The 72,089-nt window shown below is 41.4% G+C and overlaps 1 protein-coding gene across 1 annotated transcript; it reads left to right on the plus strand.

Annotated features, from left to right (window-relative positions):
* Positions 1-27,040: 27,040 nt before the first annotated feature.
* Positions 27,041-34,280, plus strand: CBLN2 (cerebellin 2 precursor). The gene is made up of 3 exons (XM_030292354.1): positions 27,041-27,397; positions 30,572-30,691; positions 30,956-34,280. Exons 1-3 carry the CDS (start codon positions 27,041-27,043, stop codon positions 31,151-31,153), a joined length of 675 nt encoding a protein of 224 aa, XP_030148214.1. The 3' UTR covers positions 31,154-34,280.
* Positions 34,281-72,089: the final 37,809 nt, after the last annotated feature.

Raw genomic sequence — 72,089 nt, forward strand, 5'->3', positions numbered from 1 at the left:
CCCCCAAATTGTTTTCCTAAATAATACAGATTTCTTGCTAGATACCAGCAACCAAACTTGGACTACAGTTTCCAACTGCTCTCGCAACTATGCTGCCCCATCTGAGCAGCTTTTTTTTTTTCAACGTTTATTTATTTTTGGGACAGAGAGAGACAGAGCATGAACGGGGGAGGGGCAGAGAGAGAGGGAGACACAGAATCGGAAACAGGCTCCAGGCTCTGAGCCATCAGCCCAGAACCTGACGCGGGGCTCGAACTCACGGACCGCGAGATCGTGACCTGGCTGAAGTCGGACGCTTAACAGACTGCGCCACCCAGGCGCCCCATCTGAGCAGCTTTTAACAACCAAGTCTGAGCAGAAGTGATGTGCTCGTTCCCCAGGTGGTTAAGATGTGCATGTCTCTTTGTCGTCATCTTCCAATGACTTACTGAAGACAAGAGTGGCAATGCTGTTGAAGATCACAAAGCCACAAAAGAGAAAAAGTCCGAGTCTTTGAATTACCTCTTGCAGGAAAGCCTCCTTGTTGACCAAGAAAACATCATTTTTTTTTTTACTTCATTTGAAAGATAAAAATGAACTTTTTCATTCTGAATTAAATATTTGGGAATTTCTTTCTTAGAGCAGCTAGTATTGCCCCCACTAATATATCATTCTCTGGGGGCCCCTGGGTGGCTCAGTCGGTTAAGCATCCGACTTCAGCTCAGGTCACGATCTCGCGGTCCGTGAGTTCGAGCCCCGTGTTGGGCTCTGGGTTGATGGCACAGAGCCTGGAGCCTGCTTCCGATTCTGTGTCTCCCTCTCTCTTCTCCCCTCCCCTGCTCGCACTCTGTCTCTCTCTCAAAAATAAACATTACAATTTTTTTTTAAAAAATATATCATTCTCTAATAAAATCAAATGTCTTCTGTAGACTATGAATGATGAATCTAGCTTTCTATGGAAGTCCTTACATAAAAACTTTTAAATGGGCATATAATATTGTAAGTAAAAAAAAATGACACTGGAATAAATTCAAAAATGTCACATTGTTTTATGCAAGGAAGTCGTACACTGTCAGATCAGTCTTCCCTATTCTTTGACGTGCCAGCAGTCCGACAATTTGTTTTTCCTATAAAATGAAAAAAGTAATATAATGTAAGTTTGTGTTTTATAAGAAATGTGTAAGATTGGCTAAATTTAAAAACTTCAGATGATAATATTCTAATAACCAAGCGCTTTTTAAAAAATGAGATTTATTAGGTTTATCTCACTAAAAACAGTAAAGCTGTTCTAACTCAAGTTATCACCATTGCATTGACTACTGCCGTGGACACATCTGGCAATCATTCAGGAAGCAGGATAGATGAACTCACAATTAAAAATTCTACAGACTTCACACAATAGTCAGGAACACTTCTCCTAACACAGTGCTAAATTATTTTTCAACTTTGTGATTGTCTAATTATAGTTGAAAATATGCCACTAGTCATCTCTTGTCGCATCATGACTTTGAAATGCCAAAGCCACTGCCCTAAAAATATATTCATATTGGAGCATGAAACGCTCTAATTGTTTGTCAATGATCCCGTGAGAAACCAGATCCTCAGTTGTTATCACCGAGCAAATCTCCGTTGAGCCAAGTGCATGAGTTAGCAATGACCCACGTTTTCCGATAGTCCAGAATATAAAGAGGCGGGGGAGGGGGGGGCTGCCGGAGGTCGTGCCTAGACACAGCATACCACGGATGGTCGACTCGACAACATTAGTCAGCGCAAAAGCATCCAGGACACGATTTAGGGAACAACTGTCCTTTAGCGTTAAAATTAGCAATGTGTATTCAAGCGGGGCCTGTCACCTCTTCGTGCCATCAAATAAAATGAGGGATTTCTTTTCAGCGATTTGGAAGGTACTTGTTGGCTTTGACTGTTTGGGGTCCTGTTACGTTTACCTTAAATTAAGAACATCATTAAAAATGCTTTCAGCCCTTTCAGTGAAGAAGTCAAAGTTGTCTTTTGTGTCTGTCAGTTTTGCTATGTCTTTTGTTTTTGTTTTTGTTTTTTTTCTCTTTGCCTCTTACAGGAAGAATCCACGTGCTTGACATTCTGCTAGAATACACTGAGCTTTGTCCCGGAATTTCTTTGTGCATACGTGAATACACTGTTAGAATTCATGATTTAATTTGCTGTCGTCCTGAGTGGAATCTTCACGAAAAGGGGTGGAATCAAGCAGTTGATGTGCCTTCTTTTGTCTGAACAAAACCTTATGGTGTGAGAATACATGCACCAGTCGCCAACGTGGCCATCCCTCTGCTCATTTTTCCGACCTCGTAGTTTCTTGCACTGCATTTAAGGGGGTGTCTGTAATTTACTCCCTCCATCAATTTCTCCATTTTGTCCACCACATTTGTCTCTTCCGTGGCCACCACCTTCGAGGCAATTTTCTCCACTGTCTCTCCCCTCCTGTTTTCTAATTTTTCCCACATCTCTAAATTTGCTACCAATCAGCTTTCCTTTGTACCCGTTTCCCAGCAATGAGCGTTTGCCTTAATTTTCATTGAAGAAGCGATCTATGGCATTGCACTTTCTTTAAGCTTAATATAACTGATTTGTGTTCCCGTGTTAACTGCTCTGTCACGTTCATGTGTTAAGACTTCCTTGTTAAAATCTGTGCCGGAAAAATGGTTCTGAAGTGTTGGTATTGCAGACTTTAAAAATCTTGGGCATTCTGTACTAGCTCGATAAACAAGGCCTTTGAAAACACGCTTCACTTTTTTTTTTTCAGTTTATTTATTTATTTATTTTGAGAGAAAAAGCGAGCACGTGTAAGTGGTGGAGGAGGAGAGAGAGAGAGAGGGAGAGACAATCCCAAGCAGGCTCCACACTGTCCGTGCAGAGCCTGATGCAAGTTTCGAACTCCCAAACCATGAGATCGCGACCTGAGCCCAAGTCAGATGCTTAACCGAGTGAGCCCTGGTGAACCAGACATGCTTTGCTTTTTGTGTATTTTAAGAGATTAGAAAAATACCTGGTATCATATATATGATAGATGTGTATTTTCTAATTTCTTAAAATATCTACGCTATATATGCACACATATACATTCGATCGTCATTACTGATGGATTCTGTATTTGCAAATTCACCTGCTCGCCATAATTTATTTGTCACCCCAAATCAATACTGGGGCTCAGTCATTCAGATGTCCCAGAGCAGAGACACGCCCAGCTGAGGCTGCTCTAGGTTCGGCCTGCAGGTCTCAGCTCTCATGCTGTCTTCCAGTCTCCTTTTTGCACCTTACTTTCTGGCAGGTTCTTTTAGGGCTTTGTGGGGTTTTGTCGGTGATGTCACTATTTAAAATGGCCCCCAAGAGTTAGTGCCAAAGTGCTGGCTCGTGTTCTGTTAAAAGATAAACTGAGGCAGACTAACCATTTTGGTTTATTTGAACAAAACTGGGTTCCAATTGGGCAGCACCCTCTGGAAGTGGTCGGGAGCCTTCCACCAGCCAGAGCTCAGGGAAACAAAGACGGAAGCACCTTCGGGAAATTATTGACCGGCTCTAGTTTAAAGCCTTGCTGGCTGTTCGTGGTTGGTCCTCCTTAGTGTTTCAATTGCGTAAACTCGAGGCATTCATAGGCTTAGATTTCGATTTGTTCAGGAAGGCCACTTGGCATCAGAGCCACAGCCGTGGAACGACCTCCCTGATTAGTTAACAGTTCTGGAGCACAAGAAGGCTAAAGTGTGCCTTATAAAGAAAATATGGGTATTCCATAAGCTTCCTTCAGGCATGAGCTATAGTCCGGTTGGCCTCGAGTTCAATGTTGATGAATCACCAGTCTCTATTAAATAACAGAGCCCTGGAGAAGCCATCAGAGCACCACTGAGTTTCTCTGTTTTTAAACTACATATCTGAGTAACACTGATGTTTCTTCATATAGTTAAAGCAAAATAATTTATTGCAAACATTGACTGTAAAAGCAGGTATAAGAATCTAGCTGTTTTCTCTTAAGCCATTAAGAAGACATTAAAAATGTGTTTTGTAAAAATGTAAGCCAATACCATTCTAAGTTATTTTTTTGTTTTGGTAAATACGGTTAATTTTGTTAAAATTATAGGTATGTTATCAGTTCCTTGGTGATATTATTCATGTCAACATTTACTGGGCTATTATTTTTATTTATTTTTTATATATTTTTAATGTTTATTTATTTTTGAGAGAGAGAGTGTGTGTGCATGAGAGCGAAGGAGGGGCAGAGAGAGAGGGAGACACAGAATCTGAGGCAGGCTCTAGACTCCAAGCTGTTAGCATAGAGCCTGACGTGGGAATTGAACTCACAAGCCGTGAGATTATGACCTGAGCTGAAGTTGCACACTTGACCCACGGAGCCATCCAGGCGCCCCAATTATTTTTAAATTTAATAAGAACTGTTTTTATCCAGTGAACATGGTTAATTACAAACAGCCGCGAGCTGGTAATTTGGCTGGTGGGAGAAAAAATTCTGATGTGGACTGAGGTGTGCCAATTTCCTTGCGGTAACTATACCAGTGCTTTGATGGCAAACATGTAATAACCCGTTCTCTGAGAGAATCCCAACATAAATGTCTACATGGACACGTGAGACAACCATGAAACAACAAATCTCCGAATTGGAACTCTTCTTCTACATGGGAATGGCTTTTAGGTTGAATAATAATAGAAGATGATTTCCTCAATTTTTTTTCATGCTTCGTAATATAACGGCTACAGACGCGAAACACCATAAACGTAGTCTTCGTTCTTAATATCTTCTTACGTCAACAAAGCAACAAATCAAGCCGCGCCTGGTAGCATTTGCCAATTGCTGTGGTGTAAATATTCTCACCTCTGCCAATTCCAAGCGACCTCGCATCACCAAGTAAGGAGTCGTGAAGAGGTGCATGATAGCACAACACCATATAATGTTTCCACTTAACAGACAGACCAGGCATAACCTCAAGAGAACAGATCACAGAAAAATGTAGTAGCATGTGTTAATTTTGTTTTTAATATAAAGTATTTGTAAGTTTGTGGATTTTAATTTTTGACCAGAAATCTTTGCCAAGACTGCCTTGCAATATTTTTTTTGGAAAATTTGACAGTCGTTCTCTTGGGAGATAGAATGCACTGCGTTACCGGCAGACTCCTTGGATGGGCGTTTGCAGGCCGCTAAGGGGACTCGCCAAATGCAGAGTTGGGAGGAAATGCGCAAAATCAGTTCTGAGAGTCTGCCGGCCTGTCCCAGCGCATCCCTGGATATGACCCTCACAAACAACAACTCTTTGAGGGCCTTCCGTGTTTTTAAGAGAGTTAGAGGTTCCGAGACCAAACTTGGAGAACTGCTGAGTTAGTGCTTAGTGAGTTAATTGGTTTTGAAGCCTGGAGCCAGTGCGCGGATTAATAATGATCCTAGAGAGAGTCTCCGTGGTTCAGAGAATGATTTTATTAAACACAGATTCCATACCTAGAGGATAACAGGCACAGCAGTATTTGACAAAGGAGGTGAGGACTCAAAAAAAAAAAAAAAAAAAGTGATAAGAAGTGAAGGTGTTGAGCAAGAAAAGGAGTTGAATGAAGTTTGTTGTTGTTGTTGTTTTTTAATAAAGAAGTGAGATAGGTCCTGTTAACCTCACTAAAGTTACTGTAATCCTTCATTTCTATAGAAAGTGTTTGCTCCTTACGTGGGTTTAACTCGTGTGGAAGATGAACAGGAAGGCAGACGGGTACTCACAAGGGGTAATTGCAACTGCGTTCTAACGTCTTGTTACAAGAGAAGCGTTTGGATCAGCTAAACACTGTGAGAGGTTTCAAAGGCAAAAAGGGTCTCACCTAAGCCTGAAGGCTTGAAAGACCCAAACTCCTCCGCATCATAGGCCTGGGAGTTCTCAAGAGGATCCGGGGGGAGGAGTCTCGAAGATGAAAGGGAGGACGGTGGAGGAGAAATGGTCCAAGAGGCTGGGGTCTCAGCGAAATGAAGCATAAGGTTAGGAAACGTTCAATACGACGTCGCCTTGTCCGTGGCCCTTCCACGCCTCCATATTCCACTTCCCAGCCCTTGCACGCTGGGTCCCGCGTATGCACACGGGCGCGCGTCTGCTCACGTGCTTGGGCAGGTGTATGGATTGAGCAGGAAGCTGGGTTGCCTGACGCTGGTAACTCGGATGACAGCAGTGAGATGACTCATAATTGAAATAACAAGTCCACATAGGCAAGATTTTGGAATAAGGGAGAAAAAAAAAAAGAAAGATTTTGGAATAAGAGGTGACTGCTAGAATATAAGCTTCTCAAGAACTCACAGAAATTTTAGGAAGAGCTTCGAGCTTCCATTCAGTATGGCATGGATTTTTGGAGGGAATTCATTTTTTTAATTTCCAGAAGCAGAGATACCCTAGTTTAAGTGAAACCACACTTTTGACATCTCTTGTGTCTTAGGCTGATCAGGCAGCTAAAATACCGTAGATGGGTTTATGAGTATCACACATTAATTTCCCACAGTTCTGGAAACTGGAAGTCTAGGGCCAGGTTCTAGAACACTAGGTGTTCAGGGAGGGCTTCAGGGTTTACGGAGGGTGCCTTCTCACTGTGTCTTCAGATGGTGCAGGGGCTAGAGACCTCTGTGAGGTCTCTTTCCTAAGGCGTTAATCCACTTGGGAGGCTCTGCCTTCATTACTAATCACCTCCAAAGCCCCCACCTCTGTATACCATCACATCGGGCGACAGCGTTTCAACATGTGAGTTGAGTGGGAACAAAATATTCAGGTCACAGCCCCCTCCACTGAGGAGGATTGTCTACTCATCTATCCGGGCTTATAAAAATAATGCAAATATCAACGACTCATGAAATTGGTCTGGTTTGATGGAAGTAACCATTCCATAGGTTCCCTTTAATTTAATTGTGTCTATTGCACATCTTAGATTTCCCTTTTTGTAATGTAAACCTGGATTTACTCAATTGTAATTTAATTTCTGGATCCACAGTACATGCTTATTATTTTCTAAAGCTACATGTGGGGGGGGTGTGTGCGGGTGTGTGTGTGGAGATACAGGTCTATGTATGTCTGTGTCAATATCTATGTAACTCTTCCAATGGAATAGAATAGAAACCCCAGAACTAGACCCCCAAACGTATGGCCAACTCATCTTTGACAAAGCAGGAAAGAACATCCAATGGAAAAAAGACAGCCTCTTTAACAAATGGTGCTGGGAGAACTGGACAGCAACATGCAGAAGGTTGAAACTAGACCACTTTCTCACACCATTCACAAAAATAAACTCAAAATGGATAAAGGACCTGAATGTGAGACAGGAAACCATCAAAACCCTAGAGGAGAAAGCAGGAAAAGGCCTCTCTGACCTCAGCCATAGCAATCTCTTACTCGACACATCCCCAAAGGCAAGGGAATTAAAAGCAAAAATCAATTACTGGGACCTTATGAAGATAAAAAGCTTCTGCACAGCAAAGGAAACAACCAACAAAACTAAAAGGCAACCAACGGGATGGGAAAAGATATTTGCAAATGACATATTGGACAAAGGGCTAGTATCCAAAATCTATAAAGAGCTCACCAAACTCCACACCCGAGAAACAAATAACCCAGTGAAGAAATGGGCAGAAAACATGAATAGACACTTCTCTAAAGAAGATATCCGGATGGCCAACAGGCACATGAAAAGATGCTCAACGTCGCTCCTCATCAGGGAAATACAAATCAAAACCACGCTCAGATATCACCTCATGCCAGTCAGAGTGGCCAAAATGAACAAATCAGGAGACTATAGATGCTGGAGAGGATGTGCAGAAACGGGAACCCTCTTGCACTGTTGGTGGGAATGCAAACTGGTGCAGCCACTCTGGAAAACAGTGTGGAGGTTCCTCAGAAAATTAAAAATAGACCTACCCTATGACCCAGCAATAGCACCGCTAGGAATTTACCCAAGGGATACAGGAGTACTGATGCATAGGGGCACTTGTACCCCAATGTTTATAGCAGCACTCTCAACAATAGCCAAATGATGGAAAGAGCCTAAATGTCCATCGACTGATGAATGGATAAAGAAATTGTGGTTTATATACACAATGGAGTACTACAGGGCAATGAGAAAGAACGAAATATGGCCCTTTGTAGCAACGTGGATGGAACTGGAGAGTGTGATGCTAAGTGAAACAAGCCATACAGAGAAAGACAGATACCATATGTTTCACTCTTATGTGGATCCTGAGAAACTTAACAAAAACCCATGGGGGAGGGGAAGAAAAAAAAAAGAGGTTAGAGTGGGAGAGAGCCAAAGCATAAGAGACTCTTAAAAACTGAGAACAAACTGAGGGTTGATGGGGGGTGGGAGGGAGGGGAGGGTGGGCGATGGGTATTGAGGAGGGCACCTTTTGGGATGAGCGCTGGGTGTTGTATGGAAACCAATTTGACAATAAATTTCATATATTGAAAAAAAATATCTATGTAACTCTTGTAAGATGGCTGATTTCCAGACGAGGTTTCCCTAAATATTAAGACAAAAGTCTTGCAAAGGGGTGACTGATGCTATTTGTGCTCCATTTGCCGAAACGGAAAAGGAATTCTGAGTCCAATGTCCGAGAAGCAACTTGATTTCAATTTCCTGTAGTTTAAAACTAGCAACTGCCAGCAGGTATCACCAAGCACATTTCAAGTGTCAGAGAGATAAATAAAATCACTAAGGTAACCAGCTTCTCAAAACCCTGTGACTCATGAAGGCATTTTCTCATAATGTCAAACCTAAATTATGCTTAGAAGACTGAAATTTTAAACTGCCTCCTTAAAAGTAGGATTCATTTTCCACTATTGTCTGCTTCCAAGGGCTCTAAATATGCATTCAGCACTTGTGCTATCCTGGTTTCTTTTAAAACTCAAAATAAAAGCAAAACAAAATAGTGAGACTTTTTTTTTTTTTTACTATTTTTTTTTTTTTTTTTTTTTTGTATCAAAGCTAGTCAACGAGAGGTGCCTTAACACGCCAGTCACATCAGGTCGCATGGGTTCCTGCCACATTAATAAAATGGATGATACACTGAGAAATGGCGATCGGATGCAAAATTTGGACCTGGGCAGAGCAAATATGGTCTTCCCTCTCGGATGTTTCCCTTCTCTTCCTTGGGCGGTGCATTCCTGAGCCTGTGTAGTCCGTCCTCCTTTGCAACCATTTCTCAGTTCTATTTTGCCCCCGCATCTTCTGCATTGCCAGCTTCGATCACCGCCACGCCGCTGACACACGATATCGAGCCTCACCTATCACACGCATGCACTCAATTCGTCTGATACGTTGCTGGTTTCAGATAGCTGTCATCTGTTGTAAATGAAGTCCCAAACGTGCGCGTTGCTGACTGCTCCCTAAAGGTAGTAGCAGGCACACAGAACAAGCAATGCGCTTGTAGACCCAGTTCTGTGAGCTGCTTCTGCTTGGAATCAGTTATCACAGGCGACTGGGTCACCTGGCAGTGGTCCTGTGGCCGAGCGACCCGCCGCCTGCCAAAGTTTGCAAAAAAATACAGCTAGGACACCTTTTATTTCCCCCCTACCTGATGCATAATAGAAATAGTTCATATGGGCCCCCCCAGAGCATTTTAAGGTGACTGTTTATGTACTTTTAAGCCTTTGTGCTAATGCACGAGTTACTGCTGTATAGACAGAGGGGCGATTATGAATGAAACAGCCGATTGGTTATACTTTCCCCATCCACCGGACAGAAAAGAAAGGTTCCTTTCAAATGCTTTTATCTGTCATGGACTGCTGAGAGGTAATACACACGATGGTGGTGGTATGATAATTTTCTGGAGCTTTCTGAAGCTTGCCAATTGCAAAATTACTCCTGATTCAAGTTAATAAATAATGTATGCACTGTTAATAGATCCGAAATCTTAAGTTCCTGTTAGGGAGAGAAACTGTGCCAAATCATCGGAGAAGTGTTATATTAAATTGGAGTGGGTAGGAGGAAGAGAGAGAGAGAGAGAGAGAGAGAGAGAGGAAGAAGACTAAAGATGTGTTTACGTCATGGATGCTACTTTTGCTTTAAGAACTAAAAGAAATAAATTTTAAGTAATCAAAAAATTTTGTTCCAAGCCTTGAATATTTTCATAGAATATTGTCTTTTATTTCCCTTCTGGTTTGAAAATTAATTTTTTTCATATTCTCCATAACTTTATGAAAGTGAATTTCAAATACCTGGGGTTTAGCTGTGTTTGTTTGTGTCCCGGGAATGACTTCTAGTTTACTGTTTTTTCAACGTAATGAAAATATGCACCACTGTATATGTATTATAAATGATATATATCATACATATACATATATCTATAAGGGTCTTTCATCCCAATACTACTTACACATCTCACAATGGAATACGCAATAACTGTGTTTTATTTTCTAACTCTCACAATATCAACCTTCACGTATGTGTACATTTCTACATACAGGTATCAGCAAACTTTTTCAATAAAGGACTAGAGAGTAAATATTTTAGGCTTTGTGGCCATATTGTCTCTGTCACGACTGCTCAACGCCGCCGCTGTGATGAAATCAGAGGACAATTCATGAATGAATCAGGGGGACTGTGCTTTGGTCCCTGGGTCATAGCCTGTCATCTCCTATCTTAAGGAAAAGTTAATCCAAAATAAAGCTCATTCCGAATTTTTCCTATACTCCCCCAGGTCACTGTAACATTTTAAAAAAGTCTTCGGGAATTCTCCTTTGGCTGAAAAAGTGTGTAACGTCTTATACTTTAGAGGCTTGAAGACAGCACAGTTTTCTGCATGGATACATGTGGGTTGCTCGTGTAACCAGAGACCAGAAGGAGTCCCTTGTCCATCTGCATAGGTGGTCAATCTCCATGGCGAGTTTGTTTTTGAGAGCAAGAGGGGACCCAGCCACCCAGCACCCATTCTCTTTAAAAAAGGGAGGGTAGGCAAGGGGGCTGCTGGATGTGTGTGCCCAGCGCCCTTCAGCTCCCGGAGAACAATAGCTTTGTTAGGTCCTGGGAGCAGCATATAGACAGTGAACAATCAGGAGCTGAGTAGAATAAGCACCTTTCTCTGCCCAATATCTGTTCAATGAGCTCCTTCCTGGGTTCATTGTGAAGAGTTGACACTATTATCCCCATGGAGAAAAGGATCACAATGATAGATATTTAATCAATGAGTATATAAAAAATTAACAAATGTCACCGAAGAGCGTGCCTGAGACTGGCCACAAAATGAAGGTGCTTTGTATCTTTCTTTTAACCACTTTTCAATGCACTTTGATTTCACCAACCTCAAGAGACTGCATTTCATCAAATGGCTTTTCATCTCCTATACCATAGGAAGTGCCCTTTAAAAGTCTAAACAAAATAATGTCATCTGTGTCTGTGTGTTACCTAGTTTTGCATTATCCTCAGAAAAGTCAAATGGATCTGCTCTCGTTGGATGCCATTTTGAATCCAGGCTGGTGGCCAGTGACACAAGGTGCTTCCCCCAGATTAGTTTTCAAACACACACCCAACCCCACATTAACTGTGTTTCATCTACCCTTCTTTCAGGCTATCCTCCGCTGTGATTATCACTGAAGGATTTGCTTATTTGAATACTCAATAAAGTTACGTTTTGTATTAAAATGAAAGCACACTGTACCACTTTCTTTTCTTTCCTTTCTTTCTTTTCTAAGATAATAACGAATAGTAGCAATTCCTAATTGAAACTCACACACGTGCAAGGAAACATTCAAGGACATACACATAGAAAATTGATAATAGAAAGGGTCGGTGTGGAATCACAGATCTGGCATCTGCTAGTTAGACAAATTAGTGTCCTTAAATATTTTATTTTTTTCTTTTTGCCTGCGGCCTGGGGCATAAAAATTCCACATTTATTAGCTTGTTGGACGGAGCAAATCGGACATCCCCGCCAGTGGAGCCCCGGGCACACTGCAGTAACCCACGGTCCCCGAACCCTAGTAACTTACAACACAAACGCTAATTTCCGTAAATGACTTCTTAAAAGTGCCCGTGATAAATTAAATAGGAATGTAAAATGTGGTTCTGGATTTTGTGTAAAATATATATATGTATTTATATATACGTACTGTGTATTATATTTATACCTCCTCCATCATGACCCACATACGTGCGCACACACTCGTTCATGATGTTTTCGCCTGATGTTCTTTACTAGAGTCTATTTTTTTCCTCCAGAAGTAGCTAGTTTCCTTCAACTGAGTGCATGAAGTGACAACACAACAGAAGGTCTGGAACACACTGGGAAATGGTTGTGTGGCACCCGTGGAAGCCACTAAGGGGCATATTCAGAGCAAAATGTCTCCCCGTCTTAAACACAACCCTTGTCATACAGGGGGCTCGGGGATGTAAATGCCCTTTTTTGCCCTTTATTTTTTCTCATTTTAATCAACATTGAGGAGAAATAGGGGTTGCGTTGGTGAGAGATGAGCCCTCTTACTTTTTCCCGTGTATAATTCAACTTTTATGCAGTGCGTGGCCTGGCATTTCAGCTTGGGAGAATTCGGAGGTTATATTTCACATTTTGTCACTGAATTTCCTATTATTTTTTCTCTGAAGGCATTTGATTTTGCTTAGTTGGTGAGTTATCTAAGCTCAAAAGTCCTTTATGGCAATCTTTTCTTTGAACACACCCAGTTAATGGGAACAACTATTTATTTTTTTAAATATTTTTTAATGTTTATTTATTTTTGAGAGAGACAGAGACAGAATATGAGTGGGTTAGGGGCAGAGAGAAAGGGAGACACAGAATCCGAAGCAGGCTCCAGGCTCCGAGCTGTCGGCACAGAGCCCGAGGCGAGGCTCGAACTCCCGAGGCGTGAGATCATGACCTGAGCCAAAGTCGGACGCTCAACCGACTGAGCCACGCAGGCGCCCCGGGAACAACTATTTAATATTAACCACTTCTAAGAAGTAATTCTAAACTCCATCACTCAATTCCGTTACTTGAAACTTGGAAGGAAAGGGAAAAAATGTCCCCAGTTAAAGGAACTTTAGAAATCATTATCTTCAAACTCTTCTTTCTTTTTTTTTTTTTTTCTTTTCCTTCATATTCTTTATTGCTTTGGTTTTGGCAGAAGCCCAAAAGGCTCACAAAAGAGTTTATTTTGCTCTTCAGAATTATTCTTGTCACTTTCTTTTGAACATCCGCTAGGTAAATCAGGCATAATAGATTTCAAATTTTATAATACATTTCAAATTGACTGCTTTCATCACAGTCAAACCAAGATAAGAAGAGTATAATGAAAACAACAAATATTAATAGTCTCATGGTTTTCACCTCCTTTACACTATTAGTCCTGTTATACTCCAAGGATTATGAAGAATAAATTATAGAAGAGATTATGTGATTAGTTATTAATTCTTTCCCTGCAGGATTGAGAACCAAAGGATGCTCTAATATTTCTTCATTACAGAGATATGTGCTTCCCCAGTGACAATCAGTCCGCACTGAGGCATGGTAATGAGGGATAGGCAGAAAGCTGAAAACTGAATCTGACAGGTGTCTTCAAATCTACTTTTAGCCAAATGTTTCAAATTTCCCCTAGTCCAGACCTTTTACGAGAGTTTATAACATCAATCAGCATTAATAGTGTGATTTTGGGGGTGAATTTACGTATTTTTGGTTGGCTTTCCAGGCTTGAATCACGGGCTGTAACCTTGCTCTGCCGGCGTGTTTCCACAGCATCTCGAATCTCGTGGCCCGGATCAGGTGGTTTTCCCGCAGCTGGGTCATATATACACCAGGTGGTAAATTAGTTGCTGGTACTGAAATTATCCAAACATAGAGATTTATCAGAGCTTTGCATCTCTCAAATATGTTGTATATTTGTTTTTCCATTAAAATTACATGTTTGTTGCATGAACCTTCCCTAAAACACACACAGTGTTGGAAATTGGTCGCCCATTGACAATACTTGGTCTGTTCTGATCCCTCATTATTTTTCCTGGGTTATCTTTCTTTTTTTATTTATTTATTTTTTTTAACGTTTATTTATTTTTGAGACAGAGAGAGACAGAGCATGAACGGGGGAGGGTCAGAGAGAGAGGGAGACACAGAATCCAAAACAGGCTCCAGGCTCTGAGCTGTCAGCACAGACCCCGACGCGGGGCTGGAACACACGAACCGCGAGATCATGACCTGAGCCGAAGTCGGCCGCTCAATCGACTGAGTCACCCAGGCGCCACTCCTGGGCTATCTTTCTTATCTGCCCTTGATACCTATAAAAAGGAATTGGTAGCTTCTTTCATTTACTTGTTTCCATTTTGAGCCCCTTGAGGGAAGTGGGGCTCTGCACATGGGCTCCAGTTTTATTTTCCAAATCCTCTTTGGCACTGCTGGCCCTGAGATCTATACTGACTTTTTTTTTTTAGGAGAGAGAGAGAATGAGTTGGGGGGGGCAAGGTGGGGGGGGAATGGGCAGAGGATCATGCTGACAGCAGAGAACCCAACGTGGGGCTTGAACTCGCCAGCTGTGAGATCATGATCTGAGCCGAAGTCGGATGCTTACCCGACTGACACCCCCATACTGTTCTTTTCTGAGAGAAAATCTTGGTCCTGGGGGTGAAGCCCCAGGAAAGAACTAGAACCAGGGCGCACTTTCCCCTCCCTCTCTGCCCCCTGAGCGAGTCTCCCCCTTTCTTCTTGTATAGGGGGGATCTCAAGAATCCAATCTGTTCTCCTCACCTTCTCTTTGCACTTATATCACAAAATAATACATTAAGAAAATGTATTTCATGCCTTTTAATACAAAGGAAGTCCAAAGTAATGCAGTCACATGGCCGTAAATTACAAAATGCAGAAGCACACAGGATTATATGAAGCTAATATATAAGCTCTCACATCAGCTTAATGCCCATAGCAACCTTCTTCTTCTTCTTCTTCTTTTTTTTTTTTTAATTTATTTACTTATTTTGAGAGAGAGAGAGAGAGTAGGGAAGGGGCAGAGAAAGAGTGAGAATCCCCCATAGGCTCCACACTCAGCGGAGAACCTGACTCAAGGCCCAATCTCACAACCATAAGATCACGACTTGAGCCGAAATCAAGAGTCGGTCTCTTAACCAGCTGAGGCACCCGGCCGCCCCCATAGCGATCTTTTTTTAAAACAGATTTTCCCCTTTCCCCCATTTTCCAAAGTCTAAATCATGCAGTCTAGTCCTAACTTTATCAACTTTATTCAACGTCTATTTATTTCCTGATACAAGATGGGTATTTAGCTCAATGGCACCAGACTCTTATGAGAGATATAATAATATATTGAGAAATATATTGAGAAATATATTATTTTTAATTATATTATTGATTTTCTTTCTACTTGAATATAATGTACTGTTTTACCATAATTTCAGTGAGCATCACAGCATCTTTTATGGAAACAGAGCATAAGTGTCACTGGCTGTCCCCCACATCTGAGTGTTCATTCTCATTTTTCCTTTACCAAATGGTTAGCATCGTATCATAGAAAAATTTGTTTCAAACCATTTATTTAAGGGGCACCCAGGTGGCTCAGTTTCTTAAGCGTCCGACTCTTGATTCCGGCTCAGGTCATGATCTCGTGGTTCGTGGGATCGAGTCCTGCATCAGGCTCTGTGCTGACAGAGAGGAGCCTGCTTGGGACTCTCTCTCTCTCTTCTCTCTCTGCCCCTTCTCTGACCATGCTCCTTCTCTCTCTCTCTCAAAATAAATAAATAAACATTTTAAAAAACAAAAACACCAAGCATTTAAGCAAGGAGTGTGTTGGTTTTTATACATTTTGAAAAGAAACCTAAAATATTAGATACTTGTCTGATGACCTTAGGTAAATCTTCTTCTTCTATTACAAAAAATCTGCCTCTCTGACGGAAATGCTAATAAGCAGTGAAATTCAGAAAACACTGAAAGAGGGGCGCCTGGGTGGCTCAGTCGGTTAAGCGTCCGACTTCGGCTCAGGTCATGATCTCGCGGTCTGTGGGTTCGAGACCCGCGTCGGGCCCTGTGCTGACAGCTCAGAGCCTGGAGCCTGTTTCAGATTCTGTGTCTCCCTCTTTCTCTGACCCTCCCCTGTTCATGCTCTCTCTCTTTCTCAAAAATAAATAAATGTTAAAAAAAAATTAAACAAAACAAAACAAAACAAAAACACTGAAAGAACATGATAGAAAAAAGAGAAACAAAAGGTTAAGAGAACACAGCGACTGGATAACAAGCTCAAAACAACAACAACAAAATAGTTGACCTTTACACGAAAGACGGGCACGATTGTACAACCACAAAATCATAAAAGATAAAGTTGTGGCACTTCTTTTTTTTTTAAAGCTGATTTATTTATTTTGAGAGAGGGAATGTGTGCAAGCAGTGGAGGGGCAGAGAGGGAGAGGGAGAGAGAGAGAATGTCAAGCAGGTTCCTCACTGTCAGCTCAGAGCCCGACACGGGGCCGCAACTCACAACCCTGGGATTGACCAGAGCTGAAATCGAGTGGGTCGCTTAACTGACTGAGCCCCCCAGGTTCCCCAAGCTGTTGCACTTCTGAGTTCAAAGTTCCAGCTGAGCTTTCCAATTGTTGCCAGTGAGCCAGCTTAGGATGATTTATGTATTTAAGGATATAAATAGCCAAGTCCATGAATATAAACTTCCACGACTAATACGTGTTTTATATACATGGTGTTACACAATGTCACGATATGTACATATCTGAAAAACCTCAATGCTGTTGTACTACAAGTTCCAGCCCAGCATCGGACTCTGTGCTGACAGCAGGGAGCCTGCTTGGAATTCTCTCTCACGCTCTCTCTTTTGGCCCCTTCCCCTGCTCATGCTTTTTCTCTCTCTCGAAATAAAAAAAACTTAAAAAAAATAAAAAAATCAAGTATGCTCCAATCTTCTGGTTGCATATAGATGTCCCCTGGACCAGGCTACAGAATTTGAAACCTCTATAAACCTGAAACAAACCAAAACCAAACCAAAACAAAACAAACAAACAAACAAAAAACAGTCCACTAACAAAATCAAGATCTCTTCAATCTAATTTTCCTGAATGAGTTAATATATTTTATCAGAATTTGGTATTTTTTTGACTTACTCAAATCATTTTGCCCATTAGGCATTTCTCAAACTACACAGGAAGACATATGATAGAATTACCAAAAATTGCTATTTAATGAGCAGCTGAATCCATTTATCAATATGCAAATATACGTAGAACTCCCAACAAGCAAAGGTATATGTTAGATGTGCTGAAAACCAGCAAGACAAAAAAGTCACGGTACCTGTTTGCAAAGGATTTACAGTCTGTGAGTGGACAAGATATATAAAAAAGTAATCGTAATGTAGGACTCACATAAGCACCATAACGATAATGTGAACTAGATGATATACATATAACCATACATCATTTGAGGAAATTAGTTAACACATAGAACTAAATCAAGGAATATATTAGTATTAGTCCGACATTTAGAAACTATTCCTCTCAGAACATCGTGAAATAACATTATGAATTAAGCCAAAACTTAATCTAATTCTTCATATCCACTGAAAGTTTCCTGAAGGCATATAGAAGATTTGAAAAACACTAAAAAAAAAAAAAAAAAAAAAAAAAAAAAAAGCAACAAATCTCACTGTCAAGTGAGGCAATTCATATTATACTATTTTTCAGGATACAAACTTTTTGTTACAGGATGTTTGAAAGCTAAGTAAAAATATATCTCGTGGCTTAGGGCTCAGAGTCTAGGATATTTAATATGAATATCCCTTTACTGATGCAAGTACCTGTCTTTTTCAAAGCCCACCTTCCCCATGACCCCATGCAACAGTGCCAGCTCTCAAACATTTTTCCATCCTCTGACTTCTTAGCACGGAGGGTAAGTCAGCACCTCCCTGAATTTTTGCATTTTGACTCATTCAAATGTCTTCCTTACCTCCCGAATGCGGTTAGAGTTTCCTCTGGAGAGATGATAATACAATACAATCTGTGCCTCAGATACATTAGAAATGTAACAAATGGTTATGTTTATTGGAAACGAGGAGTTTCCTGAAGGGAGACCCATATACTTCTTTGTAGATTATCAAGAGAAATCAGAATGATGATTTATCAAACAGAAATCTAGTCAGCCCGGTAAGGGATCAATTTCGGTTTTGATTTTGCTTATTTTAAAGTTAACTTTTAAGTTGCAATCATTCCGGCAACGAGCAAATGAAGCCCGAGGTCCACACAAAGAAGAAGAATATTTAGCCGTTGCAACCAGGAGAATGTTTTTGCCTGTTTCAGCCTGCAGGATTTCTATGTCTACTAGTTCTTAGCAGATGCAAATACTAATCTCACCACCCCTCTGCCTTTGCCGCTACGAACCTTGACACCTTTGAAACAGGAGACAGAGGAAGATTACACAATTCCCAAAACACATCATAAAACTTTCAACCCTGGATAAGTATTTACCTGGTGATATGCATGCGAACTGAAACCCTGTCATGACATTTACGGGGTAATAACTCCTCAGAGAACCATCTTACGTAGGATGATGTAGGATGATAAACTGTCCCTGGGTGTCAATTAAAAATGCATTTAGAAAGCTGTTTCTCCTGTTTTCTCAATTGTCCTTAATTTATCTTGCCAAAATTGAGCTTCCAGAAAAAAAAAATTGTATAGGATTGCAATCCACTGTGATTTCTTTTCTTTTTCAAGTACTGTGTATACATCTCCATCATCTGGGCGACCTACGGTGAAGGTAGCAAGTGAAAGTGGTGGGCAGGGGGCAGTCACGAAACACCGAGGCTGCGGGTACCGGATCAGAAAAAGAATTCAGTAGCTGCCGGCTCACTGCTCGCTCAAACAACCAGGTAGCGCATCATTCGCTTTCAGGTGGAGAAACGTTTCTTAAAATATATGAGTTCCTGCACTCTGATATCCGTGCAGCGGATAACCATATTTCTCTTAAAAACTCCTGATCAGTGTAAAATAGTTTTTATAGTGGGTTACATCAGAAAAAAAAAAAAAAAATGGCTCCTAAGAGATAACCAGCTCTTCTTAGCTTAGGCAAGATGTGATTCTTTGAAACACGAGCCTTCAGGTTGCTCAGTATTAAAAGATAACAATCCCATGGATGTCTGCTTAATATTCCATTGGGAGGGTCTATTTCCAAAGAATGGTCCCACGATCATCAGTTAATATCAAGCATGAAAAAGTTACTGCTATCAAATAGCTTCTGAAGCCACAATCGAAGAGACTCTATTCAGATCTAGGCAATGTTTGAGTTGCACGTTTATTTTATGTTGGACTAAAATAATCCCATCCGTAGTCCAGTGCACTGCAGTGACCCAACAGGAATTCCTTCTGGTTCCCAGGTCACTAGGGTGATGGAAGGGAGCTTAGCGGGACTCAGCTAGGAAACGGTGACAAGGAGTTCATTAAGGAGCTGCTGACTGCGGATCGCCAGCTGTGAAAACTGGTCCCACATTCAGATCTCGCACCTTCAAACCCAGAACCTACCAGATATCTCTCCCCTAAACTACCGACCCTTCACTCCTTTGCTTCCATCATATCTTCTGATAGGTTGGTTTTTGAGGATGTGGGCATGTCCTCGGAGAACAAAGCCTCTCTGTTAAATGACAATTGGAAAATAAAATAGATTTCAGAAGGCTAAAATGGTTGCATGCCCCATATTCTTGAGCGTTCACAAAAATTTTGGACTTAAAGCATTATTGAACACCTACAAACACAACCTGCCTTTATAATTTATTCTTATAGGGGAACGCATGAGAGAAAAATACACATTGACCCATAATGAATATTTCTGAAAGTACACCAGCAAACATTTTTTTTTCTTAAATCACGTTCCTACTTTGAAATCAGTTTCTAGTAAAAATATATGATTCATGTATATTACATGCACGCAAAATTTTCTGAGTATAAAGAGCCTTGAAAACATACAGGTAGCTCATTCCCAAAAGAAAGTTACACAATGACACTACAAGAAATAGTGCTTAGGTTAAAATTTAGGAAATGCTTTAGGTGCATATTAATGATTCTCTATCCCTTCTCGGCCACTAGATATTTTGTTTGTTTTAGCAAGATCTTGCAGAAGGAAGTTTCATCTAGTAACACTATCTTGGATTGAGAAAGAAGAGTTGACACACAGTGTCCTTGTTGATAAAAAATTGCGTTTTGATAGAATTAAAATGACGAACGTGAGGCACTTGACCCAATTTGGTAAAGCAATAGAGACATTTCCTTTCAGAAAATAGAAGAAATTAAATCCTAGGACTGTATAAGACGATGAGACGTAGCTGAAAAATTGTTTTCTTCGCTAACCAGTAGTTTCTATGTCTGCTGATATGTCCTTTTTCAAAAGGTTAGGAGTCCATAAAGTTGCTAATTTGCCTTGTATACTGATTTTCAGATATGCCGTTTTAAGAATCGGGTAGCATATGGCACGAAACTAGATCGCTTTGTATGTTTTGAATACCCTCGCCTTATAAAATCTCATAAACTCTAATATTTACCCTCACATAGATGTCTAGACTCATATTGTGAAGTTTAAAAGGCATTCGAAAATGAAAAGTGGATTATTGTATAATGTAATCTGTTCACTTCATAATACCATAGAAATCGTATGTTGTGGTCAAAGGTTGCTCTATATTTTATCAGTCTGCTCACAAAAGCAAAATTAAAAATCATATTTTAAAGAATATTTATGGGATATTGAAACATATAAGAAAAATTAGTGGCTTAGGTTTTCGAAAACAGTTCATTTCAGCGTGATCTTTGAATGACAGAAGAAATTTGTTTCATTTAACATGACTACATAACGCCCCAGTCATAATTGACTTGATTTCAGCTAATCTGGACTTTGAACTGTCAAGAAATTCTCAGCTAATTTGCCTGGATTATTATGATTATTTAGTAATTTCGGTAAACAATTATCAACCAGTTGCTTCTTTGATAACTTTTGTTCTTTCTGTAACTGAATGAAAACTGGTTTCAATTTGTAAAGATTTTTTTCGCATGTTGGTAATTCATTCAAATGAATTACATAACAGGGGGTATGTATACTTTTTTCATGTTTATTTATTTATTTATTTTGAGAGAGAGAGAGAGAGAGAGAGAGAGAGAGAGAGACAGGAAGGGACAGAGAGAGGGGAGAGAGAATCCTAAGCAGCCTCTGCATTGTCAGCATGGAGCCTGACGTGGGGCTTGAACTAACCAACAGTGAGATCGTGACCTGAGCCAAAATCTAGAGTCGGATGCTTAACCAACTGAGCCACCCGAATGCCCCCATACTTTTACATTGCTGTTATACATGTTGGAGTTAATACACGTCAGTGTGTTTATCATTGCACTGATAAAGGTGAACGTGGATATTTACACAATTTGGTATGTATAACTTAAAGGTACGCAATATGAATTATTAATTATTTTCTACAACTTAATAACCGGCGAGAATAACATTATACCGTATTGGAAGTGTCTGTACTAATAATTTCAGAAATGTATACTTTCCCTAAAGTAAATGTGAAATACCTATGAGCCAGCAATCACACTCCTGGGCATATATCTGACGGGAGTGAAATCAGAATCTCGAAGAGATATTTGCACTCTCGGGTTCATTGCAACGTTATTCGCTATAGCCAAGGTGGGGGAACAACCGATGTGTCTGTCAACGGGTAAATAGATAAGGAAGCTGTGGCATATTTACCCAATGGAATAGTACCCAGCCAAAAAGAAAAAAAAAAAAAAAAAAAGGAGGAAATCCTACCATTTGCGACAAAAATGGATGGATCTTGAGGGCATTATGGCAAGTAAAATAATTCACGCAGAGAAAGACAGTGCATGACATCACTTACATGTGATTCTAGAAACAGAAAATAGGACGGTTGTTGGCAGGGGCTGGGGCGGGGGGGGAAACGGTTGGTGTGGGTGAAAAAGGGTACCCGGTTTCAGTTGTAAGAAGAGTAAGTTCTGACGATCTCCTATGCAGCAGGATGACTATAGTTGACGATACGGTCTGTAGGCTTGAGAGTTGCCGCGGGTCGTTGTTAAGCACTGTCATCACATAAATAAATTAAAAAAAGGAGTGAACTCTGTTACCTATGTGAGGTGACGTGTTAATTGTCTTGATCTTGGTAATCCTTCTACAGGGTGCATGTATATCCAATCATCAAAACGTCCACTTTAAATATATACGGTTATATGTGCCAATTATTCTTAAAAAAAGGTAACCCTAAAAATAAAATTAATTTTTGTTTATCAATGCTTACACGTTTATGCTGTAAAAGTGTGCACACGGCGTTCACATCCAAGAGTATGAAACACGTAGCAGGTTGCAGTTTTCACGTGCCTAGAATACAATCATACGTATTATGTATTAATTTAAAGAAGCAAGAAAAGTCTGCAATGCATGCTACAGATGTATTTCAGGGATGGGTTCCATGCAAAGAAACCAATTTTAAGCTCCACTACAGATAAATATTTAGGATAAATGAAAGAAAGGGCAACATGGTCCTAGCCTTCCCCTCCCATATTTTTTTAAACATTAGAATACTTTTCTCTTAAGCTCTATGTGGCCATCTGTCTACCCCAGGGTGATCCGGGTGTTACCCTGTATTCTAGATGGCAGATAGAAGGCATGGCACAATTTCTGAGACATAATAGATCCTCAGTAAATGACACGGTTGGCATGGTTATTGTGTATGGGGATGTCCCTAGACTTCAAGACAAAAGGCTCTACCACTGTTTTAGTAGTAATGGCAGAAAGTTCTAGTAACGTGAAAAGAGAACAGAGGTAATTCCTGCGATACCCAGAAGACATTTACATTTTACATCTAAGTTATATTCTGAAAATCTTTCTAAGCATGTTTATGGGTGACAATTCCATTACAACCTCTAAGGAGACAACCTCAACGTCTGCTGATGGATAGAAGAATCAATCAGTGAATAAATAATGCTCCGTTTCTCTGTCAGTCTGCTTTTCACAATGACTAACTTTCTCTGAAAAAAGAGCCTCAAGCCTAAATGTAAGTCTAACCTGTTTTTTTCCCCCATTACATAAGAATGCTTCCTGCTCTGTGTCCATGATGTAGCTCCCTATGTCGATGAAAGGTTTCCTGATTTATAGAACGTAAATACTTTTGTTGCCACATGGAAAAGAGCTTTCGTTTTATTCCCCTCGAAAGGTGATGATAATAATCTGGTTCATGTGTGTTCGCATTTGCGTTAGTCAAAAGAAAGGCTTATGGCACACCATTTAAGACAGTTGCTTAATAGAGCTGTTATTTAAAGATTTATAGATGTGTGAGAGGTATTGCTACTTAATTAGCATCCCCAAACGGGTCTAGTTGTCAATCTGTGCCTCACATTTCTTCACAGACCCAGTGTCTTTTGCTGTTTAGTTTTGAGCGCAAATCAGTTCTCACGATGATGGAATGGGAGACCTGTGCTTATTTTGACAATAAGAAATTGCCAAATCGATGCGACACTGAAATCATGTAACTACCTGAAAGTAAGAATTAACAATTTCCACTATGTTAAAAAAAAAAAAAATGGCAGTGAAACGTGACGGTTTTGAAACAGTCTCCTGGCAAAGTCCAGTCCGTCTGATGTGCATGTGATGCAAACGCTGAAATTAAGCACTTAATTTTCAGCGCATATCCTAGGGAGGATAACGGATTTGGAGGACGTTTTATATTTTTAGTATGTTGCATGTTAAGTGGAAAACATTTGTCTCAGAAGTTCTTTTCATCACATTCTTACAACCATCCTAAATATTTTGTCTCATGTAACAATACGCAATTCTGTTTTTACTTGGCCCCTGTCTTCCCACACATCCATTTCGGTTAAACGAATTCGAAATGAATCTAATCTCAGTGCTTAGATATGAGGCCTTGTCAGTTCTAAATGGGGAGCGGAGCCACGTGAGAGCCTCTGGGAAACAAAGCCTTGCAAACCCCCTACCTGAAAAGACTCAGCCCCTGGGGTGGAACCGGCACACTGGCTGAAACCTTCAAACCAGAGAGGGTTAGGTGTGAGGTCTGGAGGGATAGGAAATACTTCCGCTCCCTTCTTGTGAACGGCATTGGCCGACTTACAGTCTATTTTTGATCAGCCTGTCGTTAAGGGCACACCATGCAAGTCAAAAGACTTCGGTATCTTTTTAACAATGTTTTTAAAAGTCCGGGCATAAAGCGAGTGTACGTTTAAACGCTGCTTAAGGGAGGCACAGACTGCAGCTCTGTGGCCTGTGCAAACGTTTTGCGGACCGTGCTAACCAATGATAAACGGACTGCAGCGTAGACTGGTTGGGTCGAGCACGAAAGATCTGCAAACCCAGGAGCGCCGCCACGCTTTGTCACAGCGAGGGCACCGAAGGATACCGGCGAGATCGCTGATTGTTGTTGTATTTTGGCGGAGGGCAGGGCTGCTCTTTGGGCTCAAAGAAGACCATCAGCAAACCTCATCCTTTGCCCCTAGGGTTCCGCCACCCGGGCCCAGCCGGCTGGCCCGCAGCCTGCGGCAGGGAGGCCCCAGCGCCCGTAGGTGGCGCCCCTCGTCCGTGCTGGCGCTTCTCGCCGCCGCTCTGGGCGCAGCTGGGAAAGCGGCGCGTCTCCCCAGGTCGTTAGAGCTCAGAGTAGGCATTTTAATAAATAAGCGCGAGTGCCAACGCGCTCCGGGAGCGCCGAGGTTCAGAGGAGCAGAAACGTAAACCCAGACGCAGGCGCCTCTTTAATCCCTGCCAAAAGCTGACATTTCCCAAACTGGAGATTCCGGAACCACCGCCTTTAAGCCATTAAAATCCCAGGCTTTTTTTTTTTTTTCCCTCTCCATCCCAGTCCTTTTTTTTTTTTTTTTTTTTTTTTCTTTTTTTCCCCCCCAAGAAAACTGCTTTACCCCCTAATTATGAAAGTGGTCACGCTATTAAGGATTAAGACTTGGAGGGAATTTGGAAAAGAAAAGAAGGAATTGGAAAGAAGAGGCGCGACCGGTGCCTTGAGGGTGCCTAATTATTAAAAGCGAGGCGTCTGGGCGGATTTCGCTCGGGGTGTCTGGGTGAGAGCCGGACCTGGGTGGTGCAGGGTGCGGCGGGGGTGCGGACGCAGAGCGGGTGCGGAGCCCAGGAGGGGGCGGTGCGCGGCGTCTTCCAGGCGATCGCGATGGCTGTGCCGTCCGGAGACCGGAGGAGAGGCCGGGATTGAGGGGGCCCGGCGGAGAGCAACACCCTGGGGGCGCGCTGGGCGCGAAGGGCCCTCCTGGGCAGCGGGTCCGGGGGCGGTGCCCGGAACACACCGGTGCGACGAGCGGGGCGCGGGGTGGGCGGGCTCCCGGCGCGGCGCGGCGCGGCGCGGGGCGCGAGGGTCTGAGCAGCTGCGCGGTGCGGGACGCCGGGCGCGCGGGTCCCGGGCTGCGGTGCGGGGCGCGGGGCCGGCGGATCGGAGGCGCGGCGCTGCGAGGGGCGCGGGGCGTGCGGATCCCGGGCGCGGCGCGATGCACGAGGGTGCGAGGCGCGGGGCGTACCCGGAGCGGGCGCGGGCCGGCGCGGGAAAAGGGCAGGGCGGGGCGGCGCGGTTATTGGCCAGGCGCGGGGAGAAGGGCTGCGCTCCGAGTCTCCTCCCGCCAGCTCCCGCTCGTCTTCTTTAAGCAGAACAACTTCGAGGACAGCGCTGCTCGCTCATCATGGATGTCCCAGGTAACCCAAACCCGAGCCTGCCCGCCACGGTCCGCACGTTAATTGCATCCATGCATCTATTTCAATAAGGACCTTCGAGAGTCTGCCTTATGGACAGGGAGAGAGAGAGACAGAGAGAGAGACAGAGACAGACAGAGAGAGCGCATATCGAAATCAGTTCGTAGTGGGGCTGGGGAGAGGCCACTCCTGGGGAAGCAACTTCTCTCCGGTTAGAGGGACTGTCGGAGGAGTTGTGCGGAGCTGTGGGCGGTGAGGGGAGAGGCGTCTTTGCTTTTCCTTTCCCGACTGGGAATGGAAATGACCTGTCTAGTGTCGTGGGAGAAGAGAGGCCGGGGGGAAAAGTGCAAACGCGCGCGCAAGTTAGCAGAGAGCTCCGGCGCTGCCTCCCAGGCCGGAAGGAAAGGGCCGGGAGTCTAGGAACAAAAGCCGCACCATAAAGCCAAGCTTGGGACGCTCCTCGGTGCAGTCCTCTGGTCCTGCGCGGGAGAGGGCGATCGGAGGGGCTTCGAGAACGAAGGACCTCGCTGCTGGCTCTGGGGACATGGGAAGTGGGTGTTTGCGTTTAGAGTCTCTCTTCTTTTTCAAATGTTTTCCTCTTAATCTTACTCACCCTAAGGAGCTTCTTTGGGATTTGTTGGGCGGAAAATGGATACGATGTTATTAACTAAGTGAACTGCTTAAGGAAAAAAAAAAAAAATCTCCAAGATGGAAAAACAGAGGATGAAAGGGAAAGCAGAGACAGGAAGAGGTTTCTTGGTGTGGCTTTCAAGAAAATGCCCCTAAAATGAAGGCGATAAACCTTTAGTAGTTTTTTGTTTTTTGTTTTTGTTTTCTTTTTCTTTTTTCCTTTGCCTGCATCCTAGCCCCTCTCCACCTTTGCAGAATGGGCCCGGGGGTGGCGTTGACGGCGTCTCTGAGGTCACCGACCGAGTCTGAGGGCCGAGGCCCTGCAGAACCTCGGGCCGCGCACCTGACCGCACCCCCGGCGCGCGCAGCCCGGGAGCCCTCAGGGATGCCCTGCCCAGTGCGCCGGGGCGTTCCTCCGACCTGTTGTGCCAATCGGGGAGGGGGTAGCTTTGCGCGGGACTAAGAGGGTGGCCTCCAGGGAGGAGGGGGGTTCCTTGGCGCTGCAGGCACCTGCTCCCCGCGTCCCCTCCCCTCCCCCCCCCCCCAGCTTCATCTCCCAGTCTAAGGGTTTGGGTTCTTTGCCCTCACAGGTCCGCTGGCGCCCTTCTCCTGAGGACGACCCTGGCCTTGACCAGCAGAGCAGGGGACCCAGGCCAAAGGAGGCTTCCCCGGGCCCCGCGCAGTCCTGCGCGCCCTCCCGCGCTCCTCCGGCCGCTGCCCGCCGTCGCCCTCGCGCGCCCCCGCCCCCCCCCTGCCCGGATGGCGGCGCCCGGCCGGGGCCCCCGAGGGCCGCCGCTGACCATGCCCGGGCGCCGGGGGGCGCTGCGCGAGCCGGCTGGCTGCGGCTCCTGCCTGGGGGCGGCGCTGGCCCTGTTGCTGCTGCTGCTGCCGGCCGGCTGCCCGGTGCGGGCGCAGAACGACACGGAGCCCATCGTGCTGGAGGGCAAGTGCCTGGTGGTGTGCGACTCGAGCCCGTCGGCGGACGGCGCGGTCACCTCCTCCCTGGGCATCTCCGTGCGCTCGGGCAGCGCCAAGGTGGCCTTCTCCGCCACGCGGAGCACCAACCACGAGCCGTCCGAGATGAGCAACCGCACCATGACCATCTACTTCGACCAGGTCAGCCGGCCGGCCGGGCCGCCTCGCCTCCCGCCGGGGGTGGAGAGGGCGGGGGCCCGGGCCCGTGGGCTGGGGACTTCCAGGCTCTCCCTGCCTCCCCGCCCTGCCCGTGTCCTTCCTGCCTTTTCGAGTAAGCCCTCCTTGCCATTTCCCCTTTTCACATTGTAGCTTTTGTATCACCATCAGCTCAGTTGGCACTGGGACGACTGACAGTCCCTTAAAGCCGAGAGACCTGGAATGCATTCCCCAAAAGGAAACTGCCCATTTTACTCTCCTCTGGGGTGAGGGCTGTCGTTTGGGGTGGATGGGTTTCAGCCCGCCAGGTGGCCAACTTGAGGATTGAGCGCGTTGATAACACACCCAAAGAGAGGGTTCTCGATCAGAAACTATGTGCTTATTGCTTATTGGGGGATGGTTTGGGGACAGGGTGCTTATCTTCAAAAAAAAAAAAAAGTTGGGAAGAATGTGGGGGCAACAGCAGGGATGGCTATATAAATACAAAACAAAATAGAGTGTGGTTAGAGAAATGGAATAGATAGGAAATACGATACATGCATTGTAATGTGCAAATATACCCGGCCCGTAAATATTATATATAGTGTGGTTCTATAGATTAAGAAAAAAACAAGTAGGGGTCAGTGACTCATGTTGCCCTAGGCCATTCCACTTCTCTTTCTAGGTTCAAAGCACAAGGGTCACTGAATGCTCAGACCTTGGCGATCCCTTCTCTGGGTCATCGGGCTCAGGATGGGGGGTTGTGACCTTCCTCCTGTGCCCTCCCCGTCTTGGTTACTGTTGTTTTTCAGAAACAAATTGAAAGCCTTATGGCGGTTCCCAAACTTTACCTGCTCAGTCCCTTCCTTTTGCCCCTAAAACAGAGGGCTGGGCTCACCAGCCACACTTAATTAACTTCCTTTCTGTTAACCGATTCTCACACCCAGTAAACCTACACATACCGCTGCCTCTTTTTAGGCCAGAGTATTTATTTAGGTTCATTCTTGCTGAGGATTATCTACTTGAGGTTTGGAGGTTGGGGGGGGGGGGATGGTTCTTTAATCTGTTTTTTTTTTTTTAATTTTTTTTTTTTCAACGTTTATTTATTTATTTTTGGGACAGAGAGAGACAGAGCATGAGCGGGGGAGGGGCAGAGAGAGAGGGAGACACAGAATCGGAAACGGGCTCCGGGCTCCGAGCCGTCAGCCCGGAGCCCGGCGCGGGGCTCGAACTCGCGGACCGCGAGATCGTGACCCGGCTGAAGTCGGACGCCCAACCGACTGCGCCACCCAGGCGCCCCTCTTTAATCTGTTTCTTAAATAAAATTACTTATTTTAATGATGTCCAGGTACAGTAGACAATAATGAAATGGGTGTTTGCAACCTCTTTACACTATTAATGCATCCTTCTTCGTGCCTTGTTATTAGTCATCTCCCGAGGTCCTACAAATAGTTTTCACAGCGTTGCTGCTAATCCATCGTGTCATTTGGTGTGATGTCGGGCAAGACACGTTGTAGGAAGATTCTAATTTTATAGACACGCTGACTGTGGCAGGACAGGCTACACGATGTTTCCCTGGCTCCCCAGGTAGGGTGTACGGAAAACCTGCTTTTCTGGGCTCCTTGGGTGTCCTCTCATCTACAACAGGGCCCAAAAGTTACCAGTTCCCTGAATGTAAACGGATGGAAAAGAGTTGAGGTCGTTGAGGTGGAGGAAACAGCCCCGAGGGTTTGGAAGGAGAATGCTTTATTCTCTTATAAAGTGTTGTAAGGCAGACGGAGAGAGCACAGGCTCGAAGAGACAGACAGGCGTTGTGAAGTACGAGGTCTCGGACAACAGAGCCCGGAGTGTCTGCGTGAGCCCGGCAGGCAGGGGGACTGAGTGGCGCCCTGAGCTGTGTCTCGAAGAAGAAGCTGGCTCCAGGCTTATTTCCCCGAGTCCTTACGGCGCTTCTCAGGGCAACGTCCCACACGGCTGGGGGATTGCACATCATTCGTCTGTGATGAGTGTGTGAGAAATAACAGCAGAAGGTGTTCAGCTGAGACTCCTTTTCTGAACAGATGACAGGATCCCTAATCTCGGGTTTTGTTGTTGCTGGCTGTCTGTTTTAAAAGCCCGAGAGCACCGAGGGGGGCCGTTTGATGATTTTAACTGAGTTGTGCATTTGTGTGTGAGTAGGAATGGGGACAGGATCCAGACAGAGTGGCCAGATTCTGCCTTAACCATCTGAAAGGGCGCTGGGTCGTTAGGAGGAGTCCTCCACTCTTCAAAGTCTGCTTATGGCATTGTAACACCCTCATCCCCCCTTTTGTTTGAGAAAAGGCGGCTGCAGGGTCACGTGACCTCGTATCCTCCGGTTAATTTTGTCATTAGTCTTGCAGACTCCCTCCTGCAGTTTGAGCTCAGAGTATGCCCCTGCCTGCACACCGTTTGCTTCCTCAAGCCTTTCTGCATGACATCATAGCTCAGCCAAGGGAGCAAGCGCACGGCTCAGAGGAAAGTGCAGGGAATCAGCTGCAGCCAGGGTTTGCCTACCCACCGTGGGGTCTTCCACTGAGTACCCGAGATCCAGAACCTCTTGGGCGCTGCCACGGAGGGTGCCAGGGGCTGGGGACACGTGGGGACAAGAACCTCACACCGTCCATTCTCTCCTGGGCGCAATGGAGTGGAGTTCCAAGCTTGAGCGGCTGGAGGTTATCTCATTGAATTGGCTTTGGTATTGATGACCCCATGGCCCGATTGGCCCCATTCAGTCTGGCGCGGCCCTCTATTTCTGCGAAACTGAACTTCACGTCGAAGTCCCCAGAATCCCACACACGTCTGAACAGACTCCGTTTCGCTCGTGTCCTGACCTTATCATCTTCCGTTCCTCTCCCTCGCCCTGGCCCTCACCGCGCGAAATTTGCACGCACCTTGTCAATCCACAGGCGAGATACATTTTTAAACATCCTTGTTCATTGCGATCCACGAGGATTCTTTCCCAGCCCCTTCCCCGTGCAGGGCATTTTACCACCGGCTCCTCCCCCCCGGGGGCAGCCTTGGCTCGCTGCCTGGGCGCTGGCTTGCGGCTCGGCGGCTCCTGGAGTACCTGGCGTCGGTGGGTGGTGTTGCCAGTCTGGGTAAAACAGATGCTGAGGAGGGGCTTGCCACGTTTGCGCTGTATTCCCTCTTCTCTTTCAGGTATTAGTAAATATTGGCAACCATTTCGATCTTGCCTCCAGCATATTTGTAGCACCGAGAAAAGGCATTTATAGCTTCAGCTTCCACGTGGTCAAAGTGTACAACAGACAGACCATCCAGGTGGGTAGCTTCCAAGCTGCCTGGACCCTTCCAGCGTCGGACTACTAACGCCCCGTGGCCGCAGGTCCTGGCGCCGCCTCTGTGACCCCGCGCCAGCCAGCGAGCCGGCTGACCCAGGGCTCCGGGCTCAGGGCCTGCCTCGCGTTCTGGGCCAGGCCCTGGCCCGGGGCTCCCCCGGAAGAGGTGGGGCGCGGGGGAGGTGAGGACAAGCGCGGGCAGGTGGGGTCCTGCACGGTCTGCTGACCTTTACCGTCTGCCCTGCAGGTCAGTTTGATGCAGAACGGCTACCCAGTGATCTCAGCCTTTGCGGGGGACCAGGACGTCACCAGAGAAGCCGCCAGCAATGGTGTCCTGCTGCTGATGGAGAAAGAGGACACCGTGCATCTCAAACTGGAGAGGGGCAACCTCATGGGAGGCTGGAAGTACTCCACATTCTCGGGCTTCTTGGTTTTCCCTCTATGAACACAGAGCCCCCAGACGGTGGGGAAGTTGCGATCTGGACCCAGGCGTCTGCCCTTCCAAACACCCTGAACTTGCCAGAACAGGACCACTTGGTTCCAACCTCCTTCAGACTGTTGAGGTAGAAGAATGATTTCCTGCTAAATCTCCAGTATTTTCTTTGCATATCGGCCACTCCTCGGGAACCTGGCTTCTAATTAGTTTTAGACGACGAGGTCTTAAGGAGAAACGAATTTATCGATTTGAGCAATTTGTACCTGTGATCGTAAAGTCAATACTGGATTTTATTGTCGGGGCCGTTGACTTCTCTTCCTTTTGTTTGTACGTTGTATTGTTGCCCCACGCGAGGAGTGCCGTCGATCTCCAGGATGGATTGCAGGTCGCAGGCGGGACTCAGAGCAAGAGCCCCACGAATCACCACCGGCCGGATAGTCCTTGAAATGTGTTCTTTGTGTGTCTGTTCCGCCTTAAGGAAAAGAACGGCTTGGCTTTCATTCTGTATTTGCCCCCGGGTGGACGGGAGGCCTCGGGAGGGGGAAGGGGACATTGTGAATCTGTCAAGAAGCGCTTTATCCGGAGAAGCAAATTTTGCACGATGGGACTGCGACTTTTGCTTTGTATTGTTTACGTGTGTGTGGGTTTTTTTGGTTGTCGCTGTTCTTTTTTTTTTTTTTCTGGAAAAGCTTTGCTTTCTTTCCACACTCAGCTCTCCCTCCTTACCCTTACTTCTATTTTTCGTCCTGGGATGGGGGAGAGAAACGTGTGTCGATTTCTTGAATGAGACCAAACAAACAAAACAGAAACATACCTGTGTATTTTGTTGTGGATGAGACCGCACCAAACAGAAGGTACCCGTATCTCAGAGTCCAAGTAGCAGATGGACAATAATGCTTCTTTCAAAGAGATTCTCTCAGATGCACCTTTAGAACTAACCAGCTGGATTGTTGGTTTTTTTTTTTTTTTTCTTTCTCTCTCTCTCTCTCTCTCTTTTTTTTTTTTTTTTTTTTTTTTTTTTTTAACGCTCTGGAATACTTTAACAACTTGATGTTCCTGGGTGGCCTGAATCACATAAGAGAAGCATGGGAGCGTAATGACCGAGTGTTCTAAACACACGCTTCCTTGGCCCAGCGTGCTTCGGTCTTCCCAGCTGCCTGTCTTCATCTGTCTGTGTCCACCCCTCCGTGAGTGCATCTGGATCAGGTGTTTCAAAGCCAGCAGGACGGGCTACTCCCCTCCAGGATCCTCCTCTGATCCGCCAAGGAAAGAGGCGTGTTGACACTCTCTGGGAGCACCTGGCGAGAAGCCACCTGGAAGTCACAGCGGTTACAGGTATTGGCGGAGGCACCCTGGGAGCAGTTTTGCAAAGCCTTCCTGTTTGGGCACCTTGTACAACAATAGTGTTAAGACGCGGCTGGGAGATGATGGGTGCAGGGTTCATAGGCCAAGGAAATGTTGCTAATCCCAAAGCAATCCAAGAAGAGACCTCACAGCGGACGTTAATTTGTCTTTTGTGTAACACTGTAACCAAAATATTGATGATAAAAAGTCATAATTTAAGATTCAGAATAAATGGGTTTGATGTCTGGCTTGCTCTAATGCCTTCCAATTGTCTCTCGACTCGTAAAATGTATGCAAGCGAAGGCCAAGGATGAAGGACTCGGGGAAGGGAAAATGCACACCGTACCTCTTGAAAACACACACTCCAATGCACACTCCCATGTGGAGATCTAGCCGTGGGTCTAGATGGAGACTGCACACTGAAATACATTTCTATTTATACATATGTATTTGTCACCCAGGAGGGTTTTTGGGAGAGATATTATGGGAACCAGACAGCTAATGCTTTATGGGCAGGCAGTCTGCTTTTATCACATAGAATTCTTGATGTGGTACAAGGTCCAATCCAGTATTTCAGTCAGAGGGCATGGGTCTAAAAGAAACTGACATTTCAATATGGCATCAGTTGTTTCTAAGATCGGTATGAACATGGGGAAACATTGGCTTCCATTTTCAAACAATAAATGCAGTGAGGATTAGAGAAATGAAAAAAGTATACTTTGATGAAGGCTCTAAGTTTTCCTGGTCTAGATGGACAGCATAATAGGATACTCAATAATCTAATTAATTTGAATTGAAATGCTATCACATTTTGTTAGGGAAAAAAAAAAAATCAAGAAACATCAACCAAACATCATTTTGGGTATTTTGGCTCTGTGATTAGGAGACACGCGTCTAAGTACGGGCATTGTTTATTAATGCTGATAACACCAACAGCTCGATGCTAGCGAATATTTTTCATCTGTGTCTTACTGCCTTTGGTGAGTTAGTCCTCTGGTCCCTCATTTTTTTTCAACCTTCTGTTCAGTGTTCAGTTTCAAACAAGCAGCAAACTTCATTAGCGGATCATATCGCCCTTCGGAGATTGAAAAATATATGAGTACTTGTTATTTTTATTGCTTACTAAAATGTAACGCATATATTTGTTTGTATTTACAGCTTTACTACATACAGGTTGTTATTTGGTTATGCTGTCTAATAAATAAGTTATTGAATCGATCAAGCTAAAAAGACGTATATTTCAGGAGTTTGTTTTATATTAGGAAAACAGCTTCATCCTGTTGATTCCACTCCTGTCATTTATTTATTTATTTACTTACTTATTTATTTCTGTTTTGAGCTGGATGCCAAACACTGCATTAGGGAGAAGCCATGACAGTCATGCTGCCCAAGTCATTTGTCACCCGCAGTCACAGCTGTGCGGGTTGTTTGGCTAAGGATCTTTGATGGAGGTGAAGTTCCTGTGTGTGGTCCATAAAAATATACATCATCAGAGCAAAATTTGAAATGTGTTTTCCTTTAATTGGGGAGGAAAGAGTGACATCTGGAATACACACCATCTGATCCGTGCTTCCCTGGCTCTGGGCCTCAGTTTCCCCATCTGTGGAGCCAGTTCAGGAACCCCCACACCTCCTGCCCAACTCACGAGGCTATCGTGAGATCACAGGGACGCTCTGTGAGATCTACAGGACACCGTGGTGACCAGAGGCATTATGTGGCAGGGAGGGTGTTTCCAGAAAGAGATTTTTTTCAATATGCTATTTATTAAAAGTATTTGAAATGAACATCCGACAGGAGGGCACTTTTATGTGAAAGTAAGTTTCCATATTCCCCACGAGCTTGTTAAAATGGTAGCACTCCAGGAGTTTAATTTGATTTTTAAGAATGATGATAATATGACTATGTCAAAATCTATGCATTTTCATACTAACTCAATTCTGAATTATGTTCTTGCACTGTCCTATGTGGCTCAAGCCCACCCTTCTGCTCCAGCATGCGATATCCACATTTTACAAAAATATAAAACTGATATTTTTAACACGAGTAAAAATTGAGTTATCAACATTTTGGCATTATAATAGCGAGTGGGTCTAGCTGACAAATGTTAACCGTACTAAAGTGTAAATGCCTTTAAAACGATACTATTTTTTAACCTAAAATCTATTCTAATTTGAAATATGACCCTGATTCAACTCTACGTCCTGAGAAACTGTATTTAGTATCTATAATTCCTGAACCCTTTTTGCACCTTAATATTTTTTTTATTTATGTACTCATGCATAATGAAATTATTTACATTTTAAAAGTTTGTGATTACTAGGACTTCTTTGAGCAAAGGTCATAAAAGTCCATCAAATATTGGCAGGGAAACTCATGGAATCCTATACAGATTACATATTTACTTGTTTGGGAAAAAAATGTTGTAATTTTTTTTTTTTTTTTTGGAAAATCTAGTTCTATCAAGCATCAGAAGAGTTAAAAAAGATACATAAAAGCAAACCAAAACCTTTCCTGAATCCCTAATTTTATTTGTATTAATTGGTATCATCACATACGCAGTAACATGTATATCATTTGCCCATAAATACACGAACAAATACATCTGATTTTTATCAGTGAATGAAATAAAATGCGTAGATTGGTCACATTCCCCTGGAATCTGGAACTAGGTGAGGGGAGACCTTGATGAATTCCTTTATACAAGCAAAACAAAAGCATGGGCTGCTTCAGCATGTCTCATACGTAGCAAAAGGAGCAGAGAATAAGCTGTCAATTTGTGTGGTGGTTTTGTAATCTTTTATAAGGAAATGAATATTGCAATAAGATAATGTCAGCGTGAATAAGTAGTTAGTGCTTACATTCCTATAGCATAGGAAGTATATAATAATCTAATGCACATGAATGAGAAGCTGTTACATTACATTGAAGGTGGTGTAAATAAAAGTTAGAACTCACAGAAGCAGGTGACATAGAATTATTCTAAAGGTTCGTCCGCGCACTCTGTAGAAACACTTGTAAAAAATGTAAAACTAGATTAACCATAGCACTACAGTGAGTTTTTCCGTTTTCCGTTGTTTACATAGGAATTTACTTGTCAAGGGGACTCACACTTTGCTACTAAAATAGGATATTGCAAATACATTTAACATGTAAGATCAAAGCCTGTAAGTTCTCATAAGACTCTTAAAATTAATTTTCTTGGCATTTAAAGAGCATGCACACCAAAGAGAGTGGAGAAAGGTAAGCTACAATTTCCATTTTGGTTTTATCATTTTACATTTTTTGTGCTCAGAATTTTTTTTTTTAAAGAAAACACTGTGAAGATGTTAACTGCTAATGGCCACGTACACTAATCAAGTACGTTTATGTATTTGCCTAGCCTTTTAAGACATAATTTTTTTGCGGGGAGGTTTACTGCCTTTGAAGATGGAGAGCTACAATTCATTCACCTTTAGATATTTTAAATGTCTATTTGTTACCTAGCTCTCCATGATGTGATTGGTCAGTCCAGTCCTCACCCTCCCTTCAAAAATAGAAGAAACATCTTTTCAAAATTCCTTTAAATTAGATCCAATGAATATCAAGTTTAAAAAAAAAAACACGTTTTTGTGTAATAATATTACACCAAAACATGAATTCTAAGTAAGTGAGCTTTCTTTCCATTCCCAAACCCAGTAGGGTAACTTGAAATTTGTGAGGGTAAAAGCCGTGTGGTTTTACCTCCCACAGATAATAGGAGCTCTGTTTTGTCCTCCTAAGTGGATTTTGCTGTGGATTTCCATCACCAGAATCACTTAAGTGTCTATAGCCTCATAAATCATCATCTTCAGCAACTCGCCCACATACACTCACTGTGTAGTGTAAATGAGCTCCTTGACAACTTAATTTGGAAAAGAAATCTTCATTCCCTCTTCTTAATGCCTCCAGCAGGAACCCCCAGGGTTAGGACGCTGCTTTGCACTGGAGCCATCCTAACACAATGGAACCTACTTAGTAATGAGCCACCACCAGTTTTGCAACCCGACTGGCTACGCCTTAACTTTTATTATTGCCCCCTCGTATTTTTCAGGAGTGCTAATTTCTCTTGTGGAATTTGTTCCAGGTGGCAAAAACGAAAACAAAAACAAACCCTGCCCTAGATGGAAAATGTGGAGAATGTTGGCAATGCACTGGGGATGTGGGACTCCTGAGTATTTTGCTTAAGTCTGTTTGCTCTTAATTTTTCGTCTTAAAATGCTTCCCTAAATTTCTTATGCTCTTTAAAGACCAGTAGGATATGGAGCATCCTCCCATCTCCTTGACTTTGTACTATCTATGAGCTTTTATTGTGACTCTGGGTACTTTGCTATGGAACTGACTTAAGAATAATATTTTAAATATAACCAAATTAACCAGAAAAATTGGCAAAGATTCCTTACTACTGAAATTCCTCATTTGCAATGTTTTTTGACGTGGTTTGTTTTTACAATGTTTTGCATGGATCATAAAGATTCCTAACAGCTTTCAAATTAACATTAAAATAAATATAAATATTGAATTAAAATCAATATTTATCTTTGAGTTGCTAACATATCTTTTTTTTTTTTTTTGCAATCATGTAACTATTAGGTCATAAGTGGTATACTTTTAGAGAGACATCTATCACTGAAAAACAAATATAGGACATGAAAATGTGATACTATCATTTTTTTTCATATTCCCAAGCACCGTGTAGGGATACTGTAGCATAGTTTTGTTCTGGAACTATAAACTTTCAGTGGAAAAAGCAGTTATGTCATTTATTAAAAAAATCCATTCTTTTGTGGTCAAGGTGTAGATGTTTCCTTTTCATTCCATAACATTTACATATTGCTCCTTAGGGGCTGGATAGCGTGCTTAGGGATGATGATAGAAAAATAAAGACACACATTGTGTGTGCCAAGAGTTTGCAGTCCTTGCTAAATATATAGCCTGGAGGATATCCAGGGTAAACTCATGGTGAGGGGTAGGCTGGGGTGAGCTTAGGAGGAACCTTGGAAATTTGAATGCGTGTTTACTAAAGTGAAAAACATTTTTCACACATGAAGAGGAGAATGCTATTTGGGTGTTGACATTGAATACACTGAACATCCATTAATCTTCCGACCAAAAGGCTCCCTGTGACCTCTCCTCCCACGCTGAATGTGGTTGGGTATTTGGCAGACATATGGCACACTAGGGCTCATGAGCCAACCTTGAATGTACTAAAGTGGAATGGGACAGATATGGGGAATTTCCATTGTCTTAACACATGAAGGTTAAGATATAATAGCCCTTTTTTTACAGTTTTATTTCTGTTTGCCTTGTGTGGTGAGTTGCTGGAGAAGACAGAAGGCACGCTAGAATTAGTCAAACCCTTAGAAGATGGATCTAAATCAAGATACAAGTAAGGCATGATGTGAAGTCCATCACAAACAGAGCTGGATGGACGACCTTATCTAGCATTTTGGCGTATTTTACAAGCTATTAACCCAATGGATACATTGGGACATTACTCAATGTCTACCTTAAGACACAAAAAATAAACGTGAAATCAAATTGCACTGGTAGAAAACATGAATTATGTGTGTTTTATTAGCTAATCACAAATATATTGTGTGTTTGTGAGTGTGCGAACATTGAATATAAACCAATAGGTGTAGCCACAACTCACCTCTGTCAAAATGCTTCCCATGTGCCTCCAGCTGTGCCAGCACTGAACCCTTGCTATCAGGGAAGAGGGAGGTGATATAGACTTTGCTTTGTACACGGGCTTACTTCTACTAACTCACCTCAATTCTTGGGTCTGTTTCATATTTTATTTCTTGTATTCAATCGTAGGCATCGATTTCTCCAGAAGGTAGAAATTACATCTGGTCTCCTTGACAGACAGAGATTGAGAACTGTTGAGAATAATTAAGCCATCTGGTGCTATAAACCCAACAGAAAGCTATGATCAGTGGATCATGGTCTAATCTAGTCTTCATCCATTGCATCTGAATTACCTTGGCACAAAGGAGTGACAAGGGGCTGGATTTTCAGCGAAGATTGTCACATCTCCCCAGTCATTTAGCAGTCAAAAGGCATGCGTGCATCAGACTGTGATAATTAGGGAAGAAGTATTCTCCCCTAAGGCCTATTACTTTTGATACTTAATTTTTCCTTTTTTTGTTTTAATGTCTCAACAGTGACTGTCATGAGACATTGACTTGCGATTCTTACCAATTCCTGACTATGTTCACTAGAAGAAATTCTTTTACTAAAATAAATTTTCTCTTTTATCTCGATGAAAAACTGAAATGAACATAAATTTATTTTGTGATATTTTTTGTTTCCAGAATTGTAGAAACATTTGTTTCAGGAAAAACTCCCCAATAGATGGTGCTGCTGCTGTGATTTAAACCGCTGAATAATTAGTATGCAAAAGAGCTCCAGAGAGAGGCCTCTGGGAATTCCCTTACATCAAGTTATAGAAAGACAAAAACGCGGCTTCGGTTTTGCTGAACGCAAATTGACGTAATTGTATAATTTGAAAACTAGAAGGATTTTTTGATCTTTTGAGGTCAAGAAATTACTTTTTATCTCCATTGTTCATATCACACGTCTCTTTGAAACATAACCACCAACGAAATTGCGTGTTGCCAAAAAGTGTACTGAAGGGCCTTCCAAGTTTCTATACCCCCCGTAATGCTTCAAGGATCTATCAGTTAAAGCCCTAATGTGAATATGAGAGTAGAAATGAAAAAGAGAGTGCTTCCTTCATATTTATGGGGAAAAATTGCAGATGCGGGAGTCATCCTGGCAGAATGATGCCATCACTGCTGTTAATGAGAGACCATAATACATCAACCCTTTGCACAGGTCACGCACTGTGTCTAGCATTTTATAGTTACCTTTCCATTGAATCATTATGAGAATTGTACAAAGTAGGCGCTATCATTATCACCATTTTCTAGATGGTGGCGAATGCGGTTTGAAGCGATTCGATGATGTGGTCAAGATCTCACAGCAAATGAGTCACAGAGGTGGGAATCTGACTACGGGCTTTCTGACTTCAGAACCTATTCTCTCATCTATTGTATTTTACCGTATCTCAGCTGGAGAGCTAAAGTAAGAAAAAGATTTTCTTGAAGAAGATCTCTGTATGTGCGATGATTAATCAAAACTGTTTGCATCCTAGTTATTTCAGGAAAACTCGTTTAAAAAACGGGACAGCTTATCTTTCTATTCTGCAAACATAAAAACTGTTTTTACTCACAGGTGGAATTTAAGAAATAAAAGAAATGAACACATGGGAAGGGGGGGGGAATAGAAGAGAGGGAAACAAACCACAAGAGACTCTTAAGGATAGAGAACAAATTGGGGGTGGCTGGAGGGTGGTGGGGGGGGTTAGATGGGTGTTGGGTACTAAGGAGAGCACTTGTGATGAGGACTGGGTGTTTTATGTAAGTGATGAGTCACCGAACTCTACTCCTAAAACCAATATTGCAGTGTGTATTAACTAACCGATATTTAAACCACCAGGACAACAAACTGCTTGATTGTAATCATAAGAGAAAAATTACAAGAGCTGCTGTGAATTTACTGACCCTCTTGTACCAGAAACACCACAGTCTGAGCTCTCACTATTTTCATGCAGAAATTGATAATGAATTGATAATGGAAACGTTTCTTTCCCTTTAGTTCCGCCCGAAACTTTTTGCAAAGATGGAACGGAAAATACACAAACGTATAAATATAAATAGCTCTTTTTCTCAACAATATTGTATATTTTCTAAAGGACACAGGTCACTCTCTAGATTTCTAGAGTAAAATCTGAGAATTCAAGGACATAAGGTAAATAAGCTAGGCTTGAATTGAGCATCTTGTCTTAAAGCTGTTCGTGAAGCTTTAAGCTTAACCTCTGGCTAGAGAAATCTCTTAGAACATGGAGTCAGGGAGTGTTTAAGAGATTAGATCTCTTGCCCTGAAAGCATAATTAGCTTTAAAATTAGTTTTTAAAAATAAAGTTAAAACTAACTGAACAAAATTAAAGTCGATTTTGGAAATAGCAAATGTCACTTGGTTGGATTGAGTGGTTTTGCTATATTCTAATCAGAGGAAAATACATTTTAGGAGTCACATAGTAAGAAGGCAATACAAAATATGTCACCAAATGTGTTTCTGAGAATGTTACTTTATTTTTTGGTGACTCTCATTTTATCTTTTATATTGTTATATATTAGATATAAATATAAAATATTTATATAAAATGTTTTTTCACATATATCTTTTTATACCATATAAAATATTAGAAGTGTCACATTTCCATTCAAAAAGGTAAGGCAAAATGTACCTTTCACAAGTTGCTATTTGTTTACAATAAGGGGCTTAGTCTTGGAGAGTAATGAAGTGGTTTGTTTGAAGAGGTGAGTACCTTCTGTGTACCAGTATTCGTTGGGTTCCTTGCTGGGCTCTCCCACCAGAGACAGAACCTCAGACAGACCCTCCATTTCTTAATACAACTGAAAATAAGGTAGATTAGCTAAAAGTGTAACAATTACATAGAGGGATGTTTTACTTTCCAGCGTGATAAGGTATTAAAAAAATAAAATCGCAGATGAACATAAAATAAACATAGATTTCGATAATGTAAGGTTTTCGAATCGAAGATATTGATAATTCTCTATGAATGACTTGGGATGGGTCAGTGCCCCTTAAATATCATGAAGTTCAGCTTGTTGGCCTGCAAGACAGTTAATGTTACTTCATAATCGTACCGCTGAAGAACGGGCAGCTGGGGTTTACTGATGGCATTTTGGCATCACGGAATTGATCCCGCCAACCCTGGTGCTTTTTCCTGTAGTTAGAAAACAAGGTAAGGATTCCTCTAATGTGACACGTCTCGCCAGGCTTCGGCCACAGAAGGTGATGAGCCAGCACTGCTGCCTTCCTGCCCCTCTGGTAGGTTGTGGCATTTTCCGTCCTGCATGTTTTGAGAAAGTACATCACCTTCAGTGCACCAGCGTTTACACTGAGAACATACGTTTGGGAATTAAAAGCACTCTTGTTAGACAGAAATGTCAGGGCACTGATGCTGCTGATTATGATATGGAGATTTAAATGCATATGTGAAGAAGATAGGTGGATAGATAGACGATAGATAGATAGATAGATAGATAGATAATAGATGAGTAGATAGACAATAAATAGATGGTGGGTGACAACAGATGATAGATAGAAAAATAGCTAATAAATAGATGATAGGTAGATAGATAGATGATAGATACACAGATGATGGATAGATAGATGATAGATGATAGAAAGATAGATAGATAATAGATGGATAATAAATAGATGATAAGTGATAGATGATAGATAGATAGATAGATAGATAGAGATCAAGTATGGTGGTAAAATGAACAAAAACCCCATGTATTTAACTTTCCTTAGGTTTTTGCTTTTGTGATCCTTGCCTGACATGGATGTGCCGTAACAAAGAGTTATCAGAATAATAACTCCAGATGATGTCTAGCTTTGTTTAGTGTTGTCACATGTCTGCCTGAAAATCTGTTTGGAAACTTATAACCTTAGAGTTAAGTAGTAGGTAACAGTTAATAATTTCTAAGTAAGAGAGTCCACTGAAACAATTATTAAGACTACACTTAAGTTTTTATAGTTTGGGCCTCATATTTTCATACAGTAGTATAGAGAAGCTAAATACATGTGAATCTGTTAATAAACATGTTCTTTTTGTCACATTGAAAAAATATACTCTAAGGAAGAATATACTTATAAAAATTGTGACATGTGTGTTCATAAAATTTAGCAGTCTGCTGCAATTCACAACTGTTTATTTCCTAGTTTTCTCTGTAAGAAAGTAGAGGTTACTAATGGCTAAAAACTACAATCAATATGTGAAAATAAAACTACTAGTAACAATCAGGGTGAAGGGAAACATCGTATGCAAAGTATGCACAGTCTATAGGGTGTGTTTTTGTTTTGGGAAAAGAGTAATTTTGTTCTAAAGTAAAAGGTGAAAATAAAGGACAAAAACAAATGTATAAGAAAGTTACAGGCAGGGGCGCCTGGGTGGCTCAGTCAGTTGAGCATCTGACTCTTGATTTCAGCTCTGATCATGAACCCAGGGTTGTGGGATTGAGCCCCGAATCAGGCTCCGTGCTGATAGTGTGGAGCCTGCTTGGGATATGCTCCTTCTCCCTTTGCCCTTCTCCCCCAAGCTCTCTCTTTCTCTCTCTCTCTCTCTCTCTCTAAAAAAATAAAAATAAATAAATAAATAAATAAATAAATAAATAAAATTAAAAAAACTAAAAAATTAGAATATTTAAAAAAAATAGGAAAAAAAAGAGAAAGTTACAGGCAGTTTGGGAAAAAGGAATCTTGAAAACGGAATCTTGTCCTGTGAGATCAAACCTGGATAAGATTAGGTGGTTTTATTTGTAAGTTGTTTCTTTATTTTTTTTTAAGAGTTTCAGTATTAATAGTACACAAATGCAAAACCAGAATTTGGTTTTTTTCTCTGTTATAGCAACAAAGTATTCTTTGATTATTGGTCTTCTCTCAAGAAGGGATTGTAAAAGTTTATAGTTTTTGCTGTTTATTTGTTTATTTATTACCTTTGTAAGTAACCTACCTAGAAAACAAAGATTCTTGTCTTACCAGAACAACTTCCTGTGCTTTGTATTGACTTTATTACGTTCTTCAATACTTAAGAAAACTGAATATTCCTACGTTTATACCGAATTAAGCTTTTGTCTTCTTTTGCTTTTTTTTGCAATCTTATTACGTTCTATGTTTACTTTTGAATTATTGTATTGTTACTTTGGTTAAATAGGTAGGTAACTATATTTTTAGACCCAGGGTCTTACTTATTCAAGAGTCCAAACCTTTTGACATTTTTGATATTTTGCCTTCCAAAGTCAAATTCTAAATTGTGAAATCTTTTGTAATCTCAAACCGACTTTGAGATTTATCGGAGGGCCCCTGGAAAATCTCAAAGGACTTGTCTTTTCATCCTGCAAAAAGAGTAATTAAATTTACTTGGTATGTTCAATTGTATGAAAATTATTTTCAAAAAGGAAGAGATGCTTAACCTTCCCCATAGGTTCTATATAGATGGGTGAATGTAAATAATATAAATATTTCAGAAACTATATGAAGTTCTTAGACATTTGCCAAGGCCCCTGCTGTTCATGACATGTCCTGGTATAATGTTATCAGTCCTACTTCTGGCTATTATTTAAAAACATTATATGCCACAGAAATAACCAAATTTCTAACAACTCAGGAAATATCAGATACTGGTGAGGATGTGGTGGGAATGCAAACTTGTGCAGCCACTCTGGAAAACAGTGTGGAGGTTCCTCAAAAAATTAAAAACAGAATTATCCTACGACCCAGCAATAGCACTGCTAGAAATTTATTCAAAAGATACAGGAGTGCTGGTTCATAGGGGCACATGTACCCAAATGTTTATAGCAATGTTACCAACAATGGCCAAATTATGGAAAGAGCCTAAATGTCCATCCACTGATGAATGGATAAAGAAGATGTGGTTTATATATACAATAGAATACTACTTGGCAATGAGAAAAAATGAAATCTTGCCATTTGCAACAATGTGGATGGAACTGGAGGGTATTATGCTAAGTGAAATAAGTCAATCAGAGAAAGACAGACATCATGTGTTTTCACGCCTGTGGAATTTGAGAAACTTAACAGAAGACCATGGGGGAAGGAAAGGAAAAAAAAAATAGTTAGAGAGAGAGGCAAACCACAAGAAACTCTTAAATACACAGAATAAACTGAGGGTTGATGGGGGGGGGGTGCAAGGGGACAGGGGAAATCGGTGATGGGCATTGAAAAGGTCACTTGTTGGGATGAGCACTGGGTGTTGTATATAAGTGATGAATCACAGGAATCTACTCCCAAAGCCAAGAGCACACTGTATACACTGTATGTTATCTAACTTGACAATAAATTATACATATAAAAAAATAAAAAAATAAACATTAAAAATAAAATAAAATAATAAAGCAAAAAAAAAAAAGAAACAAAGAACCAACTTTCTTTGTCAAATGAATTCTCATCAGATCTTTAACCACAGTCATTTAAAGTCTTTTGACACCCACAGATAGGTTTTATTTCACTCTTATTCTTTTTCAAAAGTTTTTGCAATCAGTTGCAGACCAGAATGCTTCGTCTTCAATAAAAAAGGGTTGTCTCAGAGACCCATAGAGAAAATGATGACAGATACCCCAGAACACAGACTCCCTGTGACTTTGTTTAAATATATTTCAGACCATCCCACTGGACTGAGTGAGGATTTCTAGTGCTCTCGTGGAGAAGCTGACAAGTTCATAAAACTGCTAATCCAAGATCAAGCCGAACAAGACCTAATTACATGGGACTGAATTAACTGATGAAGAATGATAATATTTTTTTTACAGCCTTTGTGCGGAACAGTGCTGATTCTTTCATGCTCTGTTTTCTGGATATGAGGAACCCCTTTTGCTTTTCTCTTAAGCTATCTATAACTAGTAACGATGTAGCACATTATACTTTTGTAAAGAGAAACGAGTCATTTATCTTTTTCTCCCTGCTTGATCCCTCTAGGATTTACAAACTCTTATTGAATGTTCTAATTTTCATGCCAATATAATTATTTGCAGAAATTCAATAGGCATCTGTTCTCTTTATAACAGGACATAATTAGAAAACGAAAGGTTATATAACCAAGACTTTGGCCTATCATATTTGAGAACGATGTGCATATGACCACAAAGTTTAACGGAACTAAGGCTGACTTTATGGAGCCAATGATTACAAAGCCCTTCTGGAAAAAACAGCCTGGTACCTGACTGATGGGGTTCCTAACCTTACAGTGAGGAAGGAAATTTACTTCCTGGCAGGCCCGGGAATCTGAGGATATCTGGGGGACCTCAAAAAGAGAGGAATTCTCCCAAATCACCTGATGGTGAGTTCTTGGCTTGTCTTTGTAGCCAAGAGAGGCTTCCAAAGAGAGGCGATCTTTCATGAGAAGTTCCAGCAAAGCAAACTTAAAAAGCCCTGGGTGGTCAATTACCATGCTCGTTGCACTTGTGCAAACATCAGGCCCACTCTAATGACAGCAGACACCCATGTGTAAACTTTGGTAATCTTTGATTAAAAACGGGGGAGGCCGCAGAGGGCGGAAACTGGGCTTGGTGACAGATCCAGGTAGGCTTAGGACGTGGGTAACTAGCAACATAATGGGACGTAGGATAGGATTAGGGAAACCAGGGATGTGGCATGATGTATATCTTGGTAGAATCTATTCTTAGTGAGAATCTTTTACACTTGAGATATTGTGCAGCTCTGATTTTGAAACAGAGGCATCTCTGTTTCAGTGTAACTTTCGGGGAGTTAGGGATGAAACACTTTAGCCCCACTTGCCTCCATGAGGCATCCTAAATGAACAAATTCTACCTGTCAAGACTGGTTCATTTTAAATTAATATGTATGGTTGGTGGGTTTTGTTATTTTGCATCTAACTACACGGGAGTTTAGGTCCAAAACGTGGAACGGAATCTGCCACGATGACAATCTAATATTCGTTGTCAAGTCAAATTTGATGCTTGAGTCACTGACTCGTGGTGCTGGTTGCGAGTCCCAATCCTGGCACTAGGGAACTATAAAATATCATGAGCTAGAATTCCAGAAAACCAATCACATATCCGGGAGATATGAGGAACGCAGTTGACTTGCGGCATTAAAATGCTTTTTCAAAATCTTAATTGTAGTAACGATGCCTGCAGTTTTGCCTCATATTGGTTCAGTTCTGAAACGGCTTCAGACTCCACCTAAAACACGTATACGTGAAAACAAAACGTTAACTATTAGCGGGTTTGTTTCATCGGCCTCTATGTTATAACTCTGTCCTTCAGAGGCTAATCAATATCACTAGTGTAAATGACTAGCATTTATTAAAACCTTGCCAGGTCCCAGGCACCATTGTAAGCATTCAACTGGGATTATGTCTTGTCATGAGCCCCGTTCTATCACTTTCTCCAGTCCATTTCAGAGAAAGCCGAAGTAGAGGGGTTAGTCAACTTGATCGTGATGGTTATGTATGCTGGCCATCCTAGCCGAGGTGTGAGCCCAGACTGACTGACTCAGGATCCGTATGATTGTGGATTATGGCATCATCCCGTGTTGGGAGCTGGCCTCGGAAAAATTCACTAAGGGCTGAAAACTCCTTTCTCTAATTGATTATTGTGGCCAGATGCCTATCTTGCAAAAGTTTTCCTTTTCACTCCATAAATCAATTATTCACCACATTTGTAAGTTAAATGGATCTGAGGTTAAAATTTATTTATGAATTTAATATTTTTTGGCCAAGTATACAATGCCAAATTAAATCCCAGCACTGAAGTGCTTAACTTGATGGCTTAATGTATTTGCCAGCCAGACTCAAATAGATCACTTATTTTTTTTTATCTTTATTTATTTTTGAGAGAGAGAGAGAGAGAGAGAGAGAGCAAGCAGGGGAAGAACAGAGAGAGAGGGAGACACAGAATCTGAAGCAGGCTCCAGGCTCCTAGCTGTCAGCGTAGAGCCTGATGCGGGGCTCGAACCCATGAACCATGGGATCATGACTTGAGCGGAAGTCGGACACTTCACCAACTGAGCCACCCAGGTTCCCAGTAGGTCACTTATTTATGTATTAGGGTTAGGTGCTGGGGTTAGATGATGACATAAACAGTCCCGATGCATGGGGCGTGCGGTCTGGGGGGATTTTGCTAAGAAGATATCTAACTACCACTCTGTACAACAGGTGTTGGGACACTGAGAGGCATAGGGCTCCCAGAGCAGAGACACATGAGAGAAACAATCATCCTATCCATAGGGGAGCCTTCCTAGGGAAGTGATGTTTACCTCCTAGGAAGGTTGAGAGGGATAGGTAAAGTATAATCAGCACAGTCTCCCTGAGGAGGAGAGCTGGAACAGACATAGGAAGGTAGAGAAAAAGCCCATGAGACATGAAAAAGAATCTGGAATTTAGCTTAAAGGCAAATTCCTTACAGTTTTAAGAATTATTTTTTTTAATGTTGATTTATTTTAAGAAAGAGGCAGAGAATCTCAAACAGGCTCCGCGCTGTCAGCACAGAGACCAATGTGGGGCTCGATCTCATGGTTTGGTTTATGAAATCCTGACCTTGGCCGAGGTGAAGAGTTGGACGCTCAACCGACTGAGCCACACAGGTGCCCCAAGAATTAAAGTGCTAAGATCAAATCTAAATCACTCTGATGAGGCTGTTACAACACGAATATAAGAACGCATAGTGTGGAGAAGCTGAATTATGTAATGTTGACATTTAACATTCTGCTTTCACAACTTCCTCCATCGTCCCTTGTAAAAGTGCATGTACTGTCCCAGCTGAACACGGATTAGTCGTGAAGTCACAGAAGACATGCCCAGTAACCACTCGTTTGGTCCCAGCCTGTCACAATTTATCCCTTGCAGCGTATGTAATTTTCAAAGAAAAACTAGTAGTAGTATGAAAAAAGGCAACTTTAGTCTGATTTCCAGGATAACTTGGAGGCCAACGCATAAGCCATGTTGTACCTAAACAAATACATGTGCTATATTTGGGTGGCTATAGTTTGCTTTATATGTTTGGTTATTCATTCATTTCTTTAAAACTTGTAGAATATTTAGATATTTCCCATTTTTTATTAAACCATAATGTACACAGAGGAAAACCCAGCTTTGTAAGTTACGGTTCTGACAGTTCTGATACGGCTGTGGGGTCTAGCTATCACCATAGTCAAGGCACAGAGCAGTGTCATCGCTCTCGACAATTCCAACCTACCCGTCATAGTCAGCCTTCCCTTCCACGCCCAATCTCTAGAACCCACTGACCTATGCTGGGGCGCCTGGGTGGCGCAGTCGGTTAAGCGTCCGACTTCAGCCAGGTCACGATCTCGCGGTCCGTGAGTTCGAGCCCCGCGTCGGGCTCTGGGCTGATGGCTCGGAGCCTGGAGCCTGTTTCCGATTCTGTGTCTCCCTCTCTCTCTGCCCCTTCCCCGTTCATGCTCTGTCTCTCTCTGTCCCAAAAATAAATAAACGTTGAAAAAAAAAATTTAAAAAAAAGAACCCACTGACCTATGCAGCTTTAGAGTTCTGCCATGAGCCCTCGGTGTTATATGGAGGTGATGAATCACTCACTTCTACTCCTGAAACCATTATTACACGATATGTAGATTAACTTGGATTTAACTAAAATAAAAAAAAAATAAAATAAAGAACATTTTTGTGTCTATAAGTGTTCATTTCTTCTAACTGCTGACCAGTACTCTCTTTTTCAACAATTACCGATTTTGCCACCATAAACATCCAAGTGCAGGTTTTATTTAAAGCCGGGTTTTCTTTACATTTGGGTGAGAACCTGTGACTGTTACGGCTCATGCTTTTGTAGCTGTATTTAGGAAATCTTTGCCTTATCCAAGGGCACGACATTTTCTCCTTTCAATTCTTCTTGGTCGTTTCTAGTTTATGTCTTTCATTTAGGAGTAAGTGTTGTGCTCTGGGTACTTAGACCCTATTGGCTCTCAAGAACCAGTTGTTAAAGCCATAGACTTTTGTGAATTTTCTGATGATATTATTAACTGAAGGTAAGCCACGTCAATGTTATTCGAACTCTGAAAATCAACAAATGCAAAAATGTGAAGCATTCTTTCTTCCCCCAACAGAGTGGGTTGTTACACATTTACAAACACAGCACTTTCTATGATTCATGTTAAATTAATTTTTGAACAAGGTGTACATATAGATGGATGTTTATTTTCCTGCATAAGAATATCCGTAAGTTCCCACAGCATTTGTTGAAAAGACTATGCTTTCTCCATTGAATGTCTTTGTGACTGTGTGGAAAATCAATTGACTGTGTATGTGTGAGTCTCCTTCTAGAATCTCTTCTGTGTCATTCATATGCCTGTCTAAAGTGTCTAGACTACAGCTTTCTGCCAGGTCCAGAAATAAAGAAGTGTGAATCATCCCAATTCTTTCTGTCTTCCTTTTCAAAATTGTTTGGCTATTTTAATTCCTATTTTTCCTTTCAAATTTAGTTTGAGCCTCATGGACTTTCAAACTCTGTGCATACATGTTAAAGATTCTTATGTCTTCTTGGACGATTAGTATTTTGTCATTATGTGATTGATGTCTGTCTTTATCCCAAGCAGAGGTCCTTGTTCAGAAGACAAGTTTGACATTAAGGTAGCCACTCCAGCTTTATTTTGATTAGTGTTGAAACATATCCCCTAACCTTTAACCCATTTATGCCTTTACATAAAGTGTGTTATTTTGTAGACAATCTACAGCTGGGACATATTCCTTCCTCTCCCCACCAGTCTCACAATTTGTCCCTTAATTGGTGGTTTTTGACCATTTACCTTAATGGTATTATTCATATAGTTGAGTTAAGATCTATCATCTTGCTAACTGTTTTATATTTTATTTTATTTGTTATTTTTTTCATCTATTTCTACCTTTGTTTTGGATTATTTTTTATGATTTCATTTTATCTCTACTCTTGGGTCATTATTTATAACTCTCTTTTAAAATTGCTTTTAGTGATTTCCCTGCGATTTAAAATATACACCTTAATTAATCAAATTACCTTCAAATAATTTACATGTAGTTTAAGGACCTTGAAACACTATACCTTTAATTCCTCCCTGCCACTTTTTTTTTTTTTTGAGATTTGTGTCATATATTTTACTTTTACATACATCACAAACACAAAATATGTTGTTATTTTTGCTTTAGACAGTGAAGTCATCCTTTAGAGTAATCAATAATATGAAAAAATAAATTTTAAAATTACTGTAACTTATTCCATTTCTGGCACACCTCCTTTGTTTGTCTACATCCCTGTTTCCATCTGGTTTTCCATTTCCTCTGCATTCAAACCTTTCTTTAAAATCCCTCAGAGTGCGAGTCTTTGGCAATAAATTCTCCTAGTGTATCTTGGTCACAGAGCCTTTGTTTCTTCTTGATTTCGGGAGGATCCTTTCACTGGCTATAGAGTCTGGGTTGTTGGGTTTTTATATTTTCTCAACACTTCAACCACTTGTCTTCCTGCTTACCTGGGCTTATGATGAGAAGTCTGTACTTATTACCTGTGACAGGTAATATTTATTTGTCCTCATTTGCCAGTAAGATTTTCTCTTGGCTTTGCTTTTTAGCAGTTTGACTTGGATAAATCCAAGGGCACATTTTATTAAAGTTTATTTATTTATTTTGAAAGAGAGAGCACAGGGGAGGGACAGAGAGAGGGGCAGAGAAATGATCTCAGAGCAGGTTCCACGCTGTCAGTGTGGAGCCCTATGCAAGGCTAGAACCCACCAACCTCGAGATCATGACCTGAGCCAAAACCAAGAGTTGGGCGCTTAACCGACTGAGCTAACGAGGCACCTCTAGGTGTGCATTTATTTTTCTCACTTGATATTTTCTGAGCTAGTTGGATCTGTGCTTTTGTATCTATTAATAATTTTAGGAAATATTTGGGAATTGTTTCTTCAAATATTTCTTTGTCCCCATCTCTCTCTCTCTCTCTCTGTCTCCAATTTCACGTATTTTAATAATATTTGGTGTTTTTCCCACATAGGTGTGCACGTGTATGTGTGTGTTCACTTTTTTCCCTTATGTTTTAGTTTTGGATAATGTTTTTCATCTATGTTTAAATTCCTGATTCTTTTCTTGACAAAGTTGAGCCTGATGAGCCTATAAAAAAACATCTTTTATGGGGCGCCTGGGTGGCTCACTCAGTTGAGTGTCTGACTGCGGCTCAGGTCATGGTCTCATGGTTCGTGAGTTCGAGCCCCACGTCCAGCTCTCTGCTGACAGCTCAGAGCCTGGAGCCTGCTTCGGATTCTGTGTCTTCCTCTCTCTCTGCCCCTCCCCTGCTCGCTCTCTCTCTCTCAAAAATAAATAAAAACATTAAAAAAAATACAAGAAAAAATATTTTTTACTATTTTTTTATTCCTAGCAATTTCATTTTTTTCTTTTTTTAAATTCTTAACGTTTATTTATTTTTGAGAGAGAGAGACAGAACGTGAGTGGGGGAGGGACAGAGAGAGAGGGAGACACAGAATCCAAGCAGGCTCCGGGCTCTGAGCTGTCAGCACAGAGCCCAACGCGGGGCTCGAAGTCACAGACCATGAGATCATGACCTAAGCCAAAGTCAGACACTTAACCGACTGAGCCATCCACCTGCCCCTCATTTTTTTTTTCTTATAGTTTCCGTCTCTCTGATGAAATTACCCTCATGCTCTTTCATGTTTCCATTGTTTCCATTAAAGCTTTTTACATATTAACTATGAATTTTTTAATTCCTTTCTTGATAATTCTAATATTCTGTGTCATACCTGACCCTGATTATGTTGATTGTTTTGTTCGTGGACGTGGGTTTTGTTTTCCTTTCCTTTCCTTGTTTTGTTTTGTTTCGTTTGGTTTCATTTCATTTTTGCACCTTATAAATTTTCATTGATAGAGAGATATCTCTTTTTTAAGAGATATTTATTAAGCCTGGAAGTTGGCAGGCTTTTCTTCTGTTAGGCCTTTATTGCAGAGTATTGAATCAGCCTTATCAGGGGTGGAGCTGAATTCGTAATTTATTGTGGCTCTGGTTACTCTGAATATACCACATGCTTCAAATTCTTCCACCATTAACTGGTATTTAGGGTGAGTTGTTTTAATCGAAGATTTTTTTTTTTTTTTTCAATATCGGCTTCACTTTTAGCTTTAAAGCTCCCCTTTCCGCTGTGCCGTGGAGAGGGTCTCCCTGGGTAGTTTTGCCTTCCGCAATAAAACGCTCTAACTTGTTACTTGGGGCTCATCAACTTGGTGGCGGAGAATTGGGGAGAGTATGTTCTGATGTTCTAATTCAGCTTCAGTGTTCACCAGCCATTGTGTCCCTGGGTCCCATGGGTCGCATGTGGAGCCTCTATTTCTTCCGGCCCCTCCCGTAGCTCAGGAACGTTAAGCAATGTCATGACGTTGGACGAAATGCCAGAGCGTATAGGGATGAAAAGAAGAGCTTAATATTTCCTGCTGAGCCGCTTTTGAAGGATTCTTACCAGGAAAAGGGCAACTATTATGGAGATTTCCTGCAAAGAAAAAGTAAAGAGGAGATGCGTCACGCAGCTTTTGGAGGAAAGGAAGAGAAAATTTGTTCTGGAGATACTGCCTAGGGAAAGAATAAGGAGAAAACACACTGGAAGGCAGATAATCTATTCAATGGGAAGTGGCAGATGGGACTCGATGCACAACGGTAATAACATGAAAGTAACCGGATATGAGAGGCTTTTCTTTTAAGTGCTTGATCAAGGACAAGGTCATTGATTTGTAAAATGTTCAGTGTTAGGGATTCTCTGCTTGGACTTGTATGAATACTGTGCTTTCTGGATCTTCATTTTTATCACTACTCTATCATTTTGGCAAAAGTCCTCAGACTCAAGAGGTGGCACTGAGGACTGTCATTCTCATTGTCTTCGAGACGGTGGCTTGTTACATAAATGAGCCAAAGAGGCGCTCTGTATATTGGCTTCCAGGCATTTTTGGCCACTTCCCAAGAGGCTGACACCCACTAGCTCAAAACCCCACAAGCTCCAGATTCAAAATTTTACACGTTCAGTGGTTTTCCACTAGTCCGGAAGAGGAGAAAAGTAGACCTTTTGCCATGTTAGCGCCTGCCTGCTTTGCACAACCTACACTCAGCATCTAGAGACCATTGATGGAATACTCTTGTGATGACAAGACCCAAGCAGCTGTTGTCCTTCAGAGTCTGTGACCGGAGACCCCCCACCATGCTGCTGGGCAACACCTTTGGGACTCCAGCTTCGTCTTTTATTGTCTCTCCCGGAAGTTCCCTTGCCCCTCCCACTCTGCCCGGCTACCCCCTGGCCAGACACTTCTGACCAGTCCCATGCCGGGAAGCACGGCCTCTCTCATGCCACTCTGTTTAAGTATGACCTAACAAAATGTGTGCCACTGCCTGTCGTGATCTTATCTTTTCCCTTGATAGGCACCGAGAACCCTCCACGACTCTGGTACGGTGGCCCTATTCCATTCCTAGCTGAAAGGATCAACTCTCTCTGCTTACTGGGTTTTTCTGGGTTGCAAGTAAGAATCCCAGTTAGGAGTGATTGTCTGTCTGTCTGTCTGTTTTCTCTTAATGAGAAAACTTTCTTGGAGTAACTGATAGGCTAGGACCAACAAATAGCTCATCTCTACACCTCTGCAAGACCACCTGATGAAAATAATGCCCCCCTCCCCCCCCCCTTTTTTTTAACTGATGTGGTTAAGAAGGAAGTTAGCAATGTCAGTGCGTGGCTGTCTGCAGAAAAGATTTGGCTCTCCTGGCAGAAAGATCTACGACGCAAGGCCCAGGCTGCAGTCGTTCTTGCCCTTGCATTTGGTCCTCCATCAGCACAACTTATGACTTTTCCTAGAAGTGTCCAAGCCATCTCTCTAATAGTCACCCCTGTGGCTAGAAAGGGAGTGTACAAAGCGCTTCAGTGAACTCCAAAGGCATTTATTAATATTCCCGTATCGAATTCCATATTTGGGAGGCGCGGTCCGTTTTTGGATGGCTGGTCAGCCATTTGGTTAAAAAGCAACTTCCTTGCAAATACGCTGTTGGAAATGTCAACAGGGAATGTCGATTAACCGGGAACACGAGGGTCCTTTGCATTTTTAAATGTCCGTTTCTAGATCAGCTAAATGACATCAGGAGTCAGGACAGTGTCCCATATGATAAAGGAAAAGCGTGTGGGGAGCAGCAAGTGTGCAGGTTTGTAGGCAGTAATGAGGCTAGAAGAGCATCTGTATTCATTAGGTGCCTTTTCACGGAGCTTGTTTTCAGGACCTGAGTGCCCAGGTCATTTTCTACACCCTACTCGGCAACTGAGCATAATTTTAGCATGCGATACTTCTAAAATCCTTTCTTCCTTACCTTCCGTACCTTACTATAGAAGAAAACTGCCCTGATTTTCTGAAATGCACTTAACACTTAGGTAGGTAAGCCTTAGTATCATGAGGTGTTAATGACTCACCTAATTAGATGCTATATCATCAGGGCCCTGAGCTATGGTTGTTTTTGTTTTTGTTTTTTTTTCCATAAAGAAACCTTCCTTTTTCTGCACTTGACTTTACTTTTTTCCCATGTTTGCAAAAGGCATGAGCAAACAGTACTCTAACAACAAATGCTGTGATTTATTATGTGTTAATGATATGCTAGACACTGGCCAGTTCTCCACATATATTAACTCTAATGATGGAGTCTCATAGGATAAAGTATGCTTTTACATATCAGGAATTTGAAATTAATAAAAGAGGTATCGTATGAAACATATGACACCAAATTATGCATCTTGCAAATTATCTATCCCAGTGACCTATCGTTAGCAATTTGCATTGCTATGAGGTAAGTAAAGAAACATGAGAACCATTCTCAGTTATATATATATATAAGACTATAGATTTAAATTATCATTGCATGACCCCTAATGTGTTCTCATTAATTGGAGAAAGCACAGGGAAACATGTTCTATTCAATCTGTATACCGTGCATAGTTGTTGTTGTTGTTCTTAAAAAGTATAGATTTGCCATGAATTAATAAACAAAAAGGGAGTAGTTATTTCACTTAGTAGCAATTCTCTTGATGTATGATTTGACATGAGTATGATTTTAAAATATATTTTCTAAATGCTTAAAAAATATCTGAACTGACCCCTTTTCTCTGTTTCAAAGTTGAATGTCTCTTTTGTTTAACTGTTTGTGCTTTTATATATATAAAGTACTTTCAATTTTTTTAATGTTTATTTATTTTTGAAAGGGAAAGAGACACAGCATGAGTGGACAGAGAAAGAGGGAGACACAGAGTCTGAAACAGGCTCCAGACTCCAGGCTGTCAGCACAGAGCCCGACCCGGGGTTCGAACTCATGAACCATGAGATCATGACCTGATCCAAAGTCAGACGCTTAACCAGCTGAGCCATCCAGGCGCCCCTATACAAGTTTTACAATAAAGAGCTATCATTCTTCAATTTCTTCTAATATAATTAGATTCATTAAGTAGAATTACTTAATATTGAGGGATACTATGGGAAAATGAAACTTCCCTGGTTTTCACAGGGCTAAAGGCTCTTTAAATATCACAAGAATTACATCTGTAGCCACTTATATAGCTGATTTCTCTGACCCCAAAAGGAAAAGATAGATAATAAGGCTTCTCTTTTGTCCCGGATACGGCCAAATGGTTACAGCCTGGTCTAAGTCCCAGAATACCTGAGACCATAGCACTTTCTTCGTCAGTATTTATGGTAAGAGATGCAGCCCTAGAACTTGGAGACCTATGTTGGTCTCCAAGAAATGAAGGCCAACAACACCACAGTGTCTAAAAGAGAACATTTCCTGATTGAAGGGCTTGGGTGGAGAACCAGGCTCCTCTCTTACAGGGTGCTGACAGTTGAGCTGGGTCAGAAAGAGAGGACAATGGAGGCTCTGAGGCTGTTCTCCAGGGAAAAAGCTAGAGGTACAGGCAGAAAGATCTCCTGGAACGAATTCTGGATGCCTCTCTGCCTGGAGGAACAATTAACTGCAAGGATGTGCAAGGGAACCTTGTGTTCAAGACGCTAGTGCCTTGGACCTTGGCAGACGTGGGGTGGGGGACCCAAGATTCCATGCCTTGCTGTCCCTGTCATTGCCTGGGAGTTTGATGGGGTGTGTGTGTGTGGGGGGGGGGTTGGTCTTTGGCTTCCTGGAAGGTGATAGACTTGCTACCTGTTCCTGCTGCAGCTCACCGCTGGGTCCTGGCCTTGGGTGCCCCTGCCTCTGCATAGACTCTGGGCTCCAGCCCTTGGCTGGACCTCTGGGACGACACACCATCACACTGTGACTCTGAGTGGGGCCTGCCTGGGGACTGTGATTTGCCCGATAGCTACCTGAGCCAGACTCCTGAAAGATGAGTCGGTGCCCCAGCACTGGTCAGCCAGGAGTTTCTCATCCAGGGCTCCCTTGCTGGTCTATAGAAGAGATGAAAATTGCAATGAAGGCCCGGAACTTGGAGACTGACCTATCTTGATCTTTTTATTTTTTTTAATGTTTATTTATTTTTGAGAGGGGGGGGGAGAGAGAGAGAGAGAGAGAGAGAGAGAGAACAAGTTGGGGAGGGGCAGAGAGAGAGAGGAGACACAGAATCCCAAGCAGGCTCCAGGCTCCGAGCTGTCAGCACAGAGCCCGACGTGGGGCTCGAACCCATGAGCTATGAGATCCTGACCTGAGCCAAAGTCGGTTGTTCAACCAGCTGAGCCACCCAGATGCCCCCGACCTATCTTGATCTTAAAAGCTGAGACTCTTGGGGTGCCTGAGTGACTCAGTTGGTTAAGTGTCTGACTTCTGCTTTCGGCTCAGGTCATGATCTCCTGGTTCATGGGTTGAAGCCCCGTGTTGGGCTCTCTGCTGACAGTGAGGAGCCTTCTTGGGATTCTCTCTTTCTCTGCCCCTCCCCTGCTTGATTTCCCTCTCTTTTTCTCCAAATAAATAAATAAACCCAAAAAGAACAAAGCAAAACAAAACAGACTCTTGATGGATCCTGGAGAGATTTTATTGACATACCGAAGGGCTAGGGTTAGATTTCAGAACCATTACATTTCCAAGGACATATGCTTTCAGAGAGGAGAGGAACAGCAGCCTCCAGCCCCTTTGAAAGCAAGGACAAGTCAGTTTTCCTTGTCCCTCCGCCATGGGGCACCTGGCTACTGCATGGGACAGGTGGCCTGGCTCTCATGGTGTCTTCTTCTAAAGAAGGGGGGTGATGCGCTTGTTAATAAAACTGCTTCTGACCCAGAACACCTCATGCATGAAGTCAAGTTACAATTAGTAAAGATAAATATCAAAAGCCCAACATGTACTTATTTTACACATGAGTGTTGGATAACATGCAGTAAATTAAGAATTTCAAAACTTTTCCGTGTGAGATAGTGTTTTTTTATCCCTTCCGGATGATATATATCCTGATCGAGCAGGTTTTTGATATTAGCCCCTCTTGAAAACAACATGGTTCGTGTCTCTAAATAGCATATTCTGATAAAAAATTAAATTTAATAACTGTATGCCTTTAATTCTTTTATTTCATATCTGAGGATGCCTGTCATCAATTTTAATAAGACATTTTCCTCAATTCTAAGTCAAGGCATCAATTTTCTACTTACAAGAATACATTGTAAATCGAGTCATGATGTTTCACTACCAAAAAAATATGAAGGGCCTTTGCCAAAAATATTATCTAATTTAGTGTTGTTCTTATCATACGTGGAGTTTAATGGGTCACCACGCAACGTTTTCTACCACATATCTTATAAATGTAGAGTTTGTTGCTTAGAATAATTTGTTAATTAAAAGACTTTGACCATGCTGTTTTATTGTGTGTAAATATTTGAGTGTAAGTTACTAATTTACCAGGCCTTCCACTTTAAGCCCCTAATTTTATTATTAGTTTAACAGTCCTTTTGCCTCCAGAGACAGAATTAAACTGAAGGCAGCTTTAATTTTCTTTTTTTTTTTTTTATGTAGCAAGATTCAGTGAAGTTGCACTTGAGAACACTGTTACACTTAGGAGAATGCACACTAAAATGTACTTATTTTTAGCAATCAGTTAGCTTATTATACATAGATAGCATTGCACGTGTATTACGTCATAAAAGGTGATGAATAAAATGAGGATGGTAAGAAAACAGGAAATAGTTGATTGCTCACCTCTTAGGATGTGTTAGAAATACGTGCATAGGCTTTTTTACCGGATTTGAGAGAAGAGTGGGAAGTAATAGGAAGGAAATGGATGACAGAATGACCCCAAACGGCAGGTTCCTGGTTGAAGATTATACACTATTAGGCTAAAACTTCCTCTGTTCGTCTCAGCATTTTTGTTAATGCATGGTTTAGAATTTCGATGGGTAAAGGGTGGCCCCGGGGAGCAGCTCAGGTCCTGATCCTCCCTCCTCCCTGTCACCGAGCGTTCAGCAAGCCCAGGAAGCGCGGGAGTCACGCGGAAATGTTCCCTGTCCGGGGCTGCGTGCGGCCGAATGCAGTGTGCTTCATCAGAAACTGGACGACTCTGCTGTTGCTCAAGGGGCTAGACCGGCAGTGAAGGCATCCGCTGTATCCTCAGTACCCTTTGAAAATGAAATGGACGCTCAGGAGGGCGTCAGGTGAACCTCCAGCCAGCATATAATGAACCTGAGAAGGGAGGTCAGTAACTGCAGCTGGGTCCTAGAAAGAGGTCAGTACGATCTGGAGAACTTTTTATCAAAACTTTATAAAAACAGGATTCTGCTTTTTTCCCACCAAGTAAAAACATCACTATTCCAGGCAAGGGTGAAAAAAAAAAAAAAAAAAGGAAAAAAAAAGCAATGTTGAGTCTGGAAACACTAACATCGAAATATTACAATGGTCTTGTTTTGCGATGCTGTGTGACTTTCCTCCCCTCAGGTAGGGCTTTTCCAGTGAAGTCTGAGCTCAGTGCTGAGAAGACCTTCCAAGAAAGAAGACAAAGCAGAAAATGAAACAAAACTATCCTGGACTCTGGGTCTCAAGTTCTCTCTTGTCCAGCAAGAGAGCAGGGCACAGGATTGAAAATGTGACAGGCTACTGTCTGGGAGGAGACAAGAACCCCGAGTAAGAGTCCTTGCTCCATTGTTATTAGGATCAGAAGATTTTGCAAGCGTGATGGACGTGCGCAAAGAGGCAATGAAACTCTGAGCATTAACTCATGGGCGTGGGGAAAAGGGGGGTTTTGAAGATACGTGGTGTTAGGGGTTTAGGTCAATACAAAACAAAATCCTGGAGCTGGGCAGATGATTGTTTACAGCAGACAGGAGGCCCCACCTCTGTTTACCTAAACTGGCCTAGGGGACAAGAAAGACGGCTTGCTATCTCAGGGTCAACAAGGCACCTTTCTTTTGCTAATTAGCTCCCCTCTGGGCAACTTCACCCTGCTGTGGTCTAAAGTCCTGTTTTCCTGTTTACCTATTTTGGTCCTTCCTTCCTGTGAAATCACCTTTCTGCCATTGGACTCAGTTGGGGGGCATTTCTGCCCTGAATACCTAATCTTGTTTACCTCATCTTGGAGGTTTTCATCCTCAGATTTCCTATTCCTATACCTTTGTCCTATACTGGGGACCTTTGCCCCATTTACCTAATCTCGTTTACCCAAACTTGGGTGTGTTCACCCTGTGACTTTCCAATTCTTTATGCCTTGTTAACCATTGGTGCAAGCTCAGGGAATTCCGAGGCTTATTCCCCACACAAAACTACAAGTCAAACTAGTGCCAAGCAGATGAGGAATGTTCTGGAGTCAAAACCATCTCTCTTCATTTGCTATGTATCAACCTTCCCGGACCATGGTCTTCATAACTTTCCCAACTGCTCACTGGATGGGGTGTGGGGAGGGAAGGAAAGGGGCTACAGGAGTCCTTTCTAATTAATCTTCCACTTATCTTTTTATGATCCACTAATATATACTAGCAAGGGGGTTCCTTAAAATGATTATGGCTCTCTTAAGAAATTTGAAAATAAAACAAGGGATGTATAATGCTCTACACTACAAAGAAAAACTAAAAACAAGGAAAAACAGAGCAAGGAACTCTTTTTCTTTTTCTTTTTTCCTGTGTGATTTCTTTTTACTTGTATCCTAGCCATGTTTTCTGTTCCAGTGGTTTCTAAACACACACGCACACACACGCACACACTCATCACCTAGGAAATTAGACCGTAAGTACTTTTCTATATCATTTAAATAGTACAGATGTCAAAAACAAGATTTGCCAGCATAGATGGCCATTACCTGTGAATATTTTGAGCTGAATAACTGAGGTCATTGCGAAATTTTCAAACTCTATTTATAGGCTCCCTCTTGGAAGGAAGGGCATGCAATTGGCCTTTCAGAAATCTTAGAAAAAAGTTGTATAGACCAAAATGGCTAGCATATAAGATAAATTGGTTAATTCGAAAGGAATTGGGGAAATCATGGTTGCTATCTTTGCTACATGATTTTTTTTTGAGTTAATTAATTTATTTTTGAGATAGTGTGCTGGAGGGGAAGAAAAAGAGAAAGAGAGAGAGAGAGAGAGAGAGTGAGAGAGAATCCTAAGAAGGCCCTTCGCTGTCAGTGCAAAGCCAAATGCAGGGCTTGAACTCATGAACCATGAGATCATGACCTGAGCCGAAATCAAGAGTCTGAACCTTAAGCAACTGAGCCTCCCAGGCACCCCTATTACAAGATTTATACAATGAGGTAATACTGTGAAATGAATTAGAAAAAAATCAAATCTTTATTTTTAAATATGTTCAAATGTGAGGAGGTCTTTTCTTCTTTTCCTGTTTTTCTCTTCAGCCAGTAGTAATTTTGAACAATTTCATTCATCAGCTCTGCTTTAGATGATAGATCCCTCCTGACACATTGTTTTTCCTCTTTTATCTTTGCACTTCAACGCCTGGGTAAGTGACTCGATACGACTTTATAGAGTAGCATTGCCGTGGTTACAAACAAGCTTAGGATGATTTTTTATTGAATAGGTTTGTCTTTTAATATGACAAGAGATTTTAAACTTTCATAAAACCTAATTTAGGACATGATAGAATCATAGATAAGAAGAAATGAACCTAACATAAACCTTTTTCAAGAAAATTGTCTAACATGTTGAAGGTGAAGTACTCTCATTCAAAAGCAGAGAGAGAGAGAGAGAGAGAGATTTGATAAGAGATTTGATAAAGACCACCAAGAAAGTACATGATCACCTTACCTTAAATTATACCTTTAATAAAAATTTATAAAAATGTACCGGTTGTGAGCTGCTAATAAATATATATCAAGTACCGTTAGAACTCTAAAATGTTTCTTGTTAAAATGTTTCAGAGAATAGCTCCACCCTGAGCCTAAAAATGGTGAATATCGAATTGCTGATTTTAGGTGATATCAGAGAGCTCTTGAATTAGGTCCTGGAACTGGACCATTTGGTGAGTAGTGCGGATTGTTTATTGATCCTTTTCTTAGAGAAGAAAGAACCACACTGGTAGGAACACTGGGAACCTGAGTGAATTGTTGTGATCTGAATATCTCTCAACAAAGGTTGTGGACCATAACTCTGTCTTTAGTTTCCAGCTATATACATTCATGGGTTACACGTGAAAGCGTGTAAACCATTTTTCCCGTTTTGTATATTTCTTCTCGTTTTCTATCTTTTTCTTTCTTTTTTTTTTTTTTTTGTTTTTATGGCTCTGGAGGAAACCAGATTCTCAGGTAGCATTCAAAGGGATGCTAAGTAAGATTCAGTCATGGTGGCAATAGAACTCTGAAGATCAGAGTTCTCAGTTCAGGCGCTTGTCCGTCGTGGACCGATATTCTAAGCGTGGGCAATTACTGTAACCATAAAACAGTATTCACAGGGAACAGTGATTAAATAGAAGGGTATGGAAGCAGTAGTGTATAAAAAATATGGCCTCATAAATTGAAGCACCGTGCAAATATTAGCTGTTCTTTTATGGACAAACCAAGGGAAAACTGTGTGTTTTGCATCAGTCCCAGGCTATCCGTTTCTCCACCTTTTCTTCTTCAATCCCGATCTGCTCCACCTGGGGGTCATTGACCCCGTGCTCCCGTAACACTGCTCTACTTGAACATGTTCTTGAAACCCTGAAATCCCCTTGTAACTCCAATTTCCAGCCCCTTTACACACCTATTTCCTCTGCCTTTCATTCTCCTTATGATCCCGTGTCGCAGTGAAAATTGATCTTCCGAGCTCGTCCCAATTTCCTAGCTTCTTTTGCTCTCCCTCCGCCCCACCCCGAGCAATCTTGTCTTTCCTTCTTGTGTGGACTCTTACACTTCCCTTTTTACAATCCTGTCTTTTCAGGGAATAGCCATGCATAAGCTGGCGCCCTGCTTTCTCTGTTTCCACTGAGTGCAACGACATCAACACCTGAATGGGCTCTAAGGTCTATGGACCTGAAACACATATAGACATCTGATTTCGTCTTCGTGGTGGTGCACAGGGAACGTATTTTCCTCCGTTAACAGGTAAGTCTGTGAGAAATTTAAGTACCTTGAATAAATTCACAGCCAATATGGGTTGAATCCAGAATTTAACAGAAATCTTATTGAATTCCAATGTTCTGTGACTATATATTGCTCTGGTGGTGGAACCAGGGAGAGTTCCTATGAATTAAGGTTTGACAAAGCTTAGGGGGGGCTGTTGCACAATCTGCATGTAGTTTTTCTAAACTTGCTGTTCTGAACCTCGAAATCCTCAAATGCACAATCCCACTCCACTTTCACTCCATGGTTGACCTAATTTCTGCATTTTCCTTAGCCCGGGCAAATTCGAGTGAATTAACTAATTACCCAGCTCCTCATGACAAATTTCTCTGCATGTTTATTTTCCCCAACTTTTGCTGCTAGCCAGATCGCAACCCATCTGAAATTGTCTTCCCCACCTGTTTCTAACATCAGTTTCTCCCAAACTTCTTCTCTAACTTCTTTGGATGGAACCTCCGTCCTTAATTTATTAATTCATTACTCTTTTTCTCAGTTACATACTCAGATTTACTGATTCTGCCTAACAATATGTCTCTCATTCTTAAAAATAACCATTCAAGCTCCTATCTCATAGCCTGCTCCCTTCCACTGACCCTGACCTCTCATAAGATGAACCCAGTGTCTTCTCTGCAAGATGTATACCATTCTATTTTCCTGTGTCAGGAAGTGACACTACAGTCCCTCTGGGTAACTCCGTTAGATGGGGTGGGGTGGGGAGGAACAATGTTTATCCATCTTTGTATTACTTGGAGTATAGGATTAAGCATTGTGCCCCCCTCCAACACAAAGGTAAATGATGAATGAAATTTCTTAACTTCAAGTAAATTGTTAATTTTGAGTTGACTTGATTATTGTGCCATTAAGTTTCAAACGTATTTGGGAATACTTGCACAAGGTGTTTCAAAGATGTGGTAATATTGACATATTTTCTTTTTTTTTTTTTTTAACTTTATTTATTTTTTGAGAGGGAGAGAGAGTACAAGCAGGGAAGGGGCAGAGAGAGAGGGAGACCAAGGATCCAAAATGGGCTCCACTCTGACCGCAGAGCCCGATGTGGGGCTCGAACTCATGAACCTCAAGATCATGACCTGAGCCAAAGTTGGAAGCTCAAGCTACTGAGCCACCCAAGTGACCCAATATTGACATATTTTCTAACTAACCGTATTTAAGGTTTATAGTCACATTTCCACATACTTCTGGCACCTTAGTGTTTCTTAGTGCTCTGATATAGGTTCCAAAGTTGTCAATAATTTCTTCCTATACCTCCCACCTTTATTTTGCTTAACACGCGCACACACACACACACACACACACACACACACACACACACGTGCGTGCACAAGCACATACACAAACTGGCATGAATTTCACAGTTATTTAGAAGAATTCATCACTCTTTTAATCTAGATATTTATTTTAATACCAGTGAAGCGTGCAATATTATTCCAGGAATTGTAATGAAATTCCACAGACATATCCTGCAGGATATGTCATTTTCCTGGTATAAACGCACTCTGTGTGTTTTGAGGTAGTCTTAACAGTGAACATTTATACCATCCATTATTTGGAAAGCCTGTGCACCATAGGGGTTCAGAGCACAGACCTCTTGTCTTGAGTTCAAGTCCCAGCTTTGCCACCACATAGCTCTGTGCCTAGGTGAATTCCGTACTCTCTCTGTGCGTACTTCCTAAGGTTGTTGGGAGCACTGTGTAAAGCACTTAGTTCCTAGCACATAGTAAGTGCCAGGTTAGTGTTTGCTCTTGTTATTTAGAATGAGCTACGTTGACTACAAGTATCGATGTTACACATTCATTAGTTGGTCCATGGTTTTCATTAGAAAAGGTGTATTTACAGAGTGATATTTCATGATTAAAGTAAAGGACACTTACTCTTTTCTGAAAGCCATTTTTATTTATTTATTTTTTTTAGAGACAGAGGGGGAAGGAGAGAGAGAGAGAGAGAGAGAGAGAGAGAATCTTAAGCAGACTCCACTCCCTGTGCAGAGCCCGACATGGTGGGCACGACCTTAAGATCATGACCTGAGCTGAAATCAAGACTCAGATGTTGAACGGACTGAGCCACCCAGGGGCTCCTCTGGAAACTATTACTAATGTAATTACACTCATAGCTTTGTTAACATTTTAGTACGTGTCTTCTCTAGGTTTTTTTTTTCCACAACAATAAAATAATCTGATTAAAATAATCCTCGCGAATCACTGAGAACCCTACGTGACTACCATACTTCTATGTTCCATTTATGGCGCTACCCTGCTTACATATAATCAGCTCGCGTGTCCTCCTGGTGGTCCACTTAGCTCAATATTCTTGTTTTCTGAGCAAAGCTTGATATTATTTTACAAGTTTGTTTTATAAGTTAAATGATTATTTTACGAGTGAAGAAACAGAAGATCAGGGAGCTTAGATAAGTCACCTCAACGCACTCGTTCCACCTGTGGCAGAACTGGGAATCACTCTAAGGAACTGACCTGAAACTCGTTGCCTATCGAAAGAAAAGTATTTTACAAAGCTGAAACTGTAGATTCCTTCCAAATGGACAAGGACAAATCTCAGTTTTATAAAGGGTTATTGGAGGCAGTCTGTAACATGAAGCTATGTGCCCCATTCTTTCGCTCTCGTTCATTTCAGTGATGTAGAATATGTTTTACTGAATGAAAGAAATTGTATACTTTGTAATGCGGTTGCCAAGAATACGAAGAAAAAGCTGGTACTGTTTTAAAGTTCACAATATAGGCAGTGATTAAGATAATTTATTTATTTTTGTTATGGAGGAGTAGTAATACGATTATATAAGGGCTAGCAAAAAATTCATAGAAAATAAGCCTCTCTATCCTCAAGCTTATGACCATCTCTATGCTATGTACTTACATACACAATATTCATATACATACACAATATACATATGTAATATACATATACGATACATATACAAAGTGTTTCAGTGTGTGTGGGCTCTGTTTTTTAGTTGTTCTTTTGTTTTGTTCTAGCTCAAAGCAGACGGACTTCCTATTCTTTAACGCTGTCATTTTGGAATAGATATTTCCAAATGCTGTGTATGTTACAAATTATCATCGGAGAGATCCCTTAAATGCTTTTAATATCTTTATAATAACCCAACATGGAGTATTTGGTCACTCCAAGCATAAGATGGAGACAAGAGAGGGTGGCTAATATGATTGTTTTAGAAATAAGTTGTGAATAAAGGAGGTGTGAAGAAGAGAACGCAGGTAGGGCTGATTGACAGACCATTTCTTCAGTTATTAGAATGGCGTTACATTTTGGGAAGGGAATTTCATAAGCCCGGAACAGAATGCTGATGTTTATAAATTCTTTTCTTGATTTCTTATGAAATCTTATGAATCCAGGATACTGCTTCCATGACTACCATTTTTATACATATTTGATTACTTTATATTGTAATTTACAACTCAAATGTGCACAACTCAACAGCAGTCGCAGAGTTAGAATTTAGCAGGTTTATAGCTTTGTTTGGCCCTCGGCACAAGTAATAAAATCCTGGCTTTAAGTACCACTGGGGTTTATAGAATGAAAACATCTGCATTATTATATTAAAATGTTCCTTCGTGTAATAAATATAACTGACAGTATTGCGTGCCTTTCTTTATGAAAAATATGTTGATGGCAATATAGTCTTAAATACTGAAGAAACTGCCGATTAAAATTTTATGTGCCTAGTTACCATCTAAACGCTCAACAGATGTCCTTATTAATGGTTTATTGCTGGGTATTCCTAATAAAAGTCTTAGTTAAGATTATTTTAAAAATACCCGTGAAAACACTGTATTAACCTACTGTTTGTTTTAGTAGTGTTTCCTGTTTCTTATTCTAATATGTTCTTTGGGGGTAATGTGGGTGTTTGAATGGTTACAACTTTGAGTAAGTTTTCGATGATAACGTTCTAGAAATGTTAGTGTCGCCTAAGTAGTGTCTGCCGCGTTTCCCTGGATTTGTGGGAGTATTTGGAGAAGGCACACACACACACACACACACACACACACACTACCCTCAGACTCTCAGCTTTACACCCTAATCTCAGGATGATCTGCCCTTGGCGTTTGCCTGGATCTGAGGATTTTCCTCATGGAGAAGACAATCAGGCTAAAACTGGGCAAATTCCAGCAAACCATGTTTTTTTGCTTGTTTGTTTTGTTTTTCCTCCCCGTGGGTGGAAACCCCGGGAAGCAGTAGCTAGAAGAACTGCTTGAAGTGACATCCTGCTCAACTAAATTTGCTCAAATCAGCCTTATACACAATCAATCAATCTTCCAAAACTGTTGAGGACAGTGTGGAATTTCTGCCCGTTTTCTTTTTATATGAAAAATGAAAACTACGTGGAATTATAAACTGATACCCTCCTATCATTTTAATTTTGGTCAGCAGTGAGTACATTAAATGCCCCCTACCCAATAAAATATACTGTATATATAATTTGTTAATATTTTACATTCAAACGCAATCCTTCAAATAATCACAGACACATGTGAGTAATTTATGGCTAACACATTATTTACCATGGACCACATATCTTATTAAGTGGAAGGAAGTTATTTGCCATCCATATATATTTCTTCAATTATTATTATATAAGAGCCTATTATTTGGATTTGAAGTAGATTGCATTTGTTTACATAAAAAACACTACAGTCGTTGCTACTGACACATCTTTGATTTTTCATGACTCAGAGTTGTTGAATCTGTCTTGAGTTCATTAAAATAAATATTTGTAGGATGCCTGGCTGGCTCAGTTGGTAGAACATGTGAGTTTTGATCTCCGGGCTGTGAGTTCGAGCCCCACACTGGGCATAGAGCTTACTAAGACAAATAAATAAATAAATAAATAAATAAACAAACAAACAAATAAATATTTGCATTTTGGATGATAGTAATGTGATAATCACGGCAAATTATAATCCTATCTCAAAAGAGACCTGTCGGAATTTATGTAGTTAGAATTAATATGTGTTTTCTAATCTTAATTTGTTCCTTCTCAATCTATAGTCATTTTATTTTTTGAAAAAGAATCCATTGTCTTTTGGATATTAAAGATAGTAATAAAGCTCTTAATTATGCTGCAGGACATATCACAGGGAGTGTCTCCTGTTTGAGCCTTTGCAAGGTAGAGTTCTCCTTTTTGTTTTGATTACGGCTTCCTCATGTCTCAGAGACCACTTCTGCACTGAGTTACAATTATTGATTAATTACTAGCTGTTTGGCTTTTTGAGAAGAGGCAGTTGACTAATTCCTTTTTATGATGGAATAAATTCTCAATAACTGCATATTGGAATGAATAGCTAATAGTGTACATATAAGACTCTCGTAGAAATATTAAAACCAGAACAGATTTTCAAAACCTATTGGTGAAGTTAAATAGTGAGGTGCATCATCCCCCACAGATACCTCTGAAAAGAGTTTTCTTAATGCATACACATAAGACGCATTTGACATAAGACATAATGTATATTCTTAAGATATATTTGAATCAGAGAGGAAGTTATCTTTGTACCTAAATAGGGAATAACAATTTTTATACTTTTCACTATGGACTTTGTTTTGTAAGTTCAAGTGCATTGCTAGACTGTCCGACATAGTTTAATCATGTGCCCCAGTTTTGATTGGGAAAATATTTTGTTATTTCAACTACAAAGAATTTTCAGGACAAAAGATCATTAACAAAAATGATTCTGAATGAACTCAATTAAAGAAACGTGTTCCATTCCTGCGCCTAGACTAGAATTGAGAAAAAGATAATGACATAACCAGGAGACAATTTGTATCTGTAGAAATTTCAGGTCATTTGTGTTAAAGTAACTATTATGTATTAAATATAAATATTTTTTAAGTAATAAAAGAGCTAAACTACTAATAGATAATGAGATTTAAAACACGATTAAAGAGAAATCCTTGTAAGTGCTACTTCTGTATTTAAATTTCATTGAGAAAAACGAAGGTATGTACAATTAGTATCTCAAGAGTGTTTTTCTATGATTAAAACATACAAGTCAAATCCATTGGCCTCTGATCTAGAAAACAGGAAACACAATTTATATAATTGTATCCATATTAATCATTTACCAGACCTCAAAAATCACTGACGTATAAAACAAAACTCAACAGTAAAGACGTTTGCTTACATTAGGTAATAAAAAGACTACCATTATGTAATTCAAGCAGAGAATAAAATGTCTTTGATCAATTTATTTAATCTTTCATGAAAGGATAAATTTAGCCTTCTTAATCATCCTCTGTGTTTTGAGTGACGATCTCAAATAGAAGGACCAAAGGCAATGGTCAGAAATCCACGAAACCATGGTCAAGAACGATGGCTCCGAATCCATATCTTACTGCATAGTCTATTCCATTAACTCAAGCAACCAGGTGACATCATCAGGCGCAAGTTTTTCTCTCATGTTGGGTTGTTCACCCCTTCACTAACCGCACCTCAAAGCCATTTTGCTTGTTACTGGGACAATTAATCTGCCCCTAATCCCATTTGGTGGCACTCAGTAACATGCCTTATTGTCTTCTTGTCACTTGGGGCTGGGCAAATAGTTTTTACTGGCATTGTGGGTTTTATCAGGGGAGTCAATAAGCCCAGGAGAACATCTGCATAATACAAATAAAAAAAATACAAAAAAAAAAAATTACAAGTACAAAAAACAAGTGCAGTGAGTTTCCTGTATGAAACGAGGTTTTTATTTATTATTATTTTTTAAGTTTATTTATTTATTTATTTTAGTATATGTGCTGCCGAAGCGAGCACAATTTATTTATTTATTTTAGAGAGAGAGTGAGAGTGAGGAGAGAGGAGGCAGAGAGAGACAGAGACAGAGAGAGAATCCCAAGCAGACTTCACGCTGCCAGCAAGGAGCCTAACACAGGAGTTGAACTCACAAACTGTAAGATCGCGACCTGAGCCAAACTCGAGAGTCAGACGCTTAACCAAGTGAGCCACCCAGATGCCCCATAAATTTATTTATTCATTTATTTTTAAAGTGGGCTCTATGCCCAACATGGGCTTGAACTCCAGACCCTGAGGACAAGAGTTGCATGCTCTCCTGGCTGAGCTAGCCAGGTTGCCCCGTACATTTATTAATTCTTTTTTAAAGTGCAGAATACAAAGGATTTTTAAATGCAGAAAGTCATTTTCCATTAGATAATCTCATAATTTAGGCTGTACCAGGATCACAATACTGGTTTAAGGTGAGTCTAAATGATTTGCTCAAACCCATCAGCCTAGGGAGTGTTTTCAATTTTAAAAACAAGTTAAATGACTTTCGGTAGTGATCTTAAAATCTTGGAGCCAGAGTCAGCTGTCACGGGGTGGGATGACGGCATTCAGTTCACTATTCGGTATTTAATTCTTGTATAAATGAGAGAAAGATCCATGGTTGACAGGTTTTTACTTTTCCCTGTGTGATGGCTGACTTTATGCATCTTTTTTGGTTAGGCTATGGAGCCCAGTTGTTTGATCAACCGTCAGCTTAGACGTTGTGAAGGTACCGACATTTGCAAGCCCTTAGTTTTGTGGGTGGGCCTTATTCAGTCAGCTGAAGGCTGAAATTCCACCTCAAGACTACCACCTAGAAACTCTGCCTGAGTTTCCAGTTAGGCTGCAAGAGTCAACATCAACTCATACCAGAATTTCCAACCTCCCGGCTTACTAGTCAACTCAGTCAAATGAGACAAATTGTGTAAAATGCATCTCTCTCCACCACATCCCGTGTTTTTTCTCTCTCTCTATTCTTGTAAGGACACCAGTAATATTGGGTTAGGGCCCACCCATGTTGCCTCATTTAATTTTAATTCCTCCTTAAAGTCTTGTCTCCAAAAAGAGTCACATTCAGAGGCATTGGGGGTTAGGACTTCAACATACGAACTTTAAGGGAACGCAATTCACTCCATAACACACATTTGTCAGGTAAAGATATGGGATAAATCCAGAGAAGCTGTCAACAGTATATTTATTGTGAATGCCTAAGAATAAAATGATAGAAGGCAATATTCTATGATAATATAATTTAAATTGTGCTTGATGTTGGAAATCCATGGAAACTAATTTCAAGCAGCTAGTTTTTTTTGTTCAAAATCTGAAATGTGATATGTTCTCCCAGTGGGTTAATTCTTAAGATTCCAACTGATATATAGCATTTATTCTGATCAGATCCTGTCAGAAATCCTATCACACCTCCTATACATCGGGAGAGTTGGAGATGCCATGTGTGGGGTATAATTCAGCTCCTAGAGATAATGCCACAATTGGACCACCCCTCTTTGTCAGCGACCTTCCCCCTCTCTGTCTCTTTCATTTCTAACAGTGTCTGGTGTCCAGTGTGGCCTGAGAGTCTGCTTCTTTTAGTTTTTCAAAAAAAAATCAAAGAAACAAGATGCTGTAGAAAGAGTATGTGTGTGCATGTGTCTGAGTTCCCCTTGGGTGAGCCGACCGTGGCTCTCTGATTTCCAGTTCTCCGGTTATTTCTGCATTGTTGAAGTGCAATACAGAATTTGAAAAAAAAAATATTTTTACACGCTGTTCATTCTAAGGAAATAAAACCCAAGAATCTCTTTTCATTTCGTACCATTGGTCTCAAGACCATTGCCACTATTATTTTCTTTTCTTGGAATTATGATGGCTGCGGGCAGCCATCATGGCAGGGATCATTTTAGAATACTAGACTCGAAATTCACCCGGTAGGTAAGTTAATAGAGCATGCGTCTGAAATTTGAGAATCACAGGACATTTGCCTGGTTATATGCACAAATCGGCAAACTTCCTTATAAATGGAATGAGATGCAGAACTAAACTAATAGACTAATAAAATTCTGTTGCATGTGGTTATATCCACTGGTTAGTTCCCCTGGCCCTATGACTGCATTATCAGAGGAATATATAAGGACATCATTAGGCATAATCATGTAAAATACCTACAATAAAAAGACCAAAACTGTGCTTTTTGCTGTCAGCAAAGATAGCTGCTACAGGCCTCATATTTTTTGGTAACAAATATTCTACCTTTCAAACGAAGTAAGTGCAAAAAAATTCATAATTTCATGGATTCTAAGTTGATTACAGGTGACGTAGATAAGAAATAAAGGTAATTATCTTCCCAGTTTCTGATGTTGAAAATAGAAACGCCTATATTCTAATTATAGTTCCATTTCTGTCCACAGATATTTGTGTGTGGTGGGCGAGGGGGGTGCAGGTGTACAGAAATGAAAGAAAGAGTATGAGAAGAGGTCACAGTGTAGAAAACCGAGAGGAAGGTAAGACATGTTAGCAGAAGTTTGTTATGAGTGTCTATGCCTTTTTTTAATGTTATTACTGGGAACCACTAAGTACAAATTTCTCAGTTGCTGCTGGCAGTGACCAGTGCTCTCTGACAGGCAGGTCACTGTATACTCAGTTTATTAAAAGTTAAGCCATGCACCA

Source organism: Lynx canadensis, chromosome D3 (assembly GCF_007474595.2).
Source record: "Lynx canadensis isolate LIC74 chromosome D3, mLynCan4.pri.v2, whole genome shotgun sequence".
Classification (NCBI taxonomy): domain Eukaryota; kingdom Metazoa; phylum Chordata; class Mammalia; order Carnivora; family Felidae; genus Lynx; species Lynx canadensis.

Coding starts and splice junctions, on each gene's coding strand:
- CBLN2 (XM_030292354.1), top strand. CDS start 27,041: ATGGCGGCGCCCGGCCGGGGCCCCCGAGGGCCGCCGCTGACCATGCCC. Junction 27,398..30,571: donor TGACCATCTACTTCGACCAG/GTCAGCCGGCCG, acceptor CTTCTCTTTCAG/GTATTAGTAAATATTGGCAA. Junction 30,692..30,955: donor ACAACAGACAGACCATCCAG/GTGGGTAGCTTC, acceptor TCTGCCCTGCAG/GTCAGTTTGATGCAGAACGG.